The sequence below is a fragment of the Tenrec ecaudatus genome, chromosome 2, assembly GCF_050624435.1.
Source record: "Tenrec ecaudatus isolate mTenEca1 chromosome 2, mTenEca1.hap1, whole genome shotgun sequence".
In the NCBI taxonomy this organism is placed as follows: Eukaryota; Metazoa; Chordata; class Mammalia; order Afrosoricida; family Tenrecidae; genus Tenrec; species Tenrec ecaudatus.
The window spans coordinates 243546446-243617062 of NC_134531.1; positions in this window are offsets into that span (position 1 = coordinate 243546446).

Here is a 70617-nt window from a genome sequence, read left to right on the forward strand (position 1 = left end):
AATGGTGTGAATGTATGTGTATATGCAAAAAGGACTTGAAATCAGAAGTCCTGTAGAGATTCGGCAATGCTGTGAGTGTCTGTGTGAGTGTGTGTGTGTAAAAAGGACATGAATTCAGATGCCCTCTAGAGATTCGTCAAGGTTATGAGTGTGAGTGTGCGTGTGTGAGTGTTTGTGTGTAAAAATGAGACAAAGTCAGAAGTCCTGCAGAGAATCTGCAAGGGTTTGAGTGTGTGAGTGTCTAAGAAGGACACGAACAGAAGCCCTCCAGAGATTCTGCAAGGGTGTGTGTATGTGTGTGTGCGTGTGTAAAAAGGACATGAATTCAAACCCACTCCAAAGATTCTAAATGGGTGTGATTTTGTGTGTGTTTGTGTGTATGTGTGTGTGGAAAAAGGACACGAATCAGAAGACATCCAGAGCTTCTGCAAGGGTATGGGTGTAAATGTGAGTGTGTGTGTGTGTGTGTGTGTGTAAAAAGAACACTACATCAGAAGCTCTCCAGAGATTCTGCAAGAGTTTGAGTGTGTGGTGTGTGTATTAAAAGGACACGATGTCAGAAGCCTTCCAGAGATTCTGCAAGAGTGTGTGTAAGTGTGTGTGCGTGTGTTAAAAGACATGAATTCAAACCTACTCCGAAGATTCTGCATGGGTGGGATTGTGTGTGTGTGTTTGTGTGTGTGAGTGTGTGTGTTTGTGTGCGGAAAAAGGACACGAATCAGAAAACATCCAGAGTTTCTGCAAGGGTATGTGAGTGTGTGTGTGTGTGTGTGTGTGTGTAAAAAGGACACGATGTCAGAAGCCCTGCATATATTATGCAAGGATGTGTGTGTGTAAAAAGAATACTATGTCAGAAACCCTCCAGAGATTCTGCAAGAGTGTGAGTGTGTGGTGTGTGTGTTAAAAGGACACGACGTAAGAAACCTTCCAGAGATTGTGGAAGGGTGTGTGTATATGTGTGCATTTGTGTAAAAAGACAGGAAGTCAGAAGTCCTCTAGGGATTCTGCAAATATCTGAGTGTGTGTGTGTGTGTGTGTGTATAAAAATGAAAAGAAGTCAGAAACTTCCAGAGATTCTGCATCGGTGTGTGTATGTGTGTAGGTAAAAAGGACACGATGTTAGAAGCCCACCAGAGATTCTCCAAGGGTGTGCTTGTGTGTGGGTGTGTGTGTAAAAATGACCCGAACGAGAAGTACACCAGAGATTCTTCAATGGCATCAGTGTGAGTGTGTATGTGTAAAAAGGACACGAAGTCAGAAACCCTCTAGAGATTCTGTACGGGTATAGATTTGAGTGTTTGTGTGTGTGTGTGTGTGTAAAGACACGAATTCAAGCGATACAGAGATTCTTTAGGGGTGTGTATGTGTGAGTGTGTAAAAAGTACAAGAAGTCATAAGCCCTCTAGAGATTCTTCAACGGTGAGTGCGGGTGAGAGATTTTAAAAAGAACAAAGGTCAGAAGTTGTCAATAGATTCTGCCAGGTGTGTGTGTGTATGCCTGTGTGTCTAAAAAGGACACAAAATCAGAAGTCCTCAAGAGATTCTGCAAGAGTGTGTGTGTGTGGGTGTGTGTAAAAAGGACATGACATCAGAATCCCTCCAGATATTCTGCAATGGTGTAAATATATGTGTATATTTAAAAAGGACTTGAAATCAGAAGCCCGGTAGAGATTTGGCAAGCGTGTGAGTGTGTGTGTGTAAAAAGAACACTACGTCAGAAGCCCTCCAGAGATTCTGCAAGAGTGTGACTGTGTGGTGTGTGTGTTAAAAGGACACGATGTCAGAAACCTTCCAGAGATTGTTCAGGGGTGCGTGTATGTGTGTGTATATGTGTAAAAAGACAGGAAGTCAGAAACTTCCAGAGATTCTGCAAAGTGTGTGTGTGTGTGTGTGTAGGTAAAAAGGACACGATGTTAGAAGCCCTCCAGAAATTCTCCAAGGGTGTGCTTGTGTGTGGTTGTGTATGTAAAAATGACCCGAACGAGAAGCCCACCAGAGATTCTTCAATGGTATCAGTGTGAGTGTGTATGTGTAAAACTGACACGGAGTCAGAAGCCCTCTAGAGATTCTGTAAGGGTATGAATTTGAGTGTTTTGTGTGTGTGTGTGTGTGTGTGTGTGTGTGTAAAGACACGAATTCAAGCGATACAGAGATTCTTTAGGGGTGTGTATGTGTGAGTGTGTAAAAAGGACAAGAAGTCATAAGCCCTTTAGAGATTTTTCAACGGTGTGTGTGGGTGAGAGATTTTAAAAAGACCAAAGTTGAGAAGTTCTCCAGATGTTGTGCCAGGGTGTGTGTGTATTTGCCTGTGTGTCTAAAAAGGACTTGAAATCAGAAGTCCTCCACAGATTCTGCAAGGGTGCATGCATGTGTGTATGTGTCTGTGTGAGTGTGTAAAAGGATATGAAGTCAGAAGCCCTCCAGAGGTTACGTAAGGGTGTGTATGTGTGAGTCTGTAAAAAGGACACGACATCAGAATCCCTCCTGAGATTCTACAATGGTGTGAATGAATGTGTATATGAAAAAAGGACTTGAAATCAGAAGCCCAGTAGAGATTCAACAAGGATGTGAGTGTGTGTCTGTGTGTGAGTGTGTAAAAAGGACACGAAGTCAGAAGCCCTCCAGATGGTCTGCATGGGTGTGTGTGTGTTTGTGGGTGGGTGTAAAAATTACACCACATCAGAATCCCTCCAGAGATTCTGCAATGGTGTGAATGCATGTGTACATGTAAAAAGGACTTGAAATCAGAAGTCCTGTAGAGTTTCGGCAATGGTGTGAGTGTCTGTGTGTGTGTGTGTGTAAAAAGGACATGAATTCAGAAGCCCTCCAGAGATTCGTCAAGGTTATGAGTGTGAGTGTGCGTGTGTGAGTGTGTGTGCAAAAATGAGACAAAGTCAGAAGTCCTGCAGAGAATGTGCAAGCGTTTGAGTGTGTGAGTGTCTAAGAAGGAAACGAAATGAAGGCCTCCAGAGATTCTGCAAGGGTGTGTGTATGTGTGTGTGCGTGTGTAAAAATGACAAGAATTCAAACCCACTCTAAAGATTCTACATGGGTGTGATTTTGTGTGTGTTTGTGTGTATGAGTGTGTGGAAAAAGGACACGAATCAGAAGACATCCAGAGCTTCTGCAAGGGTATGTATGTGAATGTGAGTGTGAGTGTGTGTGTGTGTGTAAAAGGAACACTACGTCAGAAGCACTCCAGAGATTCTGCAAGAGTGTGAGTGTGTTGTGTGTGTGTTAAAAGGACACGACGTCAGAAGCCTTCCAGAGATACTGCAAGGGTGTGTGTATGTGTGTGTGCATGTGTTAAAAGGACATGAATTCAAACCCACTCCGAAGATTCTGCATGGGTGTGATTGTGTGTGTGTGTGTGTGTGTGTGTGTGTGCGGAAAAAGGACACGAATCAGAAAACATCCAGAGTTTCTGCAAGGGTATGTGTGTGAATGTGAGTGTGTGTGTGTAAAAAGGACACGAAGTCAGAAGCCCTGCATATATTAGGCAAGGATGTGTGTGTGTAAAAAGAATACTAAGTCAGAAGCCCTCCAGAGATTCTGCAAGAGTGTGAGTGTGTGGTGTGTGTGTGTTAAAAGGACACAACGTCAGAAGCCTTCCTGAGATTGTGCAAGGGTGCGTGTATGTGTGTGTATGTGTGTAAAAAGACTGGAAGTCAGAAGCTCTCTAGGGATTCTGTAAATATCTGAGTGTGTGTGTGTGTGTGTATAAAAATGACAAGAAATCAGAAACTTCCAGATTCTGCAAAGGTGTGTGTGTGTGTGTGTGTGTGTGTGTGTGTAAGTAAAAAGGACACGACGTTAGAAGCCCTCCAGAGATTCTCCAAGGGTGTGCTTGTGTGTGGGTGTGTATGTAAAAATGACCCGAACGAGAAGCCCACCAGAGATTCTTCAATGGTATCAGCGTGAGTGTGTATGTGTAAAAAGGACACGAAGTCAGAAGCCCTCTAGAGATTCTGTAAGGGTATGAATTGGAGTGTTTGTGTGTGTGTGTGTGTGTGTGTAAAGACACGAATTCAAGCGATACAGAGATTCTTTAGGGGTGTGTATGTGTGAGTGTGTAAAAAGGACAAGAAGTCATAAGCCCTCTAGAGATTTTTCAACGGTGTGTGTGGGTAAGAGATTTTAAAAAGACCAAAGTTCAGAAGTTCTCCGGATGTTGTGCCAGGGTGTGTGTGTGTGTGTATGCCTGTGTGTCTAAAAAGGACACGAAATCAGAAGTCCTCCAGAGATGCTGCAAGGGTGCATGCATGTGTGTATGTGTCTGTGTGAGTGTGTAAAAGGATATGAATTCAGAAGCCCTCCAGATGTTACGTAAGTGTGTTTATGTGTGAGTCTGTATAAAGGACACGACATCAGAATCCCTCCTGAGATTCTGCAATGATGTGAATGTATGTGTATATGTACAAAGGACTTGAAATCAGAAGTCCTGTGGATATTCGGCAAGGGTGGGAATGTCTGTGTGTGTGTGTGTGTGTGTGTGTGTGTGTGTGTGTGTGTAAAAAGGACATGAATTCAGAAGACCTCCAGAGATTCGGCAAGGTTATGAGTGTCAGTGTGAGTGTGCGTGTGTGAGTGTGTGTGTGTAAAAATGGGACAAGGTCAGAAGTCCTGCATAGAATCTGCAAGGGTTTCAGTGTGTGAGTTTCTAAGAAGAACATGAACAGAAGCCCTCCAGAGAATCTGCAAGGGTGTGTGTAAGTGTGTGTGCGTGTGTGAAAACGACATGAATTCAAACCCACTCCAAAGATTCTACATGGGTGTGATTTTGTGTGTGTTTGTGTGTATTTGTGTGTGGAAAAAGACACGAATCAGAAGACATCCAGAGGTTCTGCAAGGGTATGTTTGTGAATGTGAGTGTGTGTGGGTGTGTGTGTGTCAAAAGAACACGAAGTCAGAAGCCCTCCAGAGATTCTGCAAGAGTGTGAGTGTGTGGCGTGTGTGTTAAAAGGACATGACGTCAGAAGCCTTCCAGAGATTCTGCAAGGTGTGTGTATGTATGTGTTCGTGTGTTAAAAGGACATGAATTCAAACCCATTCCGAAGATTCTGCATGGGTGTGATTGTGTGTGTGTGTGTGTGTGTGTGTGCGGAAAAAGGACACGAATCAGAAAACATCCATAGTTTCTGCAAGGGTATGTGTGTGAATGTGAGTGTGTGTGGGTGTTTGTAAAAAGGACACGAAGTCAGGAGCCCTGCATATATTATGCAGGGATGTGTGTGTGTAAAAAGAATACTACATCAGAAGCCCTCCAGAGATTCTGCAAGAGTGTGAGTGTGTGGTGTGTGTGTGTTAAAAGGACACGACGTCAGAAGCCTTCCAGAGATTTTGCAAGCGTGCATGTATGTGTGTTTATGTGTGTAAAAAGACAGGAAGTCAGAAGCCCTCTAGGGATTCTGCAAATATCTGAGTGTGTGTGTGCGTGTGTGTGTGTATAAAAATGACAAGAAATCAGAAAATTCCAGAGATACTGCAAAGGTGCGTGTGTGTGTGTGTAGGTAAAAAGGACACGATGTTAGAAGCCCTCCAGAGATTCTCCAAGTGTGTGATTGTGTGTGGTTGTGTATGTAAAAATGACCCAAACGAGAAGCCCACCATAGTTTCTTCAATGGTATCAGTGTGAGTATGTATGTCTAAAAAGCACACGAAGTCAGCAGCCCTCTAGAGATTCTGTAAGGTTATTAATTTGAGTGTGTGTGTGTGTGTGTGTGTGTGTGTGTGTCTGTGTAAAGACAGGAATTCAAGTGATACAGAGATTCTTTAGGGGTGTGTATGTGTGAGTGTGTAAATAGGACAAGAAGTCTTAAGCCCTCTAGAAATTCTTCAACGGTGAGTGCGGGTGAGAGATTTTAAAAAGGACAAAGGTCAGAAGTTCTCAATAGATTCTGCCAGGTGTGTGTGTGTATGCATATGTCTAAAAAGGACACGAAATCAGAAGTCCTCCAGAGATTCTGCAAGGGTGTGTGTGTGTGGGTGTGTGTAAAAAGGACATGACATCAGAATCCCTCCAGAGATTCTGTAATGGTGTGAATGTATGAGTATATTTAAAAAGAACTTGAATTCAGAACCCCGGTAGAGATTTGGCCAGGGTGTGAGTGTGTGCGTGTGTGTGTGGGCGTGTGTAAAAAGGACACGAAGTCAGAAGCCCTCCAGAGATTCTGCAAGGGTGTGCGTATGTGTGTGTGCGTGTGTAAAAAGGACATGAATTCAAACCCCCTCCAAAGATTCTACATGGGTGTGATTTTGTGTGTGTGTCTGTGTGTGTGTGTGTGTGTGTGGAACTAGGACACGTATCAGAAGACATCCAGAGCATCTGCAAGGGTTAGTTTGAATGTGAGTGTGTCTGTGTGTGTGTGTAAAAATGACACGAAGTTAGAAGCTCTCCAGATGTTCTGCAAGGATGTGTGTGTGTGGGTGGGTGGGTGTAATAAGTACGCGACATCAGTATCCCTCCAGAAATTCTGCAATGATGTGAATGTATGTGTATATGTAAAAGGACTTGAAATCAGAAGCCCTGTTGAGATTCGGCAAGGGTGTGAGTGTCTGTGTGTGTGTGTGTGTAAAAAGCAGATGTATTCAGAAGCCCTCCAGAGATTCGGCAAGGTTATGAGTGTGAGTTGCATGTGTGAGTGTGTTTGTATAAAAATGAGACAAAGTCAGAAGTCCTGCAGAGAATCTGCAAGGGTTTGAGTGTGTGAGTGTCTAAGAAGGACACGAACAGAAGCCCTCCAGAGATTCTGCAAGGGTGTGTGTATGTGTGTGTGCATGTGTAAAAAGGACATGAATTCAAACCCACTCCAAAGATTCTACATGGGTGTGATTTTGTGTGTATGTGTGTGTGGAAAAAGGAGAGGAATCAGAAGACATCCAGAGGTTCTGCAAGGGTATGTTTGTGAATGTGAGTGTGTGTGTGTGTGTGTGTGTGTGTGTGTGTCAAAAGAACACGAAGTCAGAAGCCCTCCAGAGATTCTGCAAGAGTGTGAGTGTGTGGCGTGTGTGTTAAAAGGACACGATGTCAGAAGACTTCCAGAGATTTGCAGGGTGTGTGTATGTATGTGTGCGTGTGTTAAAAGGACATGAATTCAAACCCACTCTGAAGATTCTGCATGGGTGTGATTGTGTGTGTGTGTGTGTGTGTGCGGAAAAATGACACGAATCAGAAAACATCCAGAGTTTCTGCAAGGGTATGTGTGTGAATGTGAGTGTGTGTGTGTGTGTAAAAATGACACGAAGTCAGAAGCCCTGCATATATTATTCAAGGATGTGTGTGTGTAAAAAGAATACTACGTCAGAAGCCCTCTAGAGATTCTGCAAGGTGTGAGTGTGTGGTGTGTATGTAAAAATGACCCGAAGGAGAAGCCCACCAGAGATTCTTCAATGGTACCAGTGTGAGTGTGTATGTGTAAAAAGTACACGAAGTCAGAAGCCCTCTAGAGATTCTGTAAGGGTATGAATTTGAGTGTTTGTGTGTGTGTGTGTGTGTGTAAAGACACGAATTCAAGTGATACAGAGATTCTTTAGGGGTGTGTATGTGTGAGTGTGTAAAAAGACAAGAAGTCATAAGCCCTCTAGAGATTTTTCAACGATGGGTTTGATTGTGTGTGTGTGTGTGTGTGTGTGTGTGTAAAAAGGACAAGAATCAGAAAACATCCAGAGTTTCTGCAAGGGTATGTGTGTGAATGTGAGTGTGTGTGTGCGTGTGTAAAAAGGACACGAAATCAGAAGCCCTGCATATGTTAGGCAAGGATGTGTGTGTGAAAAATGAATACTACGTCAGAAACCCTATAGTGATTCTGCAAGAGTGTGAGTGTGTGGTGTGTGTGTTAAAAGGACACGACGTCAGAAGCCTTCCAGAGATTGTTCAAGGTTGCGTGTATGTGTGTGTGTATGTAAAAAGACAGGAAGTCAGAAGCTCTCTAGGGATTCTGAAAATATCTGAGTGTGTGTGTGTGTGTATAAAAATGACAAAAAGTCAGAAATTTCCAGAGATTCTGCAAAGGTGTGTGTGTGTGTGTGTGTGGGTAAAAAGGACACGATGTTAGAAGCCCTCCAGAGATTCTCCAAGTGTGTGCTTGTGTGTGGGTGTGTATGTAAAAATGACCCGAATGAGAAGCCCACCACAGATTCTTCAATGGTATCAGTGTGAGTGTGTATGTGTAAAAAGGCCACGAAGTCAGAAGCCCTCTAGAGATTCTGTAAGGGTATGAATTTGAGTGTTTGTGTGTTTGTGTGTGTGTGTGTGTGTGTAAAGACACGAATTCAAGCGATACAGAGATTCTTTAGGGGTGTGTATGTGTGAGTGTGTAAAAAGGACAAGAAGTCATAAGCCCTCTAGAGATTTTTCAACGGTGTGTGTGGGTGAGAGATTTTAAAAAGACCAAAGTTCAGAAGTTCTCCAGATGTTTTGCCTGGGTGTGTGTGTATATGCCTGTGTGTCTAAAAAGGACTCGAAATCCGAAGTCCTCCACAGATTCTGCAAGGGTGCATGCATGTGTGTATGTGTCTGTGTGAGTGTGTAAAAGGATATGAAGTCAGAAGCCCTCCAGAGGTTACGTAAGGGTGTGTATGTGTGAGTCTGAAAAAAAGACACGACATCAGAATCCCTCCTGAGATTCTACAATGGTGTGAATGAATGTGTATATGAAAAAAGGACTTGAAATCAGAAGCCCAGTAGAGATTCAACAAGGGTGTGAGTGTGTGTCTGTGTGTGAGTGTGTAAAAAGGACACGAAGTCAGAAGCCCTCCAGATGGTCTGCATGGGTGTGTGTGTGTTTGTGGGTGGGTGTAAAAAGTACACCACATCAGAATCCCTCCAGAGATTCTGCAATGGTGTGAATGCATGTGTACATGTAAAAAGGACTTGAAATCAGAAGTCCTGTAGAGTTTCGGCAATGGTGTGAGTGTCTGTGTGTGTGTGTGTGTAAAAAGGACATGAATTCAGAAGCCCTCCAGAGATTCGTCAAGGTTATGAGTGTGAGTGTGCGTGTGTGAGTGTGTGTGCAAAAATGAGACAAAGTCAGAAGTCCTGCAGAGAATCTGCTAGGGTATGAGTGTGTGAGTGTCTAAGAAGGACACGAACAGAAGCCCTCCAGAGGTTATACAAGGGTGTGTGTATGTGTGTGTGCGTGTGTAAAAACGACATGAATTCAAACCCACTCCAAAGATTCTACATGGGTGTGATTTAGTGTGTGTTTGTGTGTATGTGTGTGTGGAAAAAAGGACAGGAATCAGAAGACATCCAGAGGTTCTGCAAGGGTATGTTTGTGAATGTGAGTGTGTGTGGGTGTGTGTGTGTCAAAAGAACACTACGTCAGAAGCCCTCCAGAGATTCTGCAAGAGTGTGACTGTGTGGTGTGTGTGTTAAAAGGACACGATGTCAGAAACCTTCCAGAGATTGTTCAGGGGTGCGTGTATGTGTGTGTATATGTGTAAAAAGACAGGAAGTCAGAAACTTCCAGAGATTCTGCAAAGTGTGTGTGTGTGTGTGTGTAGGTAAAAAGGACACGATGTTAGAAGCCCTCCAGAAATTCTCCAAGGGTGTGCTTGTGTGTGGTTGTGTATGTAAAAATGACCCGAACGAGAAGCCCACCAGAGATTCTTCAATGGTATCAGTGTGAGTGTGTATGTGTAAAACTGACACGGAGTCAGAAGCCCTCTAGAGATTCTGTAAGGGTATGAATTTGAGTGTTTTGTGTGTGTGTGTGTGTGTGTGTAAAGACACGAATTCAAGCGATACAGAGATTCTTTAGGGGTGTGTATGTGTGAGTGTGTAAAAAGGACAAGAAGTCATAAGCCCTCTAGAGATTTTTCAACGGTGTGTGTGGGTAAGAGATTTTAAAAAGACCAAAGTTCAGAAGTTCTCCGGATGTTGTGCCAGGGTGTGTGTGTGTGTGTATGCCTGTGTGTCTAAAAAGGACACGAAATCAGAAGTCCTCCAGAGATGCTGCAAGGGTGCATGCATGTGTGTATGTGTCTGTGTGAGTGTGTAAAAGGATATGAATTCAGAAGCCCTCCAGATGTTACGTAAGTGTGTTTATGTGTGAGTCTGTATAAAGGACACGACATCAGAATCCCTCCTGAGATTCTGCAATGATGTGAATGTATGTGTATATGTACAAAGGACTTGAAATCAGAAGTCCTGTGGATATTCGGCAAGGGTGGGAATGTCTGTGTGTGTGTGTGTGTGTGTGTGTGTGTATAAAGGACATGAATTCAGAAGACCTCCAGAGATTCGGCAAGGTTATGAGTGTCAGTGTGAGTGTGCGTGTGTGAGTGTGTGTGTGTAAAAATGGGACAAGGTCAGAAGTCCTGCAGAGAATCTGCAAGGGTTTCAGTGTGTGAGTTTCTAAGAAGAACATGAACAGAAGCCCTCCAGAGAATCTGCAAGGGTGTGTGTATGTGTGTGTGCGTGTGTGAAAACGACATGAATTCAAACCCACTCCAAAGATTCTACATGGGTGTGATTTTGTGTGTGTTTGTGTGTATTTGTGTGTGGAAAAAGACACGAATCAGAAGACATCCAGAGGTTCTGCAAGGGTATGTTTGTGAATGTGAGTGTGTGTGGGTGTGTGTGTGTCAAAAGAACACGAAGTCAGAAGCCCTCCAGAGATTCTGCAAGAGTGTGAGTGTGTGGCGTGTGTGTTAAAAGGACATGACGTCAGAAGCCTTCCAGAGATTCTGCAAGGTGTGTGTATGTATGTGTTCGTGTGTTAAAAGGACATGAATTCAAACCCATTCCGAAGATTCTGCATGGGTGTGATTGTGTGTGTGTGTGTGTGTGTGTGTGCGGAAAAAGGACACGAATCAGAAAACATCCATAGTTTCTGCAAGGGTATGTGTGTGAATGTGAGTGTGTGTGTGTGTGTGTGTGTAAAAAGGACACGAAGTCAGGAGCCCTGCATATATTATGCAGGGATGTGTGTGTGTAAAAGAATACTACATCAGAAGCCCTCCAGAGATTCTGCAAGAGTGTGAGTGTGTGGTGTGTGTGTGTTAAAAGGACACGACGTCAGAAGCCTTCCAGAGATTTTGCAAGCGTGCGTGTATGTGTGTTTATGTGTGTAAAAAGACAGGAAGTCAGAAGCCCTCTAGGGATTCTGCAAATATCTGAGTGTGTGTGTGCGTGTGTGTGTGTATAAAAATGACAAGAAATCAGAAAATTCCAGAGATACTGCAAAGGTGCGTGTGTGTGTGTGTAGGTAAAAAGGACACGATGTTAGAAGCCCTCCAGAGATTCTCCAAGTGTGTGATTGTGTGTGGTTGTGTATGTAAAAATGACCCGAACGAGAAGCCCACCATAGTTTCTTCAATGGTATCAGTGTGAGTATGTATGTCTAAAAAGGACACGAAGTCAGCAGCCCTCTAGAGATTCTGTAAGGTTATTAATTTGAGTGTGTGTGTGTGTGTGTGTGTGTCTGTGTAAAGACAGGAATTCAAGTGATCCAGAGATTCTTTAGGGGTGTGTATGTGTGAGTGTGTAAATAGGACAAGAAGTCTTAAGCCCTCTAGAAATTCTTCAACGGTGAGTGCGGGTGAGAGATTTTAAAAAGGACAAAGGTCAGAAGTTCTCAATAGATTCTGCCAGGTGTGTGTGTGTATGCATATGTCTAAAAAGGACACGAAATCAGAAGTCCTCCAGAGATTCTGCAAGGGTGTGTGTGTGTGGGTGTGTGTAAAAAGGACATGACATCAGAATCCCTCCAGAGATTCTGTAATGGTGTGAATGTATGAGTATATTTAAAAAGAACTTGAATTCAGAACCCCGGTAGAGATTTGGCCAGGGTGTGAGTGTGTGCGTGTGTGTGTGGGCGTGTGTAAAAAGGACACGAAGTCAGAAGCCCTCCAGAGATTCTGCAAGGGTGTGCGTATGTGTGTGTGCGTGTGTAAAAAGGACATGAATTCAAACCCCCTCCAAAGATTCTACATGGGTGTGATTTTGTGTGTGTGTCTGTGTGTGTGTGTGTGTGTGTGTGTGTGTGGAACTAGGACACGTATCAGAAGACATCCAGAGCATCTGCAAGGGTTAGTTTGAATGTGAGTGTGTCTGTGTGTGTGTGTAAAAATGACACGAAGTTAGAAGCTCTCCAGATGTTCTGCAAGGATGTGTGTGTGTGGGTGGGTGGGTGTAATAAGTACGCGACATCAGTATCCCTCCAGAAATTCTGCAATGATGTGAATGTATGTGTATATGTAAAAGGACTTGAAATCAGAAGCCCTGTTGAGATTCGGCAAGGGTGTGAGTGTCTGTGTGTGTGTGTGTGTAAAAAGCAGATGTATTCAGAAGCCCTCCAGAGATTCGGCAAGGTTATGAGTGTGAGTTGCATGTGTGAGTGTGTTTGTATAAAAATGAGACAAAGTCAGAAGTCCTGCAGAGAATCTGCAAGGGTTTGAGTGTGTGAGTTTCTAAGAAGGACACGAACAGAAGCCCTCCAGAGATTCTGCAAGGGTGTGTGTATGTGTGTGTGCGTGTGTAAAAAGGACATGAATTCAAACCCACTCCAAAGATTCTACATGGGTGTGATTTTGTGTGTATGTGTGTGTGGAAAAAGGAGAGGAATCAGAAGACATCCAGAGGTTCTGCAAGGGTATGTTTGTGAATGTGAGTGTGTGTGTGTGTGTGTGTGTGTGTGTGTGTGTGTCAAAAGAACACGAAGTCAGAAGCCCTCCAGAGATTCTGCAAGAGTGTGAGTGTGTGGTGTGTGTGTTAAAAGGACACGATGTCAGAAGACTTCCAGAGATTCTGCAGGGTGTGTGTATGTATGTGTGCGTGTGTTAAAAGGACATGAATTCAAACCCACTCTGAAGATTCTGCATGGGTGTGATTGTGTGTGTGTGTGTGTGTGTGTGTGTGTGTGCGGAAAAATGACACGAATCAGAAAACATCCAGAGTTTCTGCAAGGGTATGTGTGTGAATGTGAGTGTGTGTGTGTGTGTGTAAAAATGACACGAAGTCAGAAGCCCTGCATATATTATTCAAGGATGTGTGTGTGTAAAAAGAATACTACGTCAGAAGCCCTCTAGAGATTCTGCAAGGTGTGAGTGTGTGGTGTGTATGTAAAAATGACCCGAAGGAGAAGCCCACCAGAGATTCTTCAATGGTACCAGTGTGAGTGTGTATGTGTAAAAAGTACACGAAGTCAGAAGCCCTCTAGAGATTCTGTAAGGGTATGAATTTGAGTGTTTGTGTGTGTGTGTGTGTGTGTGTAAAGACACAAATTCAAGTGATACAGAGATTCTTTAGGGGTGTGTATGTGTGAGTGTGTAAAAAGGACAAGAAGTCATAAGCCCTCTAGAGATTTTTCAACGATGGGTTTGATTGTGTGTGTGTGTGTGTGTGTGTGTGTGTGTAAAAAGGACAAGAATCAGAAAACATCCAGAGTTTCTGCAAGGGTATGTGTGTGAATGTGAGTGTGTGTGTGCGTGTGTAAAAAGGACACGAAATCAGAAGCCCTGCATATGTTAGGCAAGGATGTGTGTGTGAAAAATGAATACTACGTCAGAAACCCTATAGTGATTCTGCAAGAGTGTGAGTGTGTGGTGTGTGTGTTAAAAGGACACGACGTCAGAAGCCTTCCAGAGATTGTTCAAGGGTGCGTGTATGTGTGTGTGTATGTAAAAAGACAGGAAGTCAGAAGCTCTCTAGGGATTCTGAAAATATCTGAGTGTGTGTGTGTGTGTATAAAAATGACAAAAAGTCAGAAATTTCCAGAGATTCTGCAAAGGTGTGTGTGTGTGTGTGTGTGTAGGTAAAAAGGACACGATGTTAGAAGCCCTCCAGAGATTCTCCAAGTGTGTGCTTGTGTGTGGGTGTGTATGTAAAAATGACCCGAACGAGAAGCCCACCACAGATTCTTCAATGGTATCAGTGTGAGTGTGTATGTGTAAAAAGGCCACGAAGTCAGAAGCCCTCTAGAGATTCTGTAAGGGTATGAATTTGAGTGTTTGTGTGTTTGTGTGTGTGTGTGTGTGTAAAGACACGAATTCAAGCGATACAGAGATTCTTTAGGGGTGTGTATGTGTGAGTGTGTAAAAAGGACAAGAAGTCATAAGCCCTCTAGAGATTTTTCAACGGTGTGTGTGGGTGAGAGATTTTAAAAAGACCAAAGTTCAGAAGTTCTCCAGATGTTTTGCCTGGGTGTGTGTGTATATGCCTGTGTGTCTAAAAAGGACTCGAAATCAGAAGTCCTCCACAGATTCTGCAAGGGTGCATGCATGTGTGTATGTGTCTGTGTGAGTGTGTAAAAGGATATGAAGTCAGAAGCCCTCCAGAGGTTACGTAAGGGTGTGTATGTGTGAGTCTGTAAAAAGGACACGACATCAGAATCCCTCCTGAGATTCTACAATGGTGTGAATGAATGTGTATATGAAAAAAGGACTTGAAATCAGAAGCCCAGTAGAGATTCAACAAGGGTGTGAGTGTGTGTCTGTGTGTGAGTGTGTAAAAAGGACACGAAGTCAGAAGCCCTCCAGATGGTCTGCATGGGTGTGTGTGTGTTTGTGGGTGGGTGTAAAAAGTACACCACATCAGAATCCCTCCAGAGATTCTGCAATGGTGTGAATGCATGTGTACATGTAAAAAGGACTTGAAATCAGAAGTCCTGTAGAGTTTCGGCAATGGTGTGAGTGTCTGTGTGTGTGTGTGTGTAAAAAGGACATGAATTCAGAAGCCCTCCAGAGATTCGTCAAGGTTATGAGTGTGAGTGTGCGTGTGTGAGTGTGTGTGCAAAAATGAGACAAAGTCAGAAGTCCTGCAGAGAATCTGCTAGGGTATGAGTGTGTGAGTGTCTAAGAAGGACACGAACAGAAGCCCTCCAGAGGTTATACAAGGGTGTGTGTATGTGTGTGTGCGTGTGTAAAAACGACATGAATTCAAACCCACTCCAAAGATTCTACATGGGTGTGATTTAGTGTGTGTTTGTGTGTATGTGTGTGTGGAAAAAAGGACAGGAATCAGAAGACATCCAGAGGTTCTGCAAGGGTATGTTTGTGAATGTGAGTGTGTGTGGGTGTGTGTGTGTCAAAAGAACACTACGTCAGAAGCCCTCCAGAGATTCTGCAAGAGTGTGACTGTGTGGTGTGTGTGTTAAAAGGACATGATGTCAGAAACCTTCCAGAGATTGTTCAGGGGTGCGTGTATGTGTGTGTATATGTGTAAAAAGACAGGAAGTCAGAAACTTCCAGAGATTCTGCAAAGTGTGTGTGTGTGTGTGTGTAGGTAAAAAGGACACGATGTTAGAAGCCCTCCAGAAATTCTCCAAGGGTGTGCTTGTGTGTGGTTGTGTATGTAAAAATGACCCGAACGAGAAGCCCACCAGAGATTCTTCAATGGTATCAGTGTGAGTGTGTATGTGTAAACCTGACACGGAGTCAGAAGCCCTCTAGAGATTCTGTAAGGGTATGAATTTGAGTGTTTTGTGTGTGTGTGTGTGTGTGTAAAGACACGAATTCAAGCGATACAGAGATTCTTTAGGGGTGTGTATGTGTGAGTGTGTAAAAAGGACAAGAAGTCATAAGCCCTTTAGCGATTTTTCAACGGTGTGTGTGGGTGAGAGATTTTAAAAAGACCAAAGTTCAGAAGTTCTCCAGATGTTGTGCCAGGGTGTGTGTGTATATGCCTGTGTGTCTAAAAAGGACTCGAAATCAGAAGTCCTCCACAGATTCTGCAAGGGTGCATGCATGTGTGTATGTGTCTGTGTGAGTGTGTAAAAGGATATGAAGTCAGAAGCCCTCCAGAGGTTACGTAAGGGTGTGTATGTGTGAGTCTGTAAAAAGGACACGACATCAGAATCCCTCCTGAGATTCTACAATGGTGTGAATGAATGTGTATATGAAAAAAGGACTTGAAATCAGAAGCCCAGTAGAGATTCAACAAGGATGTGAGTGTGTGTCTGTGTGTGAGTGTGTAAAAAGGACACGAAGTCAGAAGCCCTCCAGATGGTCTGCATGGGTGTGTGTGTGTTTGTGGGTGGGTGTAAAAAGTACACCACATCAGAATCCCTCCAGAGATTCTGCAATGGTGTGAATGCATGTGTACATGTAAACAGGACTTGAAATCAGAAGTCCTGTAGAGTTTCGGCAATGGTGTGAGTGTCTGTGTGTGTGTGTGTGTAAAAGGGACATGAATTCAGAAGCCCTCCAGAGATTCGTCAAGGTTATGAGTGTGAGTGTGCGTGTGTGAGTGTGTGTGCAAAAATGAGACAAAGTCAGAAGTCCTGCAGAGAATGTGCAAGCGTTTGAGTGTGTGAGTGTCTAAGAAGGATACGAAATGAAGGCCTCCAGAGATTCTGCAAGGGTGTGTGTATGTGTGTGTGCGTGTGTAAAAATGACAAGAATTCAAACCCACTCTAAAGATTCTACATGGGTGTGATTTTGTGTGTGTTTGTGTGTATGAGTGTGTGGAAAAAGGACACGAATCAGAAGACATCCAGAGCTTCTGCAAGGGTATGTATGTGAATGTGAGTGTGAGTGGGTGTGTGTGTGTAAAAGGAACACTACGTCAGAAGCACTCCAGAGATTCTGCAAGAGTGTGAGTGTGTTGTGTGTGTGTTAAAAGGACACGACGTCAGAAGCCTTCCAGAGATACTGCAAGGGTGTGTGTATGTGTGTGTGCATGTGTTAAAAGGACATGAATTCAAACCCACTCCGAAGATTCTGCATGGGTGTGATTGTGTGTGTGTGTGTGTGTGTGTGTGTGCGGAAAAAGGACACGAATCAGAAAACATCCAGAGTTTCTGCAAGGGTATGTGTGTGAATGTGAGTGTGTGTGTGTAAAAAGGACACGAAGTCAGAAGCCCTGCATATATTAGGCAAGGATGTGTGTGTGTAAAAAGAATACTAAGTCAGAAGCCCTCCAGAGATTCTGCAAGAGTGTGAGTGTGTGGTGTGTGTGTGTTAAAAGGACACAACGTCAGAAGCCTTCCAGAGATTGTGCAAGGGTGCGTGTATGTGTGTGTATGTGTGTAAAAAGACTGGAAGTCAAAAGCTCTCTAGGGATTCTGTAAATATCTGAGTGTGTGTGTGTGTGTATAAAAATGACAAGAAATCAGAAACTTCCAGATTCTGCAAAGGTGTGTGTGTGTGTGTGTGTGTGTGTGTGTTTGAGTAAAAAGGACACGACGTTAGAAGCCCTCCAGAGATTCTCCAAGGGTGTGCTTGTGTGTGGGTGTGTATGTAAAAATGACCCGAACGAGAAGCCCACCAGAGATTCTTCAATGGTATCAGCGTGAGTGTGTATGTGTAAAAAGGACACGAAGTCAGAAGCCCTCTAGAGATTCTGTAAGGGTATGAATTGGAGTGTTTGTGTGTGTGTGTGTGTAAAGACACGAATTCAAGCGATACAGAGATTCTTTAGGGGTGTGTATGTGTGAGTGTGTAAAAAGGACAAGAAGTCATAAGCCCTCTAGAGATTTTTCAACGTTGTGTGTGGGTAAGAGATTTTAAAAAGACCAAAGTTCAGAAGTTCTCCGGATGTTGTGCCAGGGTGTGTGTGTGTGTGTATGCCTGTGTGTCTAAAAAGGACACGAAATCAGAAGTCCTCCAGAGATGCTGCAAGGGTGCATGCATGTGTGTATGTGTCTGTGTGAGTGTGTAAAAGGATATGAATTCAGAAGCCCTCCAGATGTTACGTAAGTGTGTTTTTGTGTGAGTCTGTATAAAGGACACGACATCAGAATCCCTCCTGAGATTCTGCAATGATGTGAATGTATGTGTATATGTACAAAGGACTTGAAATCAGAAGTCCTGTGGATATTCGGCAAGGGTGGGAATGTCTGTGTGTGTGTGTGTGTGTGTGTGTGTGTGTGTGTAAAAAGGACATGAATTCAGAAGACCTCCAGAGATTCGGCAAGGTTATGAGTGTCAGTGTGAGTGTGCGTGTGTGAGTGTGTGTGTGTAAAAATGGGACAAGGTCAGAAGTCCTGCAGAGAATCTGCAAGGGTTTCAGTGTGTGAGTTTCTAAGAAGAACATGAACAGAAGCCCTCCAGAGAATCTGCAAGGGTGTGTGTATGTGTGTGTGCGTGTGTGAAAACGACATGAATTCAAACCCACTCCAAAGATTCTACATGGGTGTGATTTTGTGTGTGTTTGTGTGTATTTGTGTGTGGAAAAAGACACGAATCAGAAGACATCCAGAGGTTCTGCAAGGGTATGTTTGTGAATGTGAGTGTGTGTGGGTGTGTGTGTGTCAAAAGAACACGAAGTCAGAAGCCCTCCAGAGATTCTGCAAGAGTGTGAGTGTGTGGCGTGTGTGTTAAAAGGACATGACGTCAGAAGCCTTCCAGAGATTCTGCAAGGTGTGTGTATGTATGTGTTCGTGTGTTAAAAGGACATGAATTCAAACCCATTCCGAAGATTCTGCATGGGTGTGATTGTGTGTGTGTGTGTGTGTGTGTGTGTGTGCGGAAAAAGGACACGAATCAGAAAACATCCATAGTTTCTGCAAGGGTATGTGTGTGAATGTGAGTGTGTGTGTGTGTGTGTGTGTGTAAAAAGGACACGAAGTCAGGAGCCCTGCATATATTATGCAGGGATGTGTGTGTGTAAAAAGAATACTACATCAGAAGCCCTCCAGATATTCTGCAAGAGTGTGAGTGTGTGGTGTGTGTGTGTTAAAAGGACACGACGTCAGAAGCCTTCCAGAGATTGTGCAAGCGTGCGTGTATGTGTGTTTATGTGTGTAAAAAGACAGGAAGTCAGAAGCCCTCTAGGGATTCTGCAAATATCTGAGTGTGTGTGTGCGTGTGTGTGTATAAAAATGACAAGAAATCAGAAAATTCCAGAGATACTGCAAAGGTGCGTGTGTGTGTGTAGGTAAAAAGGACACGATGTTAGAAGCCCTCCAGAGATTCTCCAAGGGTGTGATTGTGTGTGATTGTGTATGTAAAAATGACCCGAACGAGAAGCCCACCATAGTTTCTTCAATGGTATCAGTGTGAGTATGTATGTCTAAAAAGGACACGAAGTCAGCAGCCCTCTAGAGATTCTGTAAGGTTATTAATTTGAGTGTGTGTGTGTGTGTGTGTGTAAAGACAGGAATTCAAGTGATACAGAGATTCTTTAGGGGTGTGTATGTGTGAGTGTGTAAATAGGACAAGAAGTCTTAAGCCCTCTAGAAATTCTTCAACGGTGAGTGCGGGTGAGAGATTTTAAAAAGGACAAAGGTCAGAAGTTCTCAATAGACTCTGCCAGGTGTGTGTGTGTATGCCTATGTCTAAAAAGGACACGAAATCAGAAGTCCTCCAGAGATTCTGCAAGGGTGTGTGTGTGTGGGTGTGTGTAAAAAGGACATGACATCAGAATCCCTCCAGAGATTCTGTAATGGTGTGAATGTATGAGTATATTTAAAAAGAACTTGAAATCAGAACCCCGGTAGAGATTTGGCCAGGGTGTGAGTGTGTGCGTGTGTGTGTGGGCGTGTGTAAAAAGGACACGAAGTCAGAAGCCCTCCAGAGATTCTGCAAGGGTGTGCGTATGTGTGTGTGCGTGTGTAAAAAGGACATGAATTCAAACCCCCTCCAAAGATTCTACATGGGTGTGATTTTGTGTGTGTGTCTGTGTGTGTGTGTGTGTGTGTGTGGAACTAGGACACGTATCAGAAGACATCCAGAGCTTCTGCAAGGGTTAGTTTGAATGTGAGTGTGTCTGTGTGTGTGTGTAAAAAGGACACGAAGTTAGAAGCTCTCCAGATGTTCTGCAAGGATGTGTGTGTGTGGGTGGGTGGGTGTAATAAGTACGCGACATCAGTATCCCTCCAGAAATTCTGCAATGATGTGAATGTATGTGTATATGTAAAAGGACTTGAAATCAGAAGCCCTGTTGAGATTCGGCAAGGGTGTGAGTGTCTGTGTGTGTGTGTGTGTAAAAAGCAGATGTATTCAGAAGCCCTCCAGAGATTCGGAAAGGTTATGAGTGTGAGTTGCATGTGTGAGTGTGTTTGTATAAAAATGAGACAAAGTCAGAAGTCCTGCAGAGAATCTGCAAGGGTTTGAGTGTGTGAGTGTCTAAGAAGGACACGAACAGAAGCCCTCCAGAGATTCTGCAAGGGTGTGTTTATGTGTGTGTGCGTGTGTAAAAAGGACATGAATTCAAACCCACTCCAAAGATTCTACAAGGGTGTGATTTTGTGTGTATGTGTGTGTGGAAAAAGGAGAGGAATCAGAAGACATCCAGAGGTTCTGCAAGGGTATGTTTGTGAATGTGAGTGTGTGTGTGTGTGTGTGTGTGTGTGTGTGTCAAAAGAACACGAAGTCAGAAGCCCTCCAGAGATTCTGCAAGAGTGTGAGTGTGTGGTGTGTGTGTTAAAAGGACACGATGTCAGAAGACTTCCAGAGATTCTGCAGGGTGTGTGTATGTATGTGTGCGTGTGTTAAAAGGACATGAATTCAAACCCACTCTGAAGATTCTGCATGGGTGTGATTGTGTGTGTGTGTGTGTGTGTGCGGAAAAATGACACGAATCAGAAAACATCCAGAGTTTCTGCAAGGGTATGTGTGTGAATGTGAGTGTGTGTGTGTGTGTAAAAATGACACGAAGTCAGAAGCCCTGCATATATTATTCAAGGATGTGTGTGTGTAAAAAGAATACTACGTCAGAAGCCCTCTAGAGATTCTGCAAGGTGTGAGTGTGTGGTGTGTATGTAAAAATGACCCGAAGGAGAAGCCCACCAGAGATTCTTCAATGGTACCAGTGTGAGTGTGTATGTGTAAAAAGTACACGAAGTCAGAAGCCCTCTAGAGATTCTGTAAGGGTATGAATTTGAGTGTTTGTGTGTGTGTGTGTGTGTGTGTAAAGACACGAATTCAAGCGATACAGAGATTCTTTAGGGGTGTGTATGTGTGAGTGTGTAAAAAGGACAAGAAGTCATAAGCCCTCTAGAGATTTTTCAACGGTGGGTTTGATTGTGTGTGTGTGTGTGTGTGTGTGTGTGTGTGTGTGTGGAAAAAGGACACGAATCAGAAAACATCCAGAGTTTCTGCAAGGGTATGTGTGTGAATGTGAGTGTGTGTGTGCGTGTGTAAAAAGGACACGAAATCAGAAGCCCTGCATATGTTAGGCAAGGATGTGTGTGTGTAAAAAGAATACTACGTCAGAAACCCTATAGTGATTCTGCAAGAGTGTGAGTGTGTGGTGTGTGTGTTAAAAGGACACGACGTCAGAAGCCTTCCAGAGATTGTTCAAGGGTGCGTGTATGTGTGTGTGTATGTAAAAAGACAGGAAGTCAGAAGCTCTCTAGGGATTCTGAAAATATCTGAGTGTGTGTGTGTGTGTGTATAAAAATGACAAAAAGTCAGAAATTTCCAGAGATTTTGCAAAGGTGTGTGTGTGTGTAGGTAAAAAGGACACGATGTTAGAAGACCTCCAGAGATTCTCCAAGTGTGTGCTTGTGTGTGGGTGTGTATGTAAAAATGACCCGAACGAGAAGCCCACCACAGATTCTTCAATGGTATCAGTGTGAGTGTGTATGTGTAAAAAGGCCACGAAGTCAGAAGCCCTCTAGAGATTCTGTAAGGGTATGAATTTGAGTGTTTGTGTGTTTGTGTGTGTGTGTGTGTGTAAAGACACGAATTCAAAAGATACAGAGATTCTTTAGGGGTGTGTATGTGTGAGTGTGTAAAAAGGACAAGAAGTCATAAGCCCTTTAGAGATTTTTCAGCGGTGTGTGTGGGTGAGAGATTTTAAAAAGACCAAAGTTCAGAAGTTCTCCAGATGTTTTGCCTGGGTGTGTGTGTGTATGCCTGTGTGTCTAAAAAGGACACGAAATCAGAAGTCCTCCAGAGATTCTGCAAGGGTGCATGCATGTGTGTATGTGTCTGTGTGAGTGTGTAAAAGGATATGAAGTCAGAAGCCCTCCAAAGGTTACGTAAGGGTGTGTATGTGTGAGTCTGTAAAAAGTACACGACATCAGAATCCCTCCTGAGATTCTACAATGGTGTGAATGAATGTGTATATGAAAAAAGGACTTGAAATCAGAAGCCCAGTAGAGATTCAACAAGGGTGTGAGTGTGTGTCTGTGTGTGTGTGTAAAAAGGACACGAAGTCAGAAGCCCTCCAGATGTTCTGCAAGGGTGTGTTTGTGGGGGTGGGTGGGTGTAAAAAGTACACCACATCAGAATCCCTCCAGAGATTCTGCAATGGTGTGAATGTATGTGTATATGCAAAAAGGACTTGAAATCAGAAGTCCTGTAGAGATTCGGCAATGCTGTGAGTGTCTGTGTGAGTGTGTGTGTGTAAAAAGGACATGAATTCAGATGCCCTCTAGAGATTCGTCAAGGTTATGAGTGTGAGTGTGCGTGTGTGAGTGTTTGTGTGTAAAAATGAGACAAAGTCAGAAGTCCTGCAGAGAATCTGCAAGGGTTTGAGTGTGTGAGTGTCTAAGAAGGACACGAACAGAAGCCCTCCAGAGATTCTGCAAGGGTGTGTGTATGTGTGTGTGCGTGTGTAAAAAGGACATGAATTCAAACCCACTCCAAAGATTCTAAATGGGTGTGATTTTGTGTGTGTTTGTGTGTATGTGTGTGTGGAAAAAGGACACGAATCAGAAGACATCCAGAGCTTCTGCAAGGGTATGGGTGTAAATGTGAGTGTGTGTGTGTGTGTGTGTGTGTGTAAAAAGAACACTACATCAGAAGCTTTCCAGAGATTCTGCAAGAGTTTGAGTGTGTGGTGTGTGTATTAAAAGGACACGATGTCAGAAGCCTTCCAGAGATTCTGCAAGAGTGTGTGTAAGTGTGTGTGCGTGTGTTAAAAGACATGAATTCAAACCTACTCCGAAGATTCTGCATGGGTGGGATTGTGTGTGTGTGTGTTTGTGTGTGTGAGTGTGTGTGTTTGTGTGCGGAAAAAGGACACGAATCAGAAAACATCCAGAGTTTCTGCAAGGGTATGTGTGTGAATGTGAGTGTGTGTGTGTGTGTGTGTAAAAAGGACACGAAGTCAGAAGCCCTGCATATATTATGCAAGGATGTGTGTGTGTAAAAAGAATACTATGTCAGAAACCCTCCAGAGATTCTGCAAGAGTGTGAGTGTGTGGTGTGTGTGTTAAAAGGACACGACGTAAGAAGCCTTCCAGAGATTGTGCAAGGGTGTGTGTATATGTGTGCATTTGTGTAAAAAGACAGGAAGTCAGAAGTCCTCTAGGGATTCTGCAAATATCTGAGTGTGTGTGTGTGTGTGTGTATAAAAATGAAAAGAAGTCAGAAACTTCCAGAGATTCTGCATCGGTGTGTGTGTGTGTGTAGGTAAAAAGGACACGATGTTAGAAGCCCACCAGAGATTCTCCAAGGGTGTGCTTGTGTGTGGGTGTGTGTGTAAAAATGACCCGAACGAGAAGTACACCAGAGATTCTTCAATGGCATCAGTGTGAGTGTGTATGTGTAAAAAGGACACGAAGTCAGAAACCCTCTAGAGATTCTGTACGGGTATAGATTTGAGTGTTTGTGTGTGTGTGTGTGTGTGTGTAAAGACACGAATTCAAGCGATACAGAGATTCTTTAGGGGTGTGTATGTGTGAGTGTGTAAAAAGTACAAGAAGTCATAAGCCCTCTAGAGATTCTTCAACGGTGAGTGCGGGTGAGAGATTTTAAAAAGAACAAAGGTCAGAAGTTGTCAATAGATTCTGCCAGGTGTGTGTGTGTATGCCTGTGTGTCTAAAAAGGACACAAAATCAGAAGTCCTCAAGAGATTCTGCAAGGGTGTGTGTGTGTGGGTGTGTGTAAAAAGGACATGACATCAGAATCCCTCCAGATATTCTGCAATGGTGTAAATGTATGTGTATATTTAAAAAGGACTTGAAATCAGAAGCCCGGTAGAGATTTGGCAAGCGTGTGAGTGTGTGTGTGTAAAAAGGACACGACGTCAGAAGCCCTCCAGATGTTCTGCAAGGGTGTGTGTATGTGTGTGTGCGTGTGTAAAAGGACATGAATTCATACCCCCTCCAAAAATTCTACATGGGTGTGATTTTGTGTATGTGTCTGTGTGTGTGGAAAAGGACACGAATCAGAAGACATCCAGTGCTTCTGCAAGGGTATGTGTGTGAATGTGAGTGTGAGTGTGTGTGTGTGTGTGTGTGTGTTTGTAAAAAGAACACAAAGTCAGAAGACCTCCAGATGTTCTGCAAGGGTGTGTGTGTGTGTGGGTGGGTGGGTGTAAAAAGTACACGACATCAGAATCCCTCCAGAGATTCTGCAATGGTGTGAATATATGTGTATATGTAAAAGGACTTGAAATCAGAAGCCCTGTAGAGATTCAGCAAGGGTGTGAGTGTCTGTGTGTGTGTGTGTGTGTAAAAAGTAGATTAATTCAGAAGCCCTCCAGAGATTCGGCAAGGTTATGAGAGTGAGTGTGCGTGTGTGAGTGTGTGTGTGTAAAAAGGAGACAAAATCAGAAGTCCTGCAGAGAATCTGCAAGGGTATGAGTGTGTGAGTGTCTAAGAAGGACACGAACAGAAGCCCTCCAGAGGTTATACAAGGGTGTGTGTATGTGTGTGTGCGTGTGTAAAAACGACATGAATTCAAACCCACTCCAAAGATTCTACATGGGTGTGATTTTGTGTGTGTTTGTGTGTATGTGTGTGTGGAAAAAAGGACAGGAATCAGAAGACATCCAGAGGTTCTGCAAGGGTATGTTTGTGAATGTGAGTGTGTATGGTTGTGTGTGTGTCAAAAGAACACTACGTCAGAAGCCCTCCAGAGATTCTGCAAGAGTGTGAGTGTGTGGTGTGTGTGTTAAAAGGACACGATGTCAGAAACCTTCCAGAGATTGTTCAGGGGTGCGTGTATGTGTGTGTATATGTGTAAAAAGACAGGAAGTCAGAAGCTCTCTAGGGATTCTGAAAATATCTGTGTGTGTGTGTGTGTGTGTGTGTGTATAAAAAGGACAAGAAGTCAGAAACTTCCAGAGATTCTGCAAAGTGTGTGTGTGTAGGTAAAAAGGACATGATGTTAGAAGCCCTCCAGAAATTCTCCAAGGGTGTGCTTGTGTGTGGTTGTGTATGTAAAAATGACCCGAACGAGAAGCCCACCAGAGATTCTTCAATGGTATCAGTGTGAGTGTGTATGTGTAAAACTGACACGGAGTCAGAAGCCCTCTAGAGATTCTGTAAGGGTATGAATTTGAGTGTTTTGTGTGTGTGTGTGTGTGTGTAAAGACACGAATTCAAGCGATACAGAGATTCTTTAGGGGTGTGTATGTGTGAGTGTGTAAAAAGGACAAGAAGTCATAAGCCCTTTAGAGATTTTTCAACGGTGTGTGTGGGTGAGAGATTTTAAAAAGACCAAAGTTCAGAAGTTCTCCAGATGTTGTGCCAGGGTGTGTGTGTATATGCCTGTGTGTCTAAAAAGGACTCGAAATCAGAAGTCCTCCACAGATTCTGCAAGGGTGCATGCATGTGTGTATGTGTCTGTGTGAGTGTGTAAAAGGATATGAAGTCAGAAGCCCTCCAGAGGTTACGTAAGGATGTGTATGTGTGAGTCTGTAAAAAGGACACGACATCAGAATCCCTCCTGAGATTCTACAATGGTGTGAATGAATGTGTATATGAAAAAAGGACTTGAAATCAGAAGCCCAGTAGAGATTCAACAAGGATGTGAGTGTGTGTCTGTGTGTGAGTGTGTAAAAAGGACACGAAGTCAGAAGCCCTCCAGATGGTCTGCATGGGTGTGTGTGTGTTTGTGGGTGGGTGTAAAAAGTACACCACATCAGAATCCCTCCAGAGATTCTGCAATGGTGTGAATGCATGTGTACATGTAAACAGGACTTGAAATCAGAAGTCCTGTAGAGTTTCGGCAATGGTGTGAGTGTCTGTGTGTGTGTGTGTGTAAAAGGGACATGAATTCAGAAGCCCTCCAGAGATTCGTCAAGGTTATGAGTGTGAGTGTGCGTGTGTGAGTGTGTGTGCAAAAATGAGACAAAGTCAGAAGTCCTGCAGAGAATGTGCAAGCGTTTGAGTGTGTGAGTGTCTAAGAAGGATACGAAATGAAGGCCTCCAGAGATTCTGCAAGGGTGTGTGTATGTGTGTGTGCGTGTGTAAAAATGACAAGAATTCAAACCCACTCTAAAGATTCTACATGGGTGTGATTTTGTGTGTGTTTGTGTGTATGAGTGTGTGGAAAAAGGACACGAATCAGAAGACATCCAGAGCTTCTGCAAGGGTATGTATGTGAATGTGAGTGTGAGTGGGTGTGTGTGTGTAAAAGGAACACTACGTCAGAAGCACTCCAGAGATTCTGCAAGAGTGTGAGTGTGTTGTGTGTGTGTTAAAAGGACACGACGTCAGAAGCCTTCCAGAGATACTGCAAGGGTGTGTGTATGTGTGTGTGCATGTGTTAAAAGGACATGAATTCAAACCCACTCCGAAGATTCTGCATGGGTGTGATTGTGTGTGTGTGTGTGTGTGTGTGTGCGGAAAAAGGACACGAATCAGAAAACATCCAGAGTTTCTGCAAGGGTATGTGTGTGAATGTGAGTGTGTGTGTGTAAAAAGGACACGAAGTCAGAAGCCCTGCATATATTAGGCAAGGATGTGTGTGTGTAAAAAGAATACTAAGTCAGAAGCCCTCCAGAGATTCTGCAAGAGTGTGAGTGTGTGGTGTGTGTGTGTTAAAAGGACACAACGTCAGAAGCCTTCCAGAGATTGTGCAAGGGTGCGTGTATGTGTGTGTATGTGTGTAAAAAGACTGGAAGTCAAAAGCTCTCTAGGGATTCTGTAAATATCTGAGTGTGTGTGTGTGTGTATAAAAATGACAAGAAATCAGAAACTTCCAGATTCTGCAAAGGTGTGTGTGTGTGTGTGTGTGTGTGTGTGTTTGAGTAAAAAGGACACGACGTTAGAAGCCCTCCAGAGATTCTCCAAGGGTGTGCTTGTGTGTGGGTGTGTATGTAAAAATGACCCGAACGAGAAGCCCACCAGAGATTCTTCAATGGTATCAGCGTGAGTGTGTATGTGTAAAAAGGACACGAAGTCAGAAGCCCTCTAGAGATTCTGTAAGGGTATGAATTGGAGTGTTTGTGTGTGTGTGTGTGTGTGTGTGTGTAAAGACACGAATTCAAGCGATACAGAGATTCTTTAGGGGTGTGTATGTGTGAGTGTGTAAAAAGGACAAGAAGTCATAAGCCCTCTAGAGATTTTTCAACGGTGTGTGTGGGTAAGAGATTTTAAAAAGACCAAAGTTCAGAAGTTCTCCGGATGTTGTGCCAGGGTGTGTGTGTGTGTGTATGCCTGTGTGTCTAAAAAGGACACGAAATCAGAAGTCCTCCAGAGATGCTGCAAGGGTGCATGCATGTGTGTATGTGTCTGTGTGAGTGTGTAAAAGGATATGAATTCAGAAGCCCTCCAGATGTTACGTAAGTGTGTTTTTGTGTGAGTCTGTATAAAGGACACGACATCAGAATCCCTCCTGAGATTCTGCAATGATGTGAATGTATGTGTATATGTACAAAGGACTTGAAATCAGAAGTCCTGTGGATATTCGGCAAGGGTGGGAATGTCTGTGTGTGTGTGTGTGTGTGTGTGTGTGTGTGTAAAAAGGACATGAATTCAGAAGACCTCCAGAGATTCGGCAAGGTTATGAGTGTCAGTGTGAGTGTGCGTGTGTGAGTGTGTGTGTGTAAAAATGGGACAAGGTCAGAAGTCCTGCAGAGAATCTGCAAGGTTTTCAGTGTGTGAGTTTCTAAGAAGAACATGAACAGAAGCCCTCCAGAGAATCTGCAAGGGTGTGTGTATGTGTGTGTGCGTGTGTGAAAACGACATGAATTCAAACCCACTCCAAAGATTCTACATGGGTGTGATTTTGTGTGTGTTTGTGTGTATTTGTGTGTGGAAAAAGACACGAATCAGAAGACATCCAGAGGTTCTGCAAGGGTATGTTTGTGAATGTGAGTGTGTGTGGGTGTGTGTGTGTCAAAAGAACACGAAGTCAGAAGCCCTCCAGAGATTCTGCAAGAGTGTGAGTGTGTGGCGTGTGTGTTAAAAGGACATGACGTCAGAAGCCTTCCAGAGATTCTGCAAGGTGTGTGTATGTATGTGTTCGTGTGTTAAAAGGACATGAATTCAAACCCATTCCGAAGATTCTGCATGGGTGTGATTGTGTGTGTGTGTGTGTGTGTGTGTGTGCGGAAAAAGGACACGAATCAGAAAACATCCATAGTTTCTGCAAGGGTATGTGTGTGAATGTGAGTGTGTGTGTGTGTGTGTGTGTGTGTAAAAAGGACACGAAGTCAGGAGCCCTGCATATATTATGCAGGGATGTGTGTGTGTAAAAAGAATACTACATCAGAAGCCCTCCAGATATTCTGCAAGAGTGTGAGTGTGTGGTGTGTGTGTGTTAAAAGGACACGACGTCAGAAGCCTTCCAGAGATTGTGCAAGCGTGCGTGTATGTGTGTTTATGTGTGTAAAAAGACAGGAAGTCAGAAGCCCTCTAGGGATTCTGCAAATATCTGAGTGTGTGTGTGCGTGTGTGTGTATAAAAATGACAAGAAATCAGAAAATTCCAGAGATACTGCAAAGGTGCGTGTGTGTGTGTAGGTAAAAAGGACACGATGTTAGAAGCCCTCCAGAGATTCTCCAAGGGTGTGATTGTGTGTGATTGTGTATGTAAAAATGACCCGAACGAGAAGCCCACCATAGTTTCTTCAATGGTATCAGTGTGAGTATGTATGTCTAAAAAGGACACGAAGTCAGCAGCCCTCTAGAGATTCTGTAAGGTTATTAATTTGAGTGTGTGTGTGTGTGTGTGTGTGTGTGTGTAAAGACAGGAATTCAAGTGATACAGAGATTCTTTAGGGGTGTGTATGTGTGAGTGTGTAAATAGGACAAGAAGTCTTAAGCCCTCTAGAAATTCTTCAACGGTGAGTGCGGGTGAGAGATTTTAAAAAGGACAAAGGTCAGAAGTTCTCAATAGACTCTGCCAGGTGTGTGTGTGTATGCCTATGTCTAAAAAGGACACGAAATCAGAAGTCCTCCAGAGATTCTGCAAGGGTGTGTGTGTGTGGGTGTGTGTAAAAAGGACATGACATCAGAATCCCTCCAGAGATTCTGTAATGGTGTGAATGTATGAGTATATTTAAAAAGAACTTGAAATCAGAACCCCGGTAGAGATTTGGCCAGGGTGTGAGTGTGTGCGTGTGTGTGTGGGCGTGTGTAAAAAGGACACGAAGTCAGAAGCCCTCCAGAGATTCTGCAAGGGTGTGCGTATGTGTGTGTGCGTGTGTAAAAAGGACATGAATTCAAACCCCCTCCAAAGATTCTACATGGGTGTGATTTTGTGTGTGTGTCTGTGTGTGTGTGTGTGTGTGTGGAACTAGGACACGTATCAGAAGACATCCAGAGCTTCTGCAAGGGTTAGTTTGAATGTGAGTGTGTCTGTGTGTGTGTGTAAAAAGGACACGAAGTTAGAAGCTCTCCAGATGTTCTGCAAGGATGTGTGTGTGTGGGTGGGTGGGTGTAATAAGTACGCGACATCAGTATCCCTCCAGAAATTCTGCAATGATGTGAATGTATGTGTATATGTAAAAGGACTTGAAATCAGAAGCCCTGTTGAGATTCGGCAAGGGTGTGAGTGTCTGTGTGTGTGTGTGTGTAAAAAGCAGATGTATTCAGAAGCCCTCCAGAGATTCGGAAAGGTTATGAGTGTGAGTTGCATGTGTGAGTGTGTTTGTATAAAAATGAGACAAAGTCAGAAGTCCTGCAGAGAATCTGCAAGGGTTTGAGTGTGTGAGTGTCTAAGAAGGACACGAACAGAAGCCCTCCAGAGATTCTGCAAGGGTGTGTTTATGTGTGCGTGCGTGTGTAAAAAGGACATGAATTCAAACCCACTCCAAAGATTCTACAAGGGTGTGATTTTGTGTGTATGTGTGTGTGGAAAAAGGAGAGGAATCAGAAGACATCCAGAGGTTCTGCAAGGGTATGTTTGTGAATGTGAGTGTGTGTGTGTGTGTGTGTGTGTGTCAAAAGAACACGAAGTCAGAAGCCCTCCAGAGATTCTGCAAGAGTGTGAGTGTGTGGTGTGTGTGTTAAAAGGACACGATGTCAGAAGACTTCCAGAGATTCTGCAGGGTGTGTGTATGTATGTGTGCGTGTGTTAAAAGGACATGAATTCAAACCCACTCTGAAGATTCTGCATGGGTGTGATTGTGTGTGTGTGTGTGTGTGTGTGCGGAAAAATGACACGAATCAGAAAACATCCAGAGTTTCTGCAAGGGTATGTGTGTGAATGTGAGTGTGTGTGTGTGTGTAAAAATGACACGAAGTCAGAAGCCCTGCATATGTTATTCAAGGATGTGTGTGTGTAAAAAGAATACTACGTCAGAAGCCCTCTAGAGATTCTGCAAGGTGTGAGTGTGTGGTGTGTATGTAAAAATGACCCGAAGGAGAAGCCCACCAGAGATTCTTCAATGGTACCAGTGTGAGTGTGTATGTGTAAAAAGTACACGAAGTCAGAAGCCCTCTAGAGATTCTGTAAGGGTATGAATTTGAGTGTTTGTGTGTGTGTGTGTGTGTGTGTGTAAAGACACGAATTCAAGCGATACAGAGATTCTTTAGGGGTGTGTATGTGTGAGTGTGTAAAAAGGACAAGAAGTCATAAGCCCTCTAGAGATTTTTCAACGGTGGGTTTGATTGTGTGTGTGTGTGTGTGTGTGTGTGTGTGTGTGTGGAAAAAGGACACGAATCAGAACACATCCAGAGTTTCTGCAAGGGTATGTGTGTGAATGTGAGTGTGTGTGTGCGTGTGTAAAAAGGACACGAAATCAGAAGCCCTGCATATGTTAGGCAAGGATGTGTGTGTGTAAAAAGAATACTACGTCAGAAACCCTATAGTGATTCCGCAAGAGTGTGAGTGTGTGGTGTGTGTGTTAAAAGGACACGACGTCAGAAGCCTTCCAGAGATTGTTCAAGGGTGCGTGTATGTGTGTGTGTATGTAAAAAGACAGGAAGTCAGAAGCTCTCTAGGGATTCTGAAAATATCTGAGTGTGTGTGTGTGTGTGTATAAAAATGACAAAAAGTCAGAAATTTCCAGAGATTTTGCAAAGGTGTGTGTGTGTGTAGGTAAAAAGGACACGATGTTAGAAGCCCTCCAGAGATTCTCCAAGTGTGTGCTTGTGTGTGGGTGTGTATGTAAAAATGACCCGAACGAGAAGCCCACCACAGATTCTTCAATGGTATCAGTGTGAGTGTGTATGTGTAAAAAGGCCACGAAGTCAGAAGCCCTCTAGAGATTCTGTAAGGGTATGAATTTGAGTGTTTGTGTGTTTGTGTGTGTGTGTGTGTGTAAAGACACGAATTCAAAAGATACAGAGATTCTTTAGGGGTGTGTATGTGTGAGTGTGTAAAAAGGACAAGAAGTCATAAGCCCTTTAGAGATTTTTCAGCGGTGTGTGTGGGTGAGAGATTTTAAAAAGACCAAAGTTCAGAAGTTCTCCAGATGTTTTGCCTGGGTGTGTGTGTGTATGCCTGTGTGTCTAAAAAGGACACGAAATCAGAAGTCCTCCACAGATTCTGCAAGGGTGCATGCATGCGTGTATGTGTCTGTGTGAGTGTGTAAAAGGATATGAAGTCAGAAGCCCTCCAAAGGTTACGTAAGGGTGTGTATGTGTGAGTCTGTAAAAAGTACACGACATCAGAATCCCTCCTGAGATTCTACAATGGTGTGAATGAATGTGTATATGAAAAAAGGACTTGAAATCAGAAGCCCAGTAGAGATTCAACAAGGGTGTGAGTGTGTGTCTGTGTGTGTGTGTGTGTAAAAAGGACACGAAGTCAGAAGCCCTCCAGATGTTCTGCAAGGGTGTGTTTGTGGGGGTGGGTGGGTGTAAAAAGTACACCACATCAGAATCCCTCCAGAGATTCTGCAATGGTGTGAATGTATGTGTATATGCAAAAAGGACTTGAAATCAGAAGTCCTGTAGAGATTCGGCAATGCTGTGAGTGTCTGTGTGAGTGTGTGTGTGTAAAAAGGACATGAATTCAGATGCCCTCTAGAGATTCGTCAAGGTTATGAGTGTGAGTGTGCGTGTGTGAGTGTTTGTGTGTAAAAATGAGACAAAGTCAGAAGTCCTGCAGAGAATCTGCAAGGGTTTGAGTGTGTGAGTGTCTAAGAAGGACACGAACAGAAGCCCTCCAGAGATTCTGCAAGGGTGTGTGTATGTGTGTGTGCGTGTGTAAAAAGGACATGAATTCAAACCCACTCCAAAGATTCTAAATGGGTGTGATTTTGTGTGTGTTTGTGTGTATGTGTGTGTGGAAAAAGGACACGAATCAGAAGACATCCAGAGCTTCTGCAAGGGTATGGGTGTAAATGTGAGTGTGTGTGTGTGTGTGTGTGTGTAAAAAGAACACTACATCAGAAGCTTTCCAGAGATTCTGCAAGAGTTTGAGTGTGTGGTGTGTGTATTAAAAGGACACGATGTCAGAAGCCTTCCAGAGATTCTGCAAGAGTGTGTGTAAGTGTGTGTGCGTGTGTTAAAAGACATGAATTCAAACCTACTCCGAAGATTCTGCATGGGTGGGATTGTGTGTGTGTGTTTGTGTGTGTGAGTGTGTGTGTTTGTGTGCGGAAAAAGGACACGAATCAGAAAACATCCAGAGTTTCTGCAAGGGTATGTGTGTGAATGTGAGTGTGTGTGTGTGTGTGTGTAAAAAGGACACGAAGTCAGAAGCCCTGCATATATTATGCAAGGATGTGTGTGTGTAAAAAGAATACTATGTCAGAAACCCTCCAGAGATTCTGCAAGAGTGTGAGTGTGTGGTGTGTGTGTTAAAAGGACACGACGTAAGAAGCCTTCCAGAGATTGTGCAAGGGTGTGTGTATATGTGTGCATTTGTGTAAAAAGACAGGAAGTCAGAAGTCCTCTAGGGATTCTGCAAATATCTGAGTGTGTGTGTGTGTGTGTGTATAAAAATGAAAAGAAGTCAGAAACTTCCAGAGATTCTGCATCGGTGTGTGTGTGTGTGTAGGTAAAAAGGACACGATGTTAGAAGCCCACCAGAGATTCTCCAAGGGTGTGCTTGTGTGTGGGTGTGTGTGTAAAAATGACCCGAACGAGAAGTACACCAGAGATTCTTCAATGGCATCAGTGTGAGTGTGTATGTGTAAAAAGGACACGAAGTCAGAAACCCTCTAGAGATTCTGTACGGGTATAGATTTGAGTGTTTGTGTGTGTGTGTGTGTGTGTAAAGACACGAATTCAAGCGATACAGAGATTCTTTAGGGGTGTGTATGTGTGAGTGTGTAAAAAGTACAAGAAGTCATAAGCCCTCTAGAGATTCTTCAACGGTGAGTGCGGGTGAGAGATTTTAAAAAGAACAAAGGTCAGAAGTTGTCAATAGATTCTGCCAGGTGTGTGTGTGTATGCCTGTGTGTCTAAAAAGGACACAAAATCAGAAGTCCTCAAGAGATTCTGCAAGGGTGTGTGTGTGTGGGTGTGTGTAAAAAGGACATGACATCAGAATCCCTCCAGATATTCTGCAATGGTGTAAATGTATGTGTATATTTAAAAAGGACTTGAAATCAGAAGCCCGGTAGAGATTTGGCAAGCGTGTGAGTGTGTGTGTGTAAAAAGGACACGACGTCAGAAGCCCTCCAGATGTTCTGCAAGGGTGTGTGTATGTGTGTGTGCGTGTGTAAAAGGACATGAATTCATACCCCCTCCAAAAATTCTACATGGGTGTGATTTTGTGTATGTGTCTGTGTGTGTGGAAAAGGACACGAATCAGAAGACATCCAGTGCTTCTGCAAGGGTATGTGTGTGAATGTGAGTGTGAGTGTGTGTGTGTGTGTGTGTGTTTGTAAAAAGAACACAAAGTCAGAAGACCTCCAGATGTTCTGCAAGGGTGTGTGTGTGTGTGGGTGGGTGGGTGTAAAAAGTACACGACATCAGAATCCCTCCAGAGATTCTGCAATGGTGTGAATATATGTGTATATGTAAAAGGACTTGAAATCAGAAGCCCTGTAGAGATTCAGCAAGGGTGTGAGTGTCTGTGTGTGTGTGTGTGTGTAAAAAGTAGATTAATTCAGAAGCCCTCCAGAGATTCGGCAAGGTTATGAGAGTGAGTGTGCGTGTGTGAGTGTGTGTGTGTAAAAAGGAGACAAAATCAGAAGTCCTGCAGAGAATCTGCAAGGGTATGAGTGTGTGAGTGTCTAAGAAGGACACGAACAGAAGCCCTCCAGAGGTTATACAAGGGTGTGTGTATGTGTGTGTGCGTGTGTAAAAACGACATGAATTCAAACCCACTCCAAAGATTCTACATGGGTGTGATTTTGTGTGTGTTTGTGTGTATGTGTGTGTGGAAAAAAGGACAGGAATCAGAAGACATCCAGAGGTTCTGCAAGGGTATGTTTGTGAATGTGAGTGTGTATGGTTGTGTGTGTGTCAAAAGAACACTACGTCAGAAGCCCTCCAGAGATTCTGCAAGAGTGTGAGTGTGTGGTGTGTGTGTTAAAAGGACACGATGTCAGAAACCTTCCAGAGATTGTTCAGGGGTGCGTGTATGTGTGTGTATATGTGTAAAAAGACAGGAAGTCAGAAGCTCTCTAGGGATTCTGAAAATATCTGTGTGTGTGTGTGTGTGTGTGTATAAAAAGGACAAGAAGTCAGAAACTTCCAGAGATTCTGCAAAGTGTGTGTGTGTAGGTAAAAAGGACATGATGTTAGAAGCCCTCCAGAAATTCTCCAAGGGTGTGCTTGTGTGTGGTTGTGTATGTAAAAATGACCCGAACGAGAAGCCCACCAGAGATTCTTCAATGGTATCAGTGTGAGTGTGTATGTGTAAAACTGACACGGAGTCAGAAGCCCTCTAGAGATTCTGTAAGGGTATGAATTTGAGTGTTTTGTGTGTGTGTGTGTGTGTGTAAAGACACGAATTCAAGCGATACAGAGATTCTTTAGGGGTGTGTATGTGTGAGTGTGTAAAAAGCACAAGAAGTCATAAGCCCTTTAGAGATTTTTCAACGGTGTGTGTGGGTGAGAGATTTTAAAAAGACCAAAGTTCAGAAGTTCTCCAGATGTTGTGCCAGGGTGTGTGTGTATATGCCTGTGTGTCTAAAAAGGACACGAAATCAGAAGTCCTCCACAGATTCTGCAAGGGTGCATGCATGTGTGTATGTGTCTGTGTGAGTGTGTAAAAGGATATGAAGTCAGAAGCCCTCCAGAGGTTACGTAAGGGTGTGTATGTGTGAGTCTGTAAAAAGGACACGACATCAGAATCCCTCCTGAGATTCTACAATGGTGTGAATGAATGTGTATATGAAAAAAGGACTTGAAATCAGAAGCCCAGTAGAGATTCAACAAGGGTGTGAGTGTGTGTCTGTGTGTGTGTGTGTGTAAAAAGGACACGAAGTCAGAAGCCCTCCACATGTTCTGCAAGGGTGTGTGTGTGGGGGTGGGTGGGTGTAAAAAGTACACCACATCAGAATCCCTCCAGAGATTCTGCAATGGTGTGAATGTATGTGTATATGCAAAAAGGACTTGAAATCAGAAGTCCTGTAGAGATTCGGCAATGCTGTGAGTGTCTGTGTGAGTGTGTGTGTGTAAAAAGGACATGAATTCAGATGCCCTCTAGAGATTCGTCAAGGTTATGAGTGTGAGTGTGCGTGTGTGAGTGTTTGTGTGTAAAAATGAGACAAAGTCAGAAGTCCTGCAGAGAATCTGCAAGGGTTTGAGTGTGTGAGTGTCTAAGAAGGACACGAACAGAAGCCCTCCAGAGATTCTGCAAGGGTGTGTGTATGTGTGTGTGCGTGTGTAAAAAGGACATGAATTCAAACCCACTCCAAAGATTCTAAATGGGTGTGATTTTGTGTGTGTTTGTGTGTATGTGTGTGTGGAAAAAGGACACGAATCAGAAGACATCCAGAGCTTCTGCAAGGGTATGGGTGTAAATGTGAGTGTGTGTGTGTGTGTGTGTGTAAAAAGAACACTACATCAGAAGCTCTCCAGAGATTCTGCAAGAGTTTGAGTGTGTGGTGTGTGTATTAAAAGGACACGATGTCAGAAGCCTTCCAGAGATTCTGCAAGAGTGTGTGTAAGTGTGTGTGCGTGTGTTAAAAGACATGAATTCAAACCTACTCCGAAGATTCTGCATGGGTGGGATTGTGTGTGTGTGTGTTTGTGTGTGTGAGTGTGTGTGTTTGTGTGCGGAAAAAGGACACGAATCAGAAAACATCCAGAGTTTCTGCAAGGGTATGTGTGTGAATGTGAGTGTGTGTGTGTGTGTGTGTGTGTAAAAAGGACACGAAGTCAGAAGCCCTGCATATATTATGCAAGGATGTGTGTGTGTAAAAAGAATACTATGTCAGAAACCCTCCAGAGATTCTGCAAGAGTGTGAGTGTGTGGTGTGTGTGTTAAAAGGACACGACGTAAGAAGCCTTCCAGAGATTGTGGAAGGGTGTGTGTATATGTGTGCATTTGTGTAAAAAGACAGGAAGTCAGAAGTCCTCTAGGGATTCTGCAAATATCTGAGTGTGTGTGTGTGTGTGTGTGTATAAAAATGAAAAGAAGTCAGAAACTTCCAGAGATTCTGCATCGGTGTGTGTGTGTGTGTAGGTAAAAAGGACACGATGTTAGAAGCCCACCAGAGATTCTCCAAGGGTGTGCTTGTGTGTGGGTGTGTGTGTAAAAATGACCCGAACGAGAAGTACACCAGAGATTCTTCAATGGCATCAGTGTGAGTGTGTATGTGTAAAAAGGACACGAAGTCAGAAACCCTCTAGAGATTCTGTACGGGTATAGATTTGAGTGTTTGTGTGTGTGTGTGTGTGTGTAAAGACACGAATTCAAGCGATACAGAGATTCTTTAGGGGTGTGTATGTGTGAGTGTGTAAAAAGTACAAGAAGTCATAAGCCCTCTAGAGATTCTTCAACGGTGAGTGCGGGTGAGAGATTTTAAAAAGAACAAAGGTCAGAAGTTGTCAATAGATTCTGCCAGGTGTGTGTGTGTATGCCTGTGTGTCTAAAAAGGACACAAAATCAGAAGTCCTCAAGAGATTCTGCAAGGGTGTGTGTGTGTGGGTGTGTGTAAAAAGGACATGACATCAGAATCCCTCCAGATATTCTGCAATGGTGTAAATGTATGTGTATATTTAAAAAGGACTTGAAATCAGAAGCCCGGTAGAGATTTGGCAAGCGTGTGAGTGTGTGTGTGTAAAAAGGACACGACGTCAGAAGCCCTCCAGATGTTCTGCAAGGGTGTGTGTATGTGTGTGTGCGTGTGTAAAAGGACATGAATTCATACCCCCTCCAAAAATTCTACATGGGTGTGATTTTGTGTATGTGTCTGTGTGTGTGGAAAAGGACACGAATCAGAAGACATCCAGTGCTTCTGCAAGGGTATGTGTGTGAATGTGAGTGTGAGTGTGTGTGTGTGTGTGTGTTTGTAAAAAGAACACAAAGTCAAAAGACCTCCAGATGTTCTGCAAGGGTGTGTGTGTGTGTGGGTGGGTGGGTGTAAAAAGTACACGACATCAGAATCCCTCCAGAGATTCTGCAATGGTGTGAATATATGTGTATATGTAAAAGGACTTGAAATCAGAAGCCCTGTAGAGATTCAGCAAGGGTGTGAGTGTCTGTGTGTGTGTGTGTGTGTGTGTAAAAAGTAGATTAATTCCGAAGCCCTCCAGAGATTCGGCAAGGTTATGAGAGTGAGTGTGCGTGTGTGAGTGTGTGTGTGTAAAAAGGAGACAAAATCAGAAGTCCTGCAGAGAATCTGCAAGGGTATGAGTGTGTGAGTGTCTAAGAAGGACACGAACAGAAGCCCTCCAGAGGTTATACAAGGGTGTGTGTATGTGTGTGTGCGTGTGTAAAAACGACATGAATTCAAACCCACTCCAAAGATTCTACATGGGTGTGATTTTGTGTGTGTTTGTGTGTATGTGTGTGTGGAAAAAAGGACAGGAATCAGAAGACATCCAGAGGTTCTGCAAGGGTATGTTTGTGAATGTGAGTGTGTATGGGTGTGTGTGTGTCAAAAGAACACTACGTCAGAAGCCCTCCAGAGATTCTGCAAGAGTGTGAGTGTGTGGTGTGTGTGTTAAAAGGACACGATGTCAGAAACCTTCCAGAGATTGTTCAGGGGTGCGTGTATGTGTGTGTATATGTGTAAAAAGAAAGGAAGTCAGAAGCTCTCTAGGGATTCTGAAAATATCTCTGTGTGTGTGTGTGTGTGTGTATAAAAAGGACAAGAAGTCAGAAACTTCCAGAGATTCTGCAAAGTGTGTGTGTGTAGGTAAAAAGGACATGATGTTAGAAGCCCTCCAGAAATTCTCCAAGGGTGTGCTTGTGTGTGGTTGTGTATGTAAAAATGACCCGAACGAGAAGCCCACCAGAGATTCTTCAATGGTATCAGTGTGAGTGTGTATGTGTAAAACTGACACGGAGTCAGAAGCCCTCTAGAGATTCTGTAAGGGTATGAATTTGAGTGTTTTGTGTGTGTGTGTGTGTGTGTGTGTGTAAAGACACGAATTCAAGCGATACAGAGATTCTTTAGGGGTGTGTATGTGTGAGTGTGTAAAAAGCACAAGAAGTCATAAGCCCTTTAGAGATTTTTCAACGGTGTGTGTGGGTGAGAGATTTTAAAAAGACCAAAGTTCAGAAGTTCTCCAGATGTTGTGCCAGGGTGTGTGTGTATATGCCTGTGTGTCTAAAAAGGACACGAAATCAGAAGTCCTCCACAGATTCTGCAAGGGTGCATGCATGTGTGTATGTGTCTGTGCGAGTGTGTAAAAGGATATGAAGTCAGAAGCCCTCCAGAGGTTACGTAAGGGTGTGTATGTGTGAGTCTGTAAAAAGGACACGACATCAGAATCCCTCCTGAGATTCTACAATGGTGTGAATGAATGTGTATATGAAAAAAGGACTTGAAATCAGAAGCCCAGTAGAGATTCAACAAGGGTGTGAGTGTGTGTCTGTGTGTGTGTGTGTGTAAAAAGGACACGAAGTCAGAAGCCCTCCAGATGTTCTGCAAGGGTGTGTGTGTGGGGGTGGGTGGGTGTAAAAAGTACACCACATCAGAATCCCTCCAGAGATTCTGCAATGGTGTGAATGTATGTGTATATGCAAAAAGGACTTGAAATCAGAAGTCCTGTAGAGATTCGGCAATGCTGTGAGTGTCTGTGTGAGTGTGTGTGTGTAAAAAGGACATGAATTCAGATGCCCTCTAGAGATTCGTCAAGGTTATGAGTGTGAGTGTGCGTGTGTGAGTGTTTGTGTGTAAAAATGAGACAAAGTCAGAAGTCCTGCAGAGAATCTGCAAGGGTTTGAGTGTGTGAGTGTCTAAGAAGGACACGAACAGAAGCCCTCCAGAGATTCTGCAAGGGTGTGTGTATGTGTGTGTGCGTGTGTAAAAAGGACATGAATTCAAACCCACTCCAAAGATTCTAAATGGGTGTGATTTTGTGTGTGTTTGTGTGTATGTGTGTGTGGAAAAAGGACACGAATCAGAAGACATCCAGAGCTTCTGCAAGGGTATGGGTGTAAATGTGAGTGTGTGTGTGTGTGTGTGTGTGTAAAAAGGACATGAATTCAGAAGACCTCCAGAGATTCGGCAAGGTTATGAGTGTCAGTGTGAGTGTGCGTGTGTGAGTGTGTGTGTGTAAAAATGGGACAAGGTCAGAAGTCCTGCAGAGAATCTGCAAGGGTTTCAGTGTGTGAGTTTCTAAGAAGAACATGAACAGAAGCCCTCCAGAGAATCTGCAAGGGTGTGTGTATGTGTGTGTGCGTGTGTGAAAACGACATGAATTCAAACCCACTCCAAAGATTCTACATGGGTGTGATTTTGTGTGTGTTTGTGTGTATTTGTGTGTGGAAAAAGACACGAATCAGAAGACATCCAGAGGTTCTGCAAGGGTATGTTTGTGAATGTGAGTGTGTGTGGGTGTGTGTGTGTCAAAAGAACACGAAGTCAGAAGCCCTCCAGAGATTCTGCAAGAGTGTGAGTGTGTGGCGTGTGTGTTAAAAGGACATGACGTCAGAAGCCTTCCAGAGATTCTGCAAGGTGTGTGTATGTATGTGTTCGTGTGTTAAAAGGACATGAATTCAAACCCATTCCGAAGATTCTGCATGGGTGTGATTGTGTGTGTGTGTGTGTGTGTGTGTGTGGAAAAAGGACACGAATCAGAAAACATCCATAGTTTCTGCAAGGGTATGTGTGTGAATGTGAGTGTGTGTGGGTGTGTGTAAAAAGGACACGAAGTCAGGAGCCCTGCATATATTATGCAGGGATGTGTGTGTGTAAAAGAATACTACATCAGAAGACCTCCAGAGATTCTGCAAGAGTGTGAGTGTGTGGTGTGTGTGTGTTAAAAGGACACGACGTCAGAAGCCTTCCAGAGATTTTGCAAGCGTGCGTGTATGTGTGTTTATGTGTGTAAAAAGACAGGAAGTCAGAAGCCCTCTAGGGATTCTGCAAATATCTGAGTGTGTGTGTGCGTGTGTGTGTGTATAAAAATGACAAGAAATCAGAAAATTCCAGAGATACTGCAAAGGTGCGTGTGTGTGTGTGTAGGTAAAAAGGACACGATGTTAGAAGCCCTCCAGAGATTCTCCAAGTGTGTGATTGTGTGTGGTTGTGTATGTAAAAATGACCCAAACGAGAAGCCCACCATAGTTTCTTCAATGGTATCAGTGTGAGTATGTATGTCTAAAAAGGACACGAAGTCAGCAGCCCTCTAGAGATTCTGTAAGGTTATTAATTTGAGTGTGTGTGTGTGTGTGTGTGTGTGTGTCTGTGTAAAGACAGGAATTCAAGTGATACAGAGATTCTTTAGGGGTGTGTATGTGTGAGTGTGTAAATAGGACAAGAAGTCTTAAGCCCTCTAGAAATTCTTCAACGGTGAGTGCGGGTGAGAGATTTTAAAAAGGACAAAGGTCAGAAGTTCTCAATAGATTCTGCCAGGTGTGTGTGTGTATGCATATGTCTAAAAAGGACACGAAATCAGAAGTCCTCCAGAGATTCTGCAAGGGTGTGTGTGTGTGGGTGTGTGTAAAAAGGACATGACATCAGAATCCCTCCAGAGATTCTGTAATGGTGTGAATGTATGAGTATATTTAAAAAGAACTTGAATTCAGAACCCCGGTAGAGATTTGGCCAGGGTGTGAGTGTGTGCGTGTGTGTGTGGGCGTGTGTAAAAAGGACACGAAGTCAGAAGCCCTCCAGAGATTCTGCAAGGGTGTGCGTATGTGTGTGTGCGTGTGTAAAAAGGACATGAATTCAAACCCCCTCCAAAGATTCTACATGGGTGTGATTTTGTGTGTGTGTCTGTGTGTGTGTGTGTGTGTGTGGAACTAGGACACGTATCAGAAGACATCCAGAGCATCTGCAAGGGTTAGTTTGAATGTGAGTGTGTCTGTGTGTGTGTGTAAAAATGACACGAAGTTAGAAGCTCTCCAGATGTTCTGCAAGGATGTGTGTGTGTGGGTGGGTGGGTGTAATAAGTACGCGACATCAGTATCCCTCCAGAAATTCTGCAATGATGTGAATGTATGTGTATATGTAAAAGGACTTGAAATCAGAAGCCCTGTTGAGATTCGGCAAGGGTGTGAGTGTCTGTGTGTGTGTGTGTGTAAAAAGCAGATGTATTCAGAAGCCCTCCAGAGATTCGGCAAGGTTATGAGTGTGAGTTGCATGTGTGAGTGTGTTTGTATAAAAATGAGACAAAGTCAGAAGTCCTGCAGAGAATCTGCAAGGGTTTGAGTGTGTGAGTGTCTAAGAAGGACACGAACAGAAGCCCTCCAGAGATTCTGCAAGGGTGTGTTTATGTGTGTGTGCGTGTGTAAAAAGGACATGAATTCAAACCCACTCCAAAGATTCTACATGGGTGTGATTTTGTGTGTATGTGTGTGTGGAAAAAGGAGAGGAATCAGAAGACATCCAGAGGTTCTGCAAGGGTATGTTTGTGAATGTGAGTGTGTGTGTGTGTGTGTGTGTGTGTGTCAAAAGAACACGAAGTCAGAAGCCCTCCAGAGATTCTGCAAGAGTGTGAGTGTGTGGTGTGTGTGTTAAAAGGACACGATGTCAGAAGACTTCCAGAGATTCTGCAGGGTGTGTGTATGTATGTGTGCGTGTGTTAAAAGGACATGAATTCAAACCCACTCTGAAGATTCTGCATGGGTGTGATTGTGTGTGTGTGTGTGTGTGTGCGGAAAAATGACACGAATCAGAAAACATCCAGAGTTTCTGCAAGGGTATGTGTGTGAATGTGAGTGTGTGTGTGTGTGTAAAAATGACACGAAGTCAGAAGCCCTGCATATATTATTCAAGGATGTGTGTGTGTAAAAAGAATACTACGTCAGAAGCCCTCTAGATATTCTGCAAGGTGTGAGTGTGTGGTGTGTATGTAAAAATGACCCGAAGGAGAAGCCCACCAGAGATTCTTCAATGGTACCAGTGTGAGTGTGTATGTGTAAAAAGTACACGAAGTCAGAAGCCCTCTAGAGATTCTGTAAGGGTATGAATTTGAGTGTTTGTGTGTGTGTGTGTGTGTGTGTGTGTAAAGACACGAATTCAAGTGATACAGAGATTCTTTAGGGGTGTGTATGTGTGAGTGTGTAAAAAGGACAAGAAGTCATAATCCCTCTAGAGATTTTTCATCGATGGGTTTGATTGTGTGTGTGTGTGTGTGTGTGTGTGTGTGTGTGTAAAAAGGACAAGAATCAGAAAACATCCAGAGTTTCTGCAAGGGTATGTGTGTGAATGTGAGTGTGTGTGTGCGTGTGTAAAAAGGACACGAAATCAGAAGCCCTGCATATGTTAGGCAAGGATGTGTGTGTGAAAAATGAATACTACGTCAGAAACCCTATAGTGATTCTGCAAGAGTGTGAGTGTGTGGTGTGTGTGTTAAAAGGACACGACGTCAGAAGCCTTCCAGAGATTGTTCAAGGGTGCGTGTATGTGTGTGTGTATGTAAAAAGACAGGAAGTAAGAAGCTCTCTAGGGATTCTGAAAATATCTGAGTGTGTGTGTGTGTGTATAAAAATGACAAAAAGTCAGAAATTTCCAGAGATTCTGCAAAGGTGTGTGTGTGTGTGTGTGTGTAGGTAAAAAGGACACGATGTTAGAAGCCCTCCAGAGATTCTCCAAGTGTGTGCTTGTGTGTGGGTGTGTATGTAAAAATGACCCGAACGAGAAGCCCACCACAGATTCTTCAATGGTATCAGTGTGAGTGTGTATGTGTAAAAAGGCCACGAAGTCAGAAGCCCTCTAGAGATTCTGTAAGGTTATGAATTTGAGTGTTTGTGTGTTTGTGTGTGTGTGTGTGTGTGTAAAGACACGAATTCAAGCGATACAGAGATTCTTTAGGGGTGTGTATGTGTGAGTGTGTAAAAAGGACAAGAAGTCATAAGCCCTCTAGAGATTTTTCAACGGTGTGTGTGGGTGAGAGATTTTAAAAAGACCAAAGTTCAGAAGTTCTCCAGATGTTTTGCCTGGGTGTGTGTGTATATGCCTGTGTGTCTAAAAAGGACTCGAAATCAGAAGTCCTCCACAGATTCTGCAAGGGTGCATGCATGTGTGTATGTGTCTGTGTGAGTGTGTAAAAGGATATGAAGTCAGAAGCCCTCCAGAGGTTACGTAAGGGTGTGTATGTGTGAGTCTGTAAAAAGGACACGACATCAGAATCCCTCCTGAGATTCTACAATGGTGTGAATGAATGTGTATATGAAAAAAGGACTTGAAATCAGAAGCCCAGTAGAGATTCAACAAGGGTGTGAGTGTGTGTCTGTGTGTGAGTGTGTAAAAAGGACACGAAGTCAGAAGCCCTCCAGATGGTCTGCACGGGTGTGTGTGTGTTTGTGGGTGGGTGTAAAAAGTACACCACATCAGAATCCCTCCAGAGATTCTGCAATGGTGTGAATGCATGTGTACATGTAAAAAGGACTTGAAATCAGAAGTCTTGTAGAGTTTCGGCAATGGTGTGAGTGTCTGTGTGTGTGTGTGTGTAAAAAGGACATGAATTCAGAAGCCCTCCAGAGATTCGTCAAGGTTATGAGTGTGAGTGTGCGTGTGTGAGTGTGTGTGCAAAAATGAGACAAAGTCAGAAGTCCTGCAGAGAATCTGCTAGGGTATGAGTGTGTGAGTGTCTAAGAAGGACACGAAAAGAAGCCCTCCAGAGGTTATACAAGGGTGTGTGTATGTGTATGTGCGTGTGTAAAAACGACATGAATTCAAACCCACTCCAAAGATTCTACATGGGTGTGATTTAGTGTGTGTTTGTGTGTATGTGTGTGTGGAAAAAAGGACAGGAATCAGAAGACATCCAGAGGTTCTGCAAGGGTATGTTTGTGAATGTGAGTGTGTGTGGGTGTGTGTGTGTCAAAAGAACACTACGTCAGAAGCCCTCCAGAGATTCTGCAAGAGTGTGACTGTGTGGTGTGTGTGTTAAAAGGACACGATGTCAGAAACCTTCCAGAGATTGTTCAGGGGTGCGTGTATGTGTGTGTATATGTGTAAAAAGACAGGAAGTCAGAAACTTCCAGAGATTCTGCAAAGTGTGTGTGTGTGTGTGTGTGTAGGTAAAAAGGACACGATGTTAGAAGCCCTCCAGAAATTCTCCAAGGGTGTGCTTGTGTGTGGTTGTGTATGTAAAAATGACCCGAACGAGAAGCCCACCAGAGATTCTTCAATGGTATCAGTGTGAGTGTGTATGTGTAAAACTGACACGGAGTCAGAAGCCCTCTAGAGATTCTGTAACGGTATGAATTTGAGTGTTTTGTGTGTGTGTGTGTGTGTGTAAAGACACGAATTCAAGCGATACAGAGATTCTTTAGGGGTGTGTATGTGTGAGTGTGTAAAAAGGACAAGAAGTCATAAGCCCTTTAGAGATTTTTCAACGGTGTGTGTGGGTGAGAGATTTTAAAAAGACCAAAGTTGAGAAGTTCTCCAGATGTTGTGCCAGGGTGTGTGTGTATATGCCTGTGTGTCTAAAAAGGACTCGAAATCAGAAGTCCTCCACAGATTCTGCAAGGGTGCATGCATGTGTGTATGTGTCTGTGTGAGTGTGTAAAAGGATATGAAGTCAGAAGCCCTCCAGAGGTTACGTAAGGGTGTGTATGTGTGAGTCTGTAAAAAGGACACGACATCAGAATCCCTCCTGAGATTCTACAATGGTGTGAATGAATGTGTATATGAAAAAAGGACTTGAAATCAGAAGCCCAGTAGAGATTCAACAAGGATGTGAGTGTGTGTCTGTGTGTGAGTGTGTAAAAAGGACACGAAATCAGAAGCCCTCCAGATGGTCTGCATGGGTGTGTGTGTGTTTGTGGGTGGGTGTAAAAAGTACACCACATCAGAATCCCTCCAGAGATTCTGCAATGGTGTGAATGCATGTGTACATGTAAACAGGACTTGAAATCAGAAGTCCTGTAGAGTTTCGGCAATGGTGTGAGTGTCTGTGTGTGTGTGTGTGTAAAAAGGACATGAATTCAGAAGCCCTCCAGAGATTCGTCAAGGTTATGAGTGTGAGTGTGCGTGTGTGAGTGTGTGTGCAAAAATGAGACAAAGTCAGAAGTCCTGCAGAGAATGTGCAAGCGTTTGAGTGTGTGAGTGTCTAAGAAGGATACGAAATGAAGGCCTCCAGAGATTCTGCAAGGGTGTGTGTATGTGTGTGTGCGTGTGTAAAAATGACAAGAATTCAAACCCACTCTAAAGATTCTACATGGGTGTGATTTTGTGTGTGTTTGTGTGTATGAGTGTGTGGAAAAAGGACACGAATCAGAAGACATCCAGAGCTTCTGCAAGGGTATGTATGTGAATGTGAGTGTGAGTGGGTGTGTGTGTGTAAAAGGAACACTACGTCAGAAGCACTCCAGAGATTCTGCAAGAGTGTGAGTGTGTTGTGTGTGTGTTAAAAGGACACGACGTCAGAAGCCTTCCAGAGATACTGCAAGGGTGTGTGTATGTGTGTGTGCATGTGTTAAAAGGACATGAATTCAAACCCACTCCGAAGATTCTGCATGGGTGTGATTGTGTGTGTGTGTGTGTGTGTGTGCGGAAAAAGGACACGAATCAGAAAACATCCAGAGTTTCTGCAAGGGTATGTGTGTGAATGTGAGTGTGTGTGTGTAAAAAGGACACGAAGTCAGAAGCCCTGCATATATTAGGCAAGGATGTGTGTGTGTAAAAAGAATACTAAGTCAGAAGCCCTCCAGAGATTCTGCAAGAGTGTGAGTGTGTGGTGTGTGTGTGTTAAAAGGACACAACGTCAGAAGCCTTCCAGAGATTGTGCAAGGGTGCGTTTATGTGTGTGTATGTGTGTAAAAAGACTGGAAGTCAGAAGCTCTCTAGGGATTCTGTAAATATCTGAGTGTGTGTGTGTGTGTATAAAAATGACAAGAAATCAGAAACTTCCAGATTCTGCAAAGGTGTGTGTGTGTGTGTGTGTGTGTGTGAGTAAAAAGGACACGACGTTAGAAGCCCTCCAGAGATTCTCCAAGGGTGTGCTTGTGTGTGGGTGTGTATGTAAAAATGACCCGAACGAGAAGCCCACCAGAGATTCTTCAATGGTATCAGCGTGAGTGTGTATGTGTAAAAAGGACACGAAGTCAGAAGCCCTCTAGAGATTCTGTAAGGGTATGAATTGGAGTGTTTGTGTGTGTGTGTGTGTGTGTGTGTGTAAAGACACGAATTCAAGCGATACAGAGATTCTTTAGGGGTGTGTATGTGTGAGTGTGTAAAAAGGACAAGAAGTCATAAGCCCTCTAGAGATTTTTCAACGGTGTGTGTGGGTAAGAGATTTTAAAAAGACCAAAGTTCAGAAGTTCTCCGGATGTTGTGCCAGGGTGTGTGTGTGTGTGTATGCCTGTGTGTCTAAAAAGGACACGAAATCAGAAGTCCTCCAGAGATGCTGCAAGGGTGCATGCATGTGTGTATGTGTCTGTGTGAGTGTGTAAAAGGATATGAATTCAGAAGCCCTCCAGATGTTACGTAAGTGTGTTTTTGTGTGAGTCTGTATAAAGGACACGACATCAGAATCCCTCCTGAGATTCTGCAATGATGTGAATGTATGTGTATATGTACAAAGGACTTGAAATCAGAAGTCCTGTGGATATTCGGCAAGGGTGGGAATGTCTGTGTGTGTGTGTGTGTGTGTGTGTGTGTAAAAAGGACATGAATTCAGAAGACCTCCAGAGATTCGGCAAGGTTATGAGTGTCAGTGTGAGTGTGCGTGTGTGAGTGTGTGTGTGTAAAAATGGGACAAGGTCAGAAGTCCTGCAGAGAATCTGCAAGGGTTTCAGTGTGTGAGTTTCTAAGAAGAACATGAACAGAAGCCCTCCAGAGAATCTGCAAGGGTGTGTGTATGTGTGTGTGCGTGTGTGAAAACGACATGAATTCAAACCCACTCCAAAGATTCTACATGGGTGTGATTTTGTGTGTGTTTGTGTGTATTTGTGTGTGGAAAAAGACACGAATCAGAAGACATCCAGAGGTTCTGCAAGGGTATGTTTGTGAATGTGAGTGTGTGTGGGTGTGTGTGTGTCAAAAGAACACGAAGTCAGAAGCCCTCCAGAGATTCTGCAAGAGTGTGAGTGTGTGGCGTGTGTGTTAAAAGGACATGACGTCAGAAGCCTTCCAGAGATTCTGCAAGGTGTGTGTATGTATGTGTTCGTGTGTTAAAAGGACATGAATTCAAACCCATTCCGAAGATTCTGCATGGGTGTGATTGTGTGTGTGTGTGTGTGTGTGTGTGTGCGGAAAAAGGACACGAATCAGAAAACATCCATAGTTTCTGCAAGGGTATGTGTGTGAATGTGAGTGTGTGTGTGTGTGTGTGTGTAAAAAGGACACGAAGTCAGGAGCCCTGCATATATTATGCAGGGATGTGTGTGTGTAAAAAGAGTACTACATCAGAAGCCCTCCAGATATTCTGCAAGAGTGTGAGTGTGTGGTGTGTGTGTGTTAAAAGGACACGACGTCAGAAGCCTTCCAGAGATTGTGCAAGCGTGCGTGTATGTGTGTTTATGTGTGTAAAAAGACAGGAAGTCAGAAGCCCTCTAGGGATTCTGCAAATATCTGAGTGTGTGTGTGCGTGTGTGTGTGTATAAAAATGACAAGAAATCAGAAAATTCCAGAGATACTGCAAAGGTGCGTGTGTGTGTGTAGGTAAAAAGGACACGATGTTAGAAGCCCTCCAGAGATTCTCCAAGGGTGTGATTGTGTGTGGTTGTGTATGTAAAAATGACCCGAACGAGAAGCCCACCATAGTTTCTTCAATGGTATCAGTGTGAGTATGTATGTCTAAAAAGGACACGAAGTCAGCAGCCCTCTAGAGATTCTGTAAGGTTATTAATTTGAGTGTGTGTGTGTGTGTGTGTGTGTGTGTGTGTAAAGACAGGAATTCAAGTGATACAGAGATTCTTTAGGGGTGTGTATGTGTGAGTGTGTAAATAGGACAAGAAGTCTTAAGCCCTCTAGAAATTCTTCAACGGTGAGTGCGGGTGAGAGATTTTAAAAAGGACAAAGGTCAGAAGTTCTCAATAGACTCTGCCAGGTGTGTGTGTGTATGCCTATGTCTAAAAAGGACACGAAATCAGAAGTCCTCCAGAGATTCTGCAAGGGTGTGTGTGTGTGGGTGTGTGTAAAAAGGACATGACATCAGAATCCCTCCAGAGATTCTGTAATGGTGTGAATGTATGAGTATATTTAAAAAGAACTTGAAATCAGAACCCCGGTAGAGATTTGGCCAGGGTGTGAGTGTGTGCGTGTGTGTGTGGGCGTGTGTAAAAAGGACACGAAGTCAGAAGCCCTCCAGAGATTCTGCAAGGGTGTGCGTATGTGTGTGTGCGTGTGTAAAAAGGACATGAATTCAAACCCCCTCCAAAGATTCTACATGGGTGTGATTTTGTGTGTGTGTCTGTGTGTGTGTGTGTGTGTGTGTGGAACTAGGACACGTATCAGAAGACATCTAGAGCTTCTGCAAGGGTTAGTTTGAATGTGAGTGTGTCTGTGTGTGTGTGTAAAAAGGACACGAAGTTAGAAGCTCTCCAGATGTTCTGCAAGGATGTGTGTGTGTGGGTGGGTGGGTGTAATAAGTACGCGACATCAGTATCCCTCCAGAAATTCTGCAATGATGTGAATGTATGTGTATATGTAAAAGGACTTGAAATCAGAAGCCCTGTTGAGATTCGGCAAGGGTGTGAGTGTCTGTGTGTGTGTGTGTGTAAAAAGCAGATGTATTCAGAAGCCCTCCAGAGATTCGGCAAGGTTATGAGTGTGAGTTGCATGTGTATGTGTGTTTGTATAAAAATGAGACAAAGTCAGAAGTCCTGCAGAGAATCTGCAAGGGTTTGAGTGTGTGAGTGTCTAAGAAGGACACGAACAGAAGCCCTCCAGAGATTCTGCAAGGGTGTGTTTATGTGTGTGTGCGTGTGTAAAAAGGACATGAATTCAAACCCACTCCAAAGATTCTACAAGGGTGTGATTTTGTGTGTATGTGTGTGTGGAAAAAGGAGAGGAATCAGAAGACATCCAGAGGTTCTGCAAGGGTATGTTTGTGAATGTGAGTGTGTGTGTGTGTGTGTGTGTGTGTGTGTGTCAAAAGAACACGAAGTCAGAAGCCCTCCAGAGATTCTGCAAGAGTGTGAGTGTGTGGTGTGTGTTAAAAGGACACGATGTCAGAAGACTTCCAGAGATTCTGCAGGGTGTGTGTATGTATGTGTGCGTGTGTTAAAAGGACATGAATTCAAACCCACTCTGAAGATTCTGCATGGGTGTGATTGTGTGTGTGTGTGTGTGTGTGTGTGCGGAAAAATGACACGAATCAGAAAACATCCAGAGTTTCTGCAAGGGTATGTGTGTGAATGTGAGTGTGTGTGTGTGTGTAAAAATGACACGAAGTCAGAAGCCCTGCATATATTATTCAAGGATGTGTGTGTGTAAAAAGAATACTACGTCAGAAGCCCTCTAGAGATTCTGCAAGGTGTGAGTGTGTGGTGTGTATGTAAAAATGACCCGAAGGAGAAGCCCACCAGAGATTCTTCAATGGTACCAGTGTGAGTGTGTATGTGTAAAAAGTACACGAAGTCAGAAGCCCTCTAGAGATTCTGTAAGGGTATGAATTTGAGTGTTTGTGTGTGTGTGTGTGTGTGTGTGTGTAAAGACACGAATTCAAGCGATACAGAGATTCTTTAGGGGTGTGTATGTGTGAGTGTGTAAAAAGGACAAGAAGTCATAAGCCCTCTAGAGATTTTTCAACGGTGGGTTTGATTGTGTGTGTGTGTGTGTGTGTGTGTGTGGAAAAAGGACACGAATCAGAACACATCCAGAGTTTCTGCAAGGGTATGTGTGTGAATGTGAGTGTGTGTGTGCGTGTGTAAAAAGGACACGAAATCAGAAGCCCTGCATATGTTAGGCAAGGATGTGTGTGTGTAAAAAGAATACTACGTCAGAAACCCTATAGTGATTCTGCAAGAGTGTGAGTGTGTGGTGTGTGTGTTAAAAGGACACGACGTCAGAAGCCTTCCAGAGATTGTTCAAGGGTGCGTGTATGTGTGTGTGTATGTAAAAAGACAGGAAGTCAGAAGCTCTCTAGGGATTCTGAAAATATCTGAGTGTGTGTGTGTGTGTGTGTATAAAAATGACAAAAAGTCAGAAATTTCCAGAGATTCTGCAAAGGTGTGTGTGTGTGTAGGTAAAAAGGACACGATGTTAGAAGCCCTCCAGAGATTCTCCAAGTGTGTGCTTGTGTGTGGGTGTGTATGTAAAAATGACCCGAACGAGAAGCCCACCACAGATTCTTCAATGGTATCAGTGTGAGTGTGTATGTGTAAAAAGGCCACGAAGTCAGAAGCCCTCTAGAGATTCTGTAAGGGTATGAATTTGAGTGTTTGTGTGTTTGTGTGTGTGTGTGTGTAAAGACACGAATTCAAAAGATACAGAGATTCTTTAGGGGTGTGTATGTGTGAGTGTGTAAAAAGGACAAGAAGTCATAAGCCCTTTAGAGATTTTTCAGCGGTGTGTGTGGGTGAGAGATTTTAAAAAGACCAAAGTTCAGAAGTTCTCCAGATGTTTTGCCTGGGTGTGTGTGTGTATGCCTGTGTGTCTAAAAAGGACACGAAATCAGAAGTCCTCCAGAGATTCTGCAAGGGTGCATGCATGTGTGTATGTGTCTGTGTGAGTGTGTAAAAGGATATGAAGTCAGAAGCCCTCCAAAGGTTACGTAAGGGTGTGTATGTGTGAGTCTGTAAAAAGTACACGACATCAGAATCCCTCCTGAGATTCTACAATGGTGTGAATGAATGTGTATATGAAAAAAGGACTTGAAATCAGAAGCCCAGTAGAGATTCAACAAGGGTGTGAGTGTGTGTCTGTGTGTGTGTGTGTGTGTAAAAAGGACACGAAGTCAGAAGCCCTCCAGATGTTCTGCAAGGGTGTGTGTGTGGGGGTGGGTGGGTGTAAAAAGTACACCACATCAGAATCCCTCCAGAGATTCTGCAATGGTGTGAATGTATGTGTATATGCAAAAAGGACTTGAAATCAGAAGTCCTGTAGAGATTCGGCAATGCTGTGAGTGTCTGTGTGAGTGTGTGTGTGTAAAAAGGACATGAATTCAGATGCCCTCTAGAGATTCGTCAAGGTTATGAGTGTGAGTGTGCGTGTGTGAGTGTTTGTGTGTAAAAATGAGACAAAGTCAGAAGTCCTGCAGAGAATCTGCAAGGGTTTGAGTGTGTGAGTGTCTAAGAAGGACACGAACAGAAGCCCTCCAGAGATTCTGCAAGGGTGTGTGTATGTGTGTGTGCGTGTGTAAAAAGGACATGAATTCAAACCCACTCCAAAGATTCTAAATGGGTGTGATTTTGTGTGTGTTTGTGTGTATGTGTGTGTGGAAAAAGGACACGAATCAGAAGACATCCAGAGCTTCTGCAAGGGTATGGGTGTAAATGTGAGTGTGTGTGTGTGTGTGTGTAAAAAGAACACTACATCAGAAGCTCTCCAGAGATTCTGCAAGAGTTTGAGTGTGTGGTGTGTGTATTAAAAGGACACGATGTCAGAAGCCTTCCAGAGATTCTGCAAGAGTGTGTGTAAGTGTGTGTGCGTGTGTTAAAAGACATGAATTCAAACCTACTCCGAAGATTCTGCATGGGTGGGATTGTGTGTGTGTGTGTTTGTGTGTGTGAGTGTGTGTGTTTGTGTGCGGAAAAAGGACACGAATCAGAAAACATCCAGAGTTTCTGCAAGGGTATGTGTGTGAATGTGAGTGTGTGTGTGTGTGTGTGTAAAAAGGACACGAAGTCAGAAGCCCTGCATATATTTAGCAAGGATGTGTGTGTGTAAAAAGAATACTATGTCAGAAACCCTCCAGAGATTCTGCAAGAGTGTGAGTGTGTGGTGTGTGTGTTAAAAGGACACGACGTAAGAAGCCTTCCAGAGATTGTGCAAGGGTGTGTGTATATGTGTGCATTTGTGTAAAAAGACAGGAAGTCAGAAGTCCTCTAGGGATTCTGCAAATATCTGAGTGTGTGTGTGTGTGTGTGTGTGTATAAAAATGAAAAGAAGTCAGAAACTTCCAGAGATTCTGCATCGGTGTGTGTGTGTGTGTAGGTAAAAAGGACACGATGTTAGAAGCCCACCAGAGATTCTCCAAGGGTGTGCTTGTGTGTGGGTGTGTGTGTAAAAATGACCCGAACGAGAAGTACACCAGAGATTCTTCAATGGCATCAGTGTGAGTGTGTATGTGTAAAAAGGACACGAAGTCAGAAACCCTCTAGAGATTCTGTACGGGTATAGATTTGAGTGTTTGTGTGTGTGTGTGTGTGTGTAAAGACACGAATTCAAGCGATACAGAGATTCTTTAGGGGTGTGTATGTGTGAGTGTGTAAAAAGTACAAGAAGTCATAAGCCCTCTAGAGATTCTTCAACGGTGAGTGCGGGTGAGAGATTTTAAAAAGAACAAAGGTCAGAAGTTGTCAATAGATTCTGCCAGGTGTGTGTGTGTATGCCTGTGTGTCTAAAAAGGACACAAAATCAGAAGTCCTCAAGAGATTCTGCAAGGGTGTGTGTGTGTGGGTGTGTGTAAAAAGGACATGACATCAGAATCCCTCCAGATATTCTGCAATGGTGTAAATGTATGTGTATATTTAAAAAGGACTTGAAATCAGAAGCCCGGTAGAGATTTGGCAAGCGTGTGAGTGTGTGTGTGTAAAAAGGACACGACGTCAGAAGCCCTCCAGATGTTCTGCAAGGGTGTGTGTATGTGTGTGTGCGTGTGTAAAAGGACATGAATTCATACCCCCTCCAAAAATTCTACATGGGTGTGATTTTGTGTATGTGTCTGTGTGTGTGGAAAAGGACACGAATCAGAAGACATCCAGTGCTTCTGCAAGGGTATGTGTGTGAATGTGAGTGTGAGTGTGTGTGTGTGTGTTTGTAAAAAGAACACAAAGTCAGAAGACCTCCAGATGTTCTGCAAGGGTGTGTGTGTGTGTGGGTGGGTGGGTGTAAAAAGTACACGACATCAGAATCCCTCCAGAGATTCTGCAATGGTGTGAATATATGTGTATATGTAAAAGGACTTGAAATCAGAAGCCCTGTAGAGATTCAGCAAGGGTGTGAGTGTCTGTGTGTGTGTGTGTGTGTAAAAAGTAGATTAATTCAGAAGCCCTCCAGAGATTCGGCAAGGTTATGAGAGTGAGTGTGCGTGTGTGAGTGTGTGTGTGTAAAAAGGAGACAAAATCAGAAGTCCTGCAGAGAATCTGCAAGGGTATGAGTGTGTGAGTGTCTAAGAAGGACACGAACAGAAGCCCTCCAGAGGTTATACAAGGGTGTGTGTATGTGTGTGTGCGTGTGTAAAAACGACATGAATTCAAACCCACTCCAAAGATTCTACATGGGTGTGATTTTGTGTGTGTTTGTGTGTATGTGTGTGTGGAAAAAAGGACAGGAATCAGAAGACATCCAGAGGTTCTGCAAGGGTATGTTTGTGAATGTGAGTGTGTATGGGTGTGTGTGTGTCAAAAGAACACTACGTCAGAAGCCCTCCAGAGATTCTGCAAGAGTGTGAGTGTGTGGTGTGTGTGTTAAAAGGACACGATGTCAGAAACCTTCCAGAGATTGTTCAGGGGTGCGTGTATGTGTGTGTATATGTGTAAAAAGACAGGAAGTCAGAAGCTCTCTAGGGATTCTGAAAATATCTGTGTGTGTGTGTGTGTGTGTGTGTATAAAAAGGACAAGAAGTCAGAAACTTCCAGAGATTCTGCAAAGTGTGTGTGTGTAGGTAAAAAGGACATGATGTTAGAAGCCCTCCAGAAATTCTCCAAGGGTGTGCTTGTGTGTGGTTGTGTATGTAAAAATGACCCGAACGAGAAGCCCACCAGAGATTCTTCAATGGTATCAGTGTGAGTGTGTATGTGTAAAACTGACACGGAGTCAGAAGCCCTCTAGAGATTCTGTAAGGGTATGAATTTGAGTGTTTTGTGTGTGTGTGTGTGTGTGTGTAAAGACACGAATTCAAGCGATACAGAGATTCTTTAGGGGTGTGTATGTGTGAGTGTGTAAAAAGCACAAGAAGTCATAAGCCCTTTAGAGATTTTTCAACGGTGTGTGTGGGTGAGAGATTTTAAAAAGACCAAAGTTCAGAAGTTCTCCAGATGTTGTGCCAGGGTGTGTGTGTATATGCCTGTGTGTCTAAAAAGGACACGAAATCAGAAGTCCTCCACAGATTCTGCAAGGGTGCATGCATGTGTGTATGTGTCTGTGTGAGTGTGTAAAAGGATATGAAGTCAGAAGCCCTCCAGAGGTTACGTAAGGGTGTGTATGTGTGAGTCTGTAAAAAGGACACGACATCAGAATCCCTCCTGAGATTCTACAATGGTGTGAATGAATGTGTATATGAAAAAAGGACTTGAAATCAGAAGCCCAGTAGAGATTCAACAAGGGTGTGAGTGTGTGTCTGTGTGTGTGTGTGTGTGTAAAAAGGACACGAAGTCAGAAGCCCTCCAGATGTTCTGCAAGGGTGTGTGTGTGGGGGTGGGTGGGTGTAAAAAGTACACCACATCAGAATCCCTCCAGAGATTCTGCAATGGTGTGAATGTATGTGTATATGCAAAAAGGACTTGAAATCAGAAGTCCTGTAGAGATTCGGCAATGCTGTGAGTGTCTGTGTGAGTGTGTGTGTGTAAAAAGGACATGAATTCAGATGCCCTCTAGAGATTCGTCAAGGTTATGAGTGTGAGTGTGCGTGTGTGAGTGTTTGTGTGTAAAAATGAGACAAAGTCAGAAGTCCTGCAGAGAATCTGCAAGGGTTTGAGTGTGTGAGTGTCTAAGAAGGACACGAACAGAAGCCCTCCAGAGATTCTGCAAGGGTGTGTGTATGTGTGTGTGCGTGTGTAAAAAGGACATGAATTCAAACCCACTCCAAAGATTCTAAATGGGTGTGATTTTGTGTGTGTTTGTGTGTATGTGTGTGTGGAAAAAGGACACGAATCAGAAGACATCCAGAGCTTCTGCAAGGGTATGGGTGTAAATGTGAGTGTGTGTGTGTGTGTGTGTGTGTGTGTGTGTGTAAAAAGAACACTACATCAGAAGCTCTCCAGAGATTCTGCAAGAGTTTGAGTGTGTGGTGTGTGTATTAAAAGGACACGATGTCAGAAGCCTTCCAGAGATTCTGCAAGAGTGTGTGTAAGTGTGTGTGCGTGTGTTAAAAGACATGAATTCAAACCTACTCCGAAGATTCTGCATGGGTGGGATTGTGTGTGTGTGTGTGTTTGTGTGTGTGAGTGTGTGTGTTTGTGTGCGGAAAAAGGACACGAATCAGAAAACATCCAGAGTTTCTGCAAGGATATGTGTGTGAATGTGAGTGTGTGTGTGTGTGTGTGTGTGTGTAAAAAGGACACGAAGTCAGAAGCCCTGCATATATTATGCAAGGATGTGTGTGTGTAAAAAGAATACTATGTCAGAAACCCTCCAGAGATTCTGCAAGAGTGTGAGTGTGTGGTGTGTGTGTTAAAAGGACACGACGTAAGAAGCCTTCCAGAGATTGTGCAAGGGTGTGTGTATATGTGTGCATTTGTGTAAAAAGACAGGAAGTCAGAAGTCCTCTAGGGATTCTGCAAATATCTGAGTGTGTGTGTGTGTGTGTGTGTGTATAAAAATGAAAAGAAGTCAGAAACTTCCAGAGATTCTGCATCGGTGTGTGTGTGTGTGTAGGTAAAAAGGACACGATGTTAGAAGCCCACCAGAGATTCTCCAAGGGTGTGCTTGTGTGTGGGTGTGTGTGTAAAAATGACCCGAACGAGAAGTACACCAGAGATTCTTCAATGGCATCAGTGTGAGTGTGTATGTGTAAAAAGGACACGAAGTCAGAAACCCTCTAGAGATTCTGTACGGGTATAGATTTGAGTGTTTGTGTGTGTGTGTGTGTGTGTAAAGACACGAATTCAAGCGATACAGAGATTCTTTAGGGGTGTGTATGTGTGAGTGTGTAAAAAGTACAAGAAGTCATAAGCCCTCTAGAGATTCTTCAACGGTGAGTGCGGGTGAGAGATTTTAAAAAGAACAAAGGTCAGAAGTTGTCAATAGATTCTGCCAGGTGTGTGTGTGTATGCCTGTGTGTCTAAAAAGGACACAAAATCAGAAGTCCTCAAGAGATTCTGCAAGGGTGTGTGTGTGTGGGTGTGTGTAAAAAGGACATGACATCAGAATCCCTCCAGATATTCTGCAATGGTGTAAATGTATGTGTATATTTAAAAAGGACTTGAAATCAGAAGCCCGGTAGAGATTTGGCAAGCGTGTGAGTGTGTGTGTGTAAAAAGGACACGACGTCAGAAGCCCTCCAGATGTTCTGCAAGGGTGTGTGTATGTGTGTGTGCGTGTGTAAAAGGACATGAATTCATACCCCCTCCAAAAATTCTACATGGGTGTGATTTTGTGTATGTGTCTGTGTGTGTGGAAAAGGACACGAATCAGAAGACATCCAGTGCTTCTGCAAGGGTATGTGTGTGAATGTGAGTGTGAGTGTGTGTGTGTGTGTTTGTAAAAAGAACACAAAGTCAGAAGACCTCCAGATGTTCTGCAAGGGTGTGTGTGTGTGTGGGTGGGTGGGTGTAAAAAGTACACGACATCAGAATCCCTCCAGAGATTCTGCAATGGTGTGAATATATGTGTATATGTAAAAGGACTTGAAATCAGAAGCCCTGTAGAGATTCAGCAAGGGTGTGAGTGTCTGTGTGTGTGTGTGTGTGTGTAAAAAGTAGATTAATTCAGAAGCCCTCCAGAGATTCGGCAAGGTTATGAGAGTGAGTGTGCGTGTGTGAGTGTGTGTGTGTAAAAAGGAGACAAAATCAGAAGTCCTGCAGAGAATCTGCAAGGGTATGAGTGTGTGAGTGTCTAAGAAGGACACGAACAGAAGCCCTCCAGAGGTTATACAAGGGTGTGTGTATGTGTGTGTGCGTGTGTAAAAACGACATGAATTCAAACCCACTCCAAAGATTCTACATGGGTGTGATTTTGTGTGTGTTTGTGTGTATGTGTGTGTGGAAAAAAGGACAGGAATCAGAAGACATCCAGAGGTTCTGCAAGGGTATGTTTGTGAATGTGAGTGTGTATGGGTGTGTGTGTGTCAAAAGAACACTACGTCAGAAGCCCTCCAGAGATTCTGCAAGAGTGTGAGTGTGTGGTGTGTGTGTTAAAAGGACACGATGTCAGAAACCTTCCAGAGATTGTTCAGGGGTGCGTGTATGTGTGTGTATATGTGTAAAAAGACAGGAAGTCAGAAGCTCTCTAGGGATTCTGAAAATATCTGTGTGTGTGTGTGTGTGTGTGTGTATAAAAAGGACAAGAAGTCAGAAACTTCCAGAGATTCTGCAAAGTGTGTGTGTGTAGGTAAAAAGGACATGATGTTAGAAGCCCTCCAGAAATTCTCCAAGGGTGTGCTTGTGTGTGGTTGTGTATGTAAAAATGACCCGAACGAGAAGCCCACCACAGATTCTTCAATGGTATCAGTGTGAGTGTGTATGTGTAAAAAGGCCACGAAGTCAGAAGCCCTCTAGAGATTCTGTAAGGGTATGAATTTGAGTGTTTGTGTGTTTGTGTGTGTGTGTGTGTAAAGACACGAATTCAAAAGATACAGAGATTCTTTAGGGGTGTGTATGTGTGAGTGTGTAAAAAGGACAAGAAGTCATAAGCCCTTTAGAGATTTTTCAGCGGTGTGTGTGGGTGAGAGATTTTAAAAAGACCAAAGTTCAGAAGTTCTCCAGATGTTTTGCCTGGGTGTGTGTGTGTATGCCTGTGTGTCTAAAAAGGACACGAAATCAGAAGTCCTCCAGAGATTCTGCAAGGGTGCATGCATGTGTGTATGTGTCTGTGTGAGTGTGTAAAAGGATATGAAGTCAGAAGCCCTCCAAAGGTTACGTAAGGGTGTGTATGTGTGAGTCTGTAAAAAGTACACGACATCAGAATCCCTCCTGAGATTCTACAATGGTGTGAATGAATGTGTATATGAAAAAAGGACTTGAAATCAGAAGCCCAGTAGAGATTCAACAAGGGTGTGAGTGTGTGTCTGTGTGTGTGTGTGTGTAAAAAGGACACGAAGTCAGAAGCCCTCCAGATGTTCTGCAAGGGTGTGTGTGTGGGGGTGGGTGGGTGTAAAAAGTACACCACATCAGAATCCCTCCAGAGATTCTGCAATGGTGTGAATGTATGTGTATATGCAAAAAGGACTTGAAATCAGAAGTCCTGTAGAGATTCGGCAATGCTGTGAGTGTCTGTGTGAGTGTGTGTGTGTAAAAAGGACATGAATTCAGATGCCCTCTAGAGATTCGTCAAGGTTATGAGTGTGAGTGTGCGTGTGTGAGTGTTTGTGTGTAAAAATGAGACAAAGTCAGAAGTCCTGCAGAGAATCTGCAAGGGTTTGAGTGTGTGAGTGTCTAAGAAGGACACGAACAGAAGCCCTCCAGAGATTCTGCAAGGGTGTGTGTATGTGTGTGTGCGTGTGTAAAAAGGACATGAATTCAAACCCACTCCAAAGATTCTAAATGGGTGTGATTTTGTGTGTGTTTGTGTGTATGTGTGTGTGGAAAAAGGACACGAATCAGAAGACATCCAGAGCTTCTGCAAGGGTATGGGTGTAAATGTGAGTGTGTGTGTGTGTGTGTGTGTGTGTGTGTGTAAAAAGAACACTACATCAGAAGCTCTCCAGAGATTCTGCAAGAGTTTGAGTGTGTGGTGTGTGTATTAAAAGGACACGATGTCAGAAGCCTTCCAGAGATTCTGCAAGAGTGTGTGTAAGTGTGTGTGCGTGTGTTAAAAGACATGAATTCAAACCTACTCCGAAGATTCTGCATGGGTGGGATTGTGTGTGTGTGTGTGTTTGTGTGTGTGAGTGTGTGTGTTTGTGTGCGGAAAAAGGACACGAATCAGAAAACATCCAGAGTTTCTGCAAGGATATGTGTGTGAATGTGAGTGTGTGTGTGTGTGTGTGTGTGTGTAAAAAGGACACGAAGTCAGAAGCCCTGCATATATTATGCAAGGATGTGTGTGTGTAAAAAGAATACTATGTCAGAAACCCTCCAGAGATTCTGCAAGAGTGTGAGTGTGTGGTGTGTGTGTTAAAAGGACACGACGTAAGAAGCCTTCCAGAGATTGTGCAAGGGTGTGTGTATATGTGTGCATTTGTGTAAAAAGACAGGAAGTCAGAAGTCCTCTAGGGATTCTGCAAATATCTGAGTGTGTGTGTGTGTGTGTGTGTGTATAAAAATGAAAAGAAGTCAGAAACTTCCAGAGATTCTGCATCGGTGTGTGTGTGTGTGTAGGTAAAAAGGACACGATGTTAGAAGCCCACCAGAGATTCTCCAAGGGTGTGCTTGTGTGTGGGTGTGTGTGTAAAAATGACCCGAACGAGAAGTACACCAGAGATTCTTCAATGGCATCAGTGTGAGTGTGTATGTGTAAAAAGGACACGAAGTCAGAAACCCTCTAGAGATTCTGTACGGGTATAGATTTGAGTGTTTGTGTGTGTGTGTGTGTGTGTAAAGACACGAATTCAAGCGATACAGAGATTCTTTAGGGGTGTGTATGTGTGAGTGTGTAAAAAGTACAAGAAGTCATAAGCCCTCTAGAGATTCTTCAACGGTGAGTGCGGGTGAGAGATTTTAAAAAGAACAAAGGTCAGAAGTTGTCAATAGATTCTGCCAGGTGTGTGTGTGTATGCCTGTGTGTCTAAAAAGGACACAAAATCAGAAGTCCTCAAGAGATTCTGCAAGGGTGTGTGTGTGTGGGTGTGTGTAAAAAGGACATGACATCAGAATCCCTCCAGATATTCTGCAATGGTGTAAATGTATGTGTATATTTAAAAAGGACTTGAAATCAGAAGCCCGGTAGAGATTTGGCAAGCGTGTGAGTGTGTGTGTGTAAAAAGGACACGACGTCAGAAGCCCTCCAGATGTTCTGCAAGGGTGTGTGTATGTGTGTGTGCGTGTGTAAAAGGACATGAATTCATACCCCCTCCAAAAATTCTACATGGGTGTGATTTTGTGTATGTGTCTGTGTGTGTGGAAAAGGACACGAATCAGAAGACATCCAGTGCTTCTGCAAGGGTATGTGTGTGAATGTGAGTGTGAGTGTGTGTGTGTGTGTTTGTAAAAAGAACACAAAGTCAGAAGACCTCCAGATGTTCTGCAAGGGTGTGTGTGTGTGTGGGTGGGTGGGTGTAAAAAGTACACGACATCAGAATCCCTCCAGAGATTCTGCAATGGTGTGAATATATGTGTATATGTAAAAGGACTTGAAATCAGAAGCCCTGTAGAGATTCAGCAAGGGTGTGAGTGTCTGTGTGTGTGTGTGTGTGTGTAAAAAGTAGATTAATTCAGAAGCCCTCCAGAGATTCGGCAAGGTTATGAGAGTGAGTGTGCGTGTGTGAGTGTGTGTGTGTAAAAAGGAGACAAAATCAGAAGTCCTGCAGAGAATCTGCAAGGGTATGAGTGTGTGAGTGTCTAAGAAGGACACGAACAGAAGCCCTCCAGAGGTTATACAAGGGTGTGTGTATGTGTGTGTGCGTGTGTAAAAACGACATGAATTCAAACCCACTCCAAAGATTCTACATGGGTGTGATTTTGTGTGTGTTTGTGTGTATGTGTGTGTGGAAAAAAGGACAGGAATCAGAAGACATCCAGAGGTTCTGCAAGGGTATGTTTGTGAATGTGAGTGTGTATGGGTGTGTGTGTGTCAAAAGAACACTACGTCAGAAGCCCTCCAGAGATTCTGCAAGAGTGTGAGTGTGTGGTGTGTGTGTTAAAAGGACACGATGTCAGAAACCTTCCAGAGATTGTTCAGGGGTGCGTGTATGTGTGTGTATATGTGTAAAAAGACAGGAAGTCAGAAGCTCTCTAGGGATTCTGAAAATATCTGTGTGTGTGTGTGTGTGTGTGTGTATAAAAAGGACAAGAAGTCAGAAACTTCCAGAGATTCTGCAAAGTGTGTGTGTGTAGGTAAAAAGGACATGATGTTAGAAGCCCTCCAGAAATTCTCCAAGGGTGTGCTTGTGTGTGGTTGTGTATGTAAAAATGACCCGAACGAGAAGCCCACCAGAGATTCTTCAATGGTATCAGTGTGAGTGTGTATGTGTAAAACTGACACGGAGTCAGAAGCCCTCTAGAGATTCTGTAAGGGTATGAATTTGAGTGTTTTGTGTGTGTGTGTGTGTGTGTGTGTAAAGACACGAATTCAAGCGATACAGAGATTCTTTAGGGGTGTGTATGTGTGAGTGTGTAAAAAGCACAAGAAGTCATAAGCCCTTTAGAGATTTTTCAACGGTGTGTGTGGGTGAGAGATTTTAAAAAGACCAAAGTTCAGAAGTTCTCCAGATGTTGTGCCAGGGTGTGTGTGTATATGCCTGTGTGTCTAAAAAGGACACGAAATCAGAAGTCCTCCACAGATTCTGCAAGGGTGCATGCATGTGTGTATGTGTCTGTGTGAGTGTGTAAAAGGATATGAAGTCAGAAGCCCTCCAGAGGTTACGTAAGGGTGTGTATGTGTGAGTCTGTAAAAAGGACACGACATCAGAATCCCTCCTGAGATTCTACAATGGTGTGAATGAATGTGTATATGAAAAAAGGACTTGAAATCAGAAGCCCAGTAGAGATTCAACAAGGGTGTGAGTGTGTGTCTGTGTGTGTGTGTGTGTAAAAAGGACACGAAGTCAGAAGCCCTCCAGATGTTCTGCAAGGGTGTGTGTGTGGGGGTGGGTGGGTGTAAAAAGTACACCACATCAGAATCCCTCCAGAGATTCTGCAATGGTGTGAATGTATGTGTATATGCAAAAAGGACTTGAAATCAGAAGTCCTGTAGAGATTCGGCAATGCTGTGAGTGTCTGTGTGAGTGTGTGTGTGTAAAAAGGACATGAATTCAGATGCCCTCTAGAGATTCGTCAAGGTTATGAGTGTGAGTGTGCGTGTGTGAGTGTTTGTGTGTAAAAATGAGACAAAGTCAGAAGTCCTGCAGAGAATCTGCAAGGGTTTGAGTGTGTGAGTGTCTAAGAAGGACACGAACAGAAGCCCTCCAGAGATTCTGCAAGGGTGTGTGTATGTGTGTGTGCGTGTGTAAAAAGGACATGAATTCAAACCCACTCCAAAGATTCTAAATGGGTGTGATTTTGTGTGTGTTTGTGTGTATGTGTGTGTGGAAAAAGGACACGAATCAGAAGACATCCAGAGCTTCTGCAAGGGTATGGGTGTAAATGTGAGTGTGTGTGTGTGTGTGTGTGTGTGTGTGTGTGTGTAAAAAGAACACTACATCAGAAGCTCTCCAGAGATTCTGCAAGAGTTTGAGTGTGTGGTGTGTGTATTAAAAGGACACGATGTCAGAAGCCTTCCAGAGATTCTGCAAGAGTGTGTGTAAGTGTGTGTGCGTGTGTTAAAAGACATGAATTCAAACCTACTCCGAAGATTCTGCATGGGTGGGATTGTGTGTGTGTGTGTTTGTGTGTGTGAGTGTGTGTGTTTGTGTGCGGAAAAAGGACACGAATCAGAAAACATCCAGAGTTTCTGCAAGGATATGTGTGTGAATGTGAGTGTGTGTGTGTGTGTGTGTGTGTGTAAAAAGGACACGAAGTCAGAAGCCCTGCATATATTATGCAAGGATGTGTGTGTGTAAAAAGAATACTATGTCAGAAACCCTCCAGAGATTCTGCAAGAGTGTGAGTGTGTGGTGTGTGTGTTAAAAGGACACGACGTAAGAAGCCTTCCAGAGATTGTGCAAGGGTGTGTGTATATGTGTGCATTTGTGTAAAAAGACAGGAAGTCAGAAGTCCTCTAGGGATTCTGCAAATATCTGAGTGTGTGTGTGTGTGTGTGTATAAAAATGAAAAGAAGTCAGAAACTTCCAGAGATTCTGCATCGGTGTGTGTGTGTGTGTAGGTAAAAAGGACACGATGTTAGAAGCCCACCAGAGATTCTCCAAGGGTGTGCTTGTGTGTGGGTGTGTGTGTAAAAATGACCCGAACGAGAAGTACACCAGAGATTCTTCAATGGCATCAGTGTGAGTGTGTATGTGTAAAAAGGACACGAAGTCAGAAACCCTCTAGAGATTCTGTACGGGTATAGATTTGAGTGTTTGTGTGTGTGTGTGTGTGTGTGTGTGTAAAGACACGAATTCAAGCGATACAGAGATTCTTTAGGGGTGTGTATGTGTGAGTGTGTAAAAAGTACAAGAAGTCATAAGCCCTCTAGAGATTCTTCAACGGTGAGTGCGGGTGAGAGATTTTAAAAAGAACAAAGGTCAGAAGTTGTCAATAGATTCTGCCAGGTGTGTGTGTGTGTATGCCTGTGTGTCTAAAAAGGACACAAAATCAGAAGTCCTCAAGAGATTCTGCAAGGGTGTGTGTGTGTGGGTGTGTGTAAAAAGGACATGACATCAGAATCCCTCCAGATATTCTGCAATGGTGTAAATGTATGTGTATATTTAAAAAGGACTTGAAATCAGAAGCCCGGTAGAGATTTGGCAAGCGTGTGAGTGTGTGTGTGTAAAAAGGACACGACGTCAGAAGCCCTCCAGATGTTCTGCAAGGGTGTGTGTATGTGTGTGTGCGTGTGTAAAAGGACATGAATTCATACCCCCTCCAAAAATTCTACATGGGTGTGATTTTGTGTATGTGTCTGTGTGTGTGGAAAAGGACACGAATCAGAAGACATCCAGTGCTTCTGCAAGGGTATGTGTGTGAATGTGAGTGTGAGTGTGTGTGTGTGTGTGTGTGTGTGTTTGTAAAAAGAACACAAAGTCAGAAGACCTCCAGATGTTCTGCAAGGGTGTGTGTGTGTGTGGGTGGGTGGGTGTAAAAAGTACACGACATCAGAATCCCTCCAGAGATTCTGCAATGGTGTGAATATATGTGTATATGTAAAAGGACTTGAAATCAGAAGCCCTGTAGAGATTCAGCAAGGGTGTGAGTGTCTGTGTGTGTGTGTGTGTGTGTGTAAAAAGTAGATTAATTCCGAAGCCCTCCAGAGATTCGGCAAGGTTATGAGAGTGAGTGTGCGTGTGTGAGTGTGTGTGTGTAAAAAGGAGACAAAATCAGAAGTCCTGCAGAGAATCTGCAAGGGTATGAGTGTGTGAGTGTCTAAGAAGGACACGAACAGAAGCCCTCCAGAGGTTATACAAGGGTGTGTGTATGTGTGTGTGCGTGTGTAAAAACGACATGAATTCAAACCCACTCCAAAGATTCTACATGGGTGTGATTTTGTGTGTGTTTGTGTGTATGTGTGTGTGGAAAAAAGGACAGGAATCAGAAGACATCCAGAGGTTCTGCAAGGGTATGTTTGTGAATGTGAGTGTGTATGGGTGTGTGTGTGTCAAAAGAACACTACGTCAGAAGCCCTCCAGAGATTCTGCAAGAGTGTGAGTGTGTGGTGTGTGTGTTAAAAGGACACGATGTCAGAAACCTTCCAGAGATTGTTCAGGGGTGCGTGTATGTGTGTGTATATGTGTAAAAAGACAGGAAGTCAGAAGCTCTCTAGGGATTCTGAAAATATCTCTGTGTGTGTGTGTGTGTGTGTATAAAAAGGACAAGAAGTCAGAAACTTCCAGAGATTCTGCAAAGTGTGTGTGTGTAGGTAAAAAGGACATGATGTTAGAAGCCCTCCAGAAATTCTCCAAGGGTGTGCTTGTGTGTGGTTGTGTATGTAAAAATGACCCGAACGAGAAGCCCACCAGAGATTCTTCAATGGTATCAGTGTGAGTGTGTATGTGTAAAACTGACACGGAGTCAGAAGCCCTCTAGAGATTCTGTAAGGGTATGAATTTGAGTGTTTTGTGTGTGTGTGTGTGTGTGTGTGTAAAGACACGAATTCAAGCGATACAGAGATTCTTTAGGGGTGTGTATGTGTGAGTGTGTAAAAAGCACAAGAAGTCATAAGCCCTTTAGAGATTTTTCAACGGTGTGTGTGGGTGAGAGATTTTAAAAAGACCAAAGTTCAGAAGTTCTCCAGATGTTGTGCCAGGGTGTGTGTGTATATGCCTGTGTGTCTAAAAAGGACACGAAATCAGAAGTCCTCCACAGATTCTGCAAGGGTGCATGCATGTGTGTATGTGTCTGTGTGAGTGTGTAAAAGGATATGAAGTCAGAAGCCCTCCAGAGGTTACGTAAGGGTGTGTATGTGTGAGTCTGTAAAAAGGACACGACATCAGAATCCCTCCTGAGATTCTACAATGGTGTGAATGAATGTGTATATGAAAAAAGGACTTGAAATCAGAAGCCCAGTAGAGATTCAACAAGGGTGTGAGTGTGTGTCTGTGTGTGTGTGTGTGTAAAAAGGACACGAAGTGAGAAGCCCTCCAGATGTTCTGCAAGGGTGTGTGTGTGGGGGTGGGTGGGTGTAAAAAGTACACCACATCAGAATCACTCCAGAGATTCTGCAATGGTGTGAATGTATGTGTATATGCGAAAAGGACTTGAAATCAGACGTCCTGTAGAGATTCGGCAATGGTGTGAGTGTCTGTGTGTGTGTGCGTGTGTTAAAAGGACATGAATTCAGAAGCCCTCCAGTGATTTGGCAAGGGTATGAGTGTGAGTGTGCGTGTGTGAGTGTGTGTGTCTAAAAATGAGACAAAGTCTGAAGTCCTGCAGAGAATCTGCAAGGGTTTGAGTGTGTGAGTGTCTAAGAAGGACACGAAAAGAAGCCCTCCAGAAATTCTGCAAGGGTGTGTGTATGTGTGTGTGCGTGTGTAAAAATGACATGAATTCAAAACCACTCCTAAGATTCTACATGGGTGTGATTTTGTGTGTGTTTGTGTGTATGTGTGTGTGGAAAAAGGACACGAATCAGAAGACATCCATATTTTCTGCAAGGGTATGTTTGTAAATGTGAGTGTGTGTGTGTGTGTGTGTAAAAAGAACACTACGTCAGAAGCTCTCCAGAGATTCTGCAAGAGTTTGAGTGTGTGGTGTGTGTATTAAAAGGACACGATGTCAGAAGCCTTCCAGAGATTCTGCAAGAGTGTGTGTAAGTGTGTGTGCGTGTGTTAAAAGACATGAATTCAAACCTACTCCGAAGATTCTGCATGGGTGGGATTGTGTGTGTGTGTGTTTGTTTGTGTGAGTGTGTGTGTTTGTGTGCGGAAAAAGGACACGAATCAGAAAACATCCAGAGTTTCTGCAAGGGTATGTGTGTGAATGTGAGTGTGTGTGTGTGTGTGTGTGTGTAAAAAGGACACGAAGTCAGAAGCCCTGCATATATTATGCAAGGATGTGTGTGTGTAAAAAGAATACTATGTCAGAAACCCTCCAGAGATTCTGCAAGAGTGTGAGTGTGTGGTGTGTGTGTTAAAAGGACACGACGTAAGAAGCCTTCCAGAGATTGTGCAAGGGTGTGTGTATATGTGTGCATTTGTGTAAAAAGACAGGAAGTCAGAAGTCCTCTAGGGATTCTGCAAATATCTGAGTGTGTGTGTGTGTGTGTGTGTGTATAAAAATGAAAAGAAGTCAGAAACTTCCAGAGATTCTGCATCGGTGTGTGTGTGTGTGTAGGTAAAAAGGACACGATGTTAGAAGCCCACCAGAGATTCTCCAAGGGTGTGCTTGTGTGTGGGTGTGTGTGTAAAAATGACCCGAACGAGAAGTACACCAGAGATTCTTCAATGGCATCAGTGTGAGTGTGTATGTGTAAAAAGGACACGAAGTCAGAAACCCTCTAGAGATTCTGTACGGGTATAGATTTGACTGTTTGTGTGTGTGTGTGTGTGTGTAAAGACACGAATTCAAGCGATACAGAGATTCTTTAGGGGTGTGTATGTGTGAGTGTGTAAAAAGTACAAGAAGTCATAAGCCCTCTAGAGATTCTTCAACGGTGAGTGCGGGTGAGAGATTTTAAAAAGAACAAAGGTCAGAAGTTGTCAATAGATTCTGCCAGGTGTGTGTGTGTATGCCTGTGTGTCTAAAAAGGACACAAAATCAGAAGTCCTCAAGAGATTCTGCAAGGGTGTGTGTGTGTGGGTGTGTGTAAAAAGGACATGACATCAGAATCCCTCCAGATATTCTGCAATGGTGTAAATGTATGTGTATATTTAAAAAGGACTTGAAATCAGAAGCCCGGTAGAGATTTGGCAAGCGTGTGAGTGTGTGTGTGTAAAAAGGACACGACGTCAGAAGCCCTCCAGATGTTCTGCAAGGGTGTGTGTGTGGGGGTGGGTGGGTGTAAAAAGTACACCACATCAGAATCCCTCCAGAGATTCTGCAATGGTGTGAATGTATGTGTATATGCAAAAAGGACTTGAAATCAGAAGTCCTGTAGAGATTCGGCAATGCTGTGAGTGTCTGTGTGAGTGTGTGTGTGTAAAAAGGACATGAATTCAGATGCCCTCTAGAGATTCGTCAAGGTTATGAGTGTGAGTGTGCGTGTGTGAGTGTTTGTGTGTAAAAATGAGACAAAGTCAGAAGTCCTGCAGAGAATCTGCAAGGGTTTGAGTGTGTGAGTGTCTAAGAAGGACACGAACAGAAGCCCTCCAGAGATTCTGCAAGGGTGTGTGTATGTGTGTGTGCGTGTGTAAAAAGGACATGAATTCAAACCCACTCCAAAGATTCTAAATGGGTGTGATTTTGTGTGTGTTTGTGTGTATGTGTGTGTGGAAAAAGGACACGAATCAGAAGACATCCAGAGCTTCTGCAAGGGTATGGGTGTAACTGTGAGTGTGTGTGTGTGTGTGTGTAAAAAGAACACTACATCAGAAGCTCTCCAGAGATTCTGCAAGAGTTTGAGTGTGTGGTGTGTGTATTAAAAGGACACGATGTCAGAAGCCTTCCAGAGATTCTGCAAGAGTGTGTGTAAGTGTGTGTGCGTGTGTTAAAAGACATGAATTCAAACCTACTCCGAAGATTCTGCATGGGTGGGATTGTGTGTGTGTGTGTTTGTGTGTGTGAGTGTGTGTGTTTGTGTGCGGAAAAAGGACACGAATCAGAAAACATCCAGAGTTTCTGCAAGGGTATGTGTGTGAATGTGAGTGTGTGTGTGTGTGTGTGTGTAAAAAGGACACGAAGTCAGAAGCCCTGCATATATTATGCAAGGATGTGTGTGTGTAAAAAGAATACTATGTCAGAAACCCTCCAGAGATTCTGCAAGAGTGTGAGTGTGTGGTGTGTGTGTTAAAAGGACACGACGTAAGAAGCCTTCCAGAGATTGTGCAAGGGTGTGTGTATATGTGTGCATTTGTGTAAAAAGACAGGAAGTCAGAAGTCCTCTAGGGATTCTGCAAATATCTGAGTGTGTGTGTGTGTGTGTGTATAAAAATGAAAAGAAGTCAGAAACTTCCAGAGATTCTGCATCGGTGTGTGTGTGTGTGTAGGTAAAAAGGACACGATGTTAGAAGCCCACCAGAGATTCTCCAAGGGTGTGCTTGTGTGTGGGTGTGTGTGTAAAAATGACCCGAACGAGAAGTACACCAGAGATTCTTCAATGGCATCAGTGTGAGTGTGTATGTGTAAAAAGGACACGAAGTCAGAAACCCTCTAGAGATTCTGTACGGGTATAGATTTGAGTGTTTGTGTGTGTGTGTGTGTGTGTAAAGACACGAATTCAAGCGATACAGAGATTCTTTAGGGGTGTGTATGTGTGAGTGTGTAAAAAGTACAAGAAGTCATAAGCCCTCTAGAGATTCTTCAACGGTGAGTGCGGGTGAGAGATTTTAAAAAGAACAAAGGTCAGAAGTTGTCAATAGATTCTGCCAGGTGTGTGTGTGTATGCCTGTGTGTCTAAAAAGGACACAAAATCAGAAGTCCTCAAGAGATTCTGCAAGGGTGTGTGTGTGTGGGTGTGTGTAAAAAGGACATGACATCAGAATCCCTCCAGATATTCTGCAATGGTGTAAATGTATGTGTATATTTAAAAAGGACTTGAAATCAGAAGCCCGGTAGAGATTTGGCAAGCGTGTGAGTGTGTGTGTGTAAAAAGGACACGACGTCAGAAGCCCTCCAGATGTTCTGCAAGGGTGTGTGTATGTGTGTGTGCGTGTGTAAAAGGACATGAATTCATACCCCCTCCAAAAATTCTACATGGGTGTGATTTTGTGTATGTGTCTGTGTGTGTGGAAAAGGACACGAATCAGAAGACATCCAGTGCTTCTGCAAGGGTATGTGTGTGAATGTGAGTGTGAGTGTGTGTGTGTGTGTGTGTTTGTAAAAAGAACACAAAGTCAGAAGACCTCCAGATGTTCTGCAAGGGTGTGTGTGTGTGTGGGTGGGTGGGTGTAAAAAGTACACGACATCAGAATCCCTCCAGAGATTCTGCAATGGTGTGAATATATGTGTATATGTAAAAGGACTTGAAATCAGAAGCCCTGTAGAGATTCAGCAAGGGTGTGAGTGTCTGTGTGTGTGTGTGTGTGTAAAAAGTAGATTAATTCAGAAGCCCTCCAGAGATTCGGCAAGGTTATGAGAGTGAGTGTGCGTGTGTGAGTGTGTGTGTGTAAAAAGGAGACAAAATCAGAAGTCCTGCAGAGAATCTGCAAGGGTATGAGTGTGTGAGTGTCTAAGAAGGACACGAACAGAAGCCCTCCAGAGGTTATACAAGGGTGTGTGTATGTGTGTGTGCGTGTGTAAAAACGACATGAATTCAAACCCACTCCAAAGATTCTACATGGGTGTGATTTTGTGTGTGTTTGTGTGTATGTGTGTGTGGAAAAAAGGACAGGAATCAGAAGACATCCAGAGGTTCTGCAAGGGTATGTTTGTGAATGTGAGTGTGTATGGGTGTGTGTGTGTCAAAAGAACACTACGTCAGAAGCCCTCCAGAGATTCTGCAAGAGTGTGAGTGTGTGGTGTGTGTGTTAAAAGGACACGATGTCAGAAACCTTCCAGAGATTGTTCAGGGGTGCGTGTATGTGTGTGTATATGTGTAAAAAGACAGGAAGTCAGAAGCTCTCTAGGGATTCTGAAAATATCTGTGTGTGTGTGTGTGTGTGTGTGTATAAAAAGGACAAGAAGTCAGAAACTTCCAGAGATTCTGCAAAGTGTGTGTGTGTAGGTAAAAAGGACATGATGTTAGAAGCCCTCCAGAAATTCTCCAAGGGTGTGCTTGTGTGTGGTTGTGTATGTAAAAATGACCCGAACGAGAAGCCCACCAGAGATTCTTCAATGGTATCAGTGTGAGTGTGTATGTGTAAAACTGACACGGAGTCAGAAGCCCTCTAGAGATTCTGTAAGGGTATGAATTTGA